We start from the raw sequence: 71,025 nt of genomic DNA, 5'->3' as shown, positions 1-71,025 counted from the left end.
CGAACTATCAAGAAGTCAGGCTTCTTGATTCAACTATCTTCCAAGAATAACAAGAAACTGAGACGGGACGAGGCCTGTCAGCGGAAGATGATGCATGGAGTGATCTCGACGTGGGGCAAGCTTTGACGACGGCGCATGATCTCCACTCTCTCGAAACCTAACTACTATCTAATCACTCTAAGACAAAATGAAGAAACATTCAACATTTCAATTTCAAAAATCCTACCTCACTTGGTTATGACATCCCCTTATATAGGGAGGATGAATGCCAAGTGGACTAGGGGAAGAAACCGTCGCAAGACGAGGTCCCCCCCTAAACAAAAGTACAACGGAAAATGCAAATAGACGGTCGAGGCCCAACAACAATGGCATGTCCGTTTGTTCATCAAAAGGAAAGAAATACACTAAAAACAATGATGTGGAAAACTTACTACGCCGAGTACTTGAATTTGGGGTCGCGAACATCGACTCGAGCTGCTCGGTGAGGCTGGATCCGTCCCATCCCGGTATCGGCGCATTGGTCCCCCATCACCCTCAATCGGGTGTTACATATGCAACGGGTGTGAGGTCTATCAGAGTGATGTCCAGAAGGTGGCGGGGTGTCCGTATCTGAGTCCTCAGATATGGAGGCATCATCATCCTCCTCGCCTGTGGAAACGAGTCCACTAGTGTCCCCACATGTGTCATCACTAGAGAGAGAGGCTTTGCGATCATTCAAGCATTCCTCCATATCAAGTGGCATACGGGATGGGTGGGGATCAGGCAGTGGGTCCAATGGGTGGGGGAGAGACAGAGTGGGTATGTTGGGGGGTGAGGGAGTGGACCAATTGGGGGTGAGTGGGAAGATGGGTGGGCGGATGAGTGGGGGTGAATGGGAAGATGGGTGGCAAGGATGGCGAGGGATGGGCTGGCTGGGAGGCGTAGGCTGACTAGGAGATGGACAAAGAGGGGTACGTGTGATGGAGGGCGTCAGGACTTGTCGGGGAGAAAGTGGAGGAATGGAGTGGCTAACAATAACAGGAGGTATGGTTAAGGGACGGGGGACGGTTGCTGAGTAGGGGGTGGTATGGAGGACTGGAAAGATATAGGCCGAGAGAGACTAGGGGAAGGGGAAGTTGGGGTTACATGTGGGGCACTAACACGACTCACACCTACCTCAGGGTGTCCATAAGTATCAGATCTATCCGCTACCTCTAAAAGAGCAAAGGTATTTGAGGTCAGTGTAGGGGACCAGACCTCTTTCCTTTTTTTCGATAAGTGGCTAGTAGATGGGGAATATTGGGCCCTTCTTCACCCACTCTACCGATGTAGGAGTAGGTCGAACTGAAATAGGTTTGGCCAGCAAGGGGCCCTGGGCTAGGGAGGGCGGCCCACTTGGTACGTCCTACGGTGAGGGGGTCGACCATGCAATAGGCAATGGTCTTTGGTTAGGACAGCGCCCTTGGGTAATGGCTTTTGCCTCTACTATATAATCATCGTAGGGCAATACGGGGAGGTAGTCCATCTGGGGGGCTAGAGTGGCCTATGTTACCTTTTTGGATCACATGTGAATGGTGTGTCCCAAAAGTGTGCACTGTGGGAGGTTCTCATACACTATGGTTTGATGAATCATCTCACCCCCGTTCCTAAAAAGAATCATGTGATGGATATGGGCTAATAGGTCTATCTCCACACAAACCCGCGCGTATTCCGGGTGATTGAATAAATGTATGTATTTATCAAGATGTATAAATATTCCAACAACACTGGCTAATGACTCCAAGGCAGTGGGTGTGAAGAGATGAGGTCAGTCTGGTCGGGGTCGATCGATTCAACTGATTCAAGGTCGCCCGATGTAACCGGGGCTTCCCGGCCTGTGTTAGCTGATTTGTTTGAACAAGTCAACCCAATCGTGGTCAGCCGGGTCGACTAGGTCAGACCCGATCGAGTTGTTCAGGTTGGCCAGATCAGCATGGTTTGAGTTAGCCGAGTCAACCAAGTGGACTCGGCCAAACTCAGCCAGGTCACCTTGGGCTGACTCGGTCGAGTCGACCGAGTAATCCCAATCTGGATTTAGAGGACCGAGTTGACTCAACCTCACTCTGTCGAGTCAGCTCGGCCTGCCTCGGCTAGATTGACCGGGTCGACCTGGCTAGAGTTGACCAGGTCAATCTGGCCTAACTCGGCCAGGTTGACCCGGTTAGACTCAGCCGAGTCGATCGGGTCGGCCCCAGCTAGGTCGATTGGGTCGAACCTGGCCGATTTGATCAGGTAGACTCGGCCAGCATCGGTCGGGTCGACATGATCGACCTAGGCTGAAGCATCCGAGTCGACTCGGCCAGGCTCGGCCGAGTCACGGGGTGCGGTTGGCTTTGTCGCTAACGCGCCCCCTTGACAACCATTCGTTTGGATGAGTTCCTTCGCATCTGATGGTGGATTAAAAGGCGAAAAGTCAAAAATAGCGACAGGGGGCTGGTAACTTGAACTCCCGACAACGCGTTGGGGCAAGGGTCCACGGGTCCATTATTCAGACTATCGTGATCGTGACACGTGGGCGTCATAACGGTCACGATGGGCCCGTTGATTGCTCCGCTCCCGACATCATTTAATGTTGTCAATGGCATAGAAGATGTGGGAGTATGGTTTTTATTTTTCTGTTTTTTTTTATTTTTCCGTTAAACGAGGGCCATTGGATTTGTCCAAGCTATCAGATTCGACGGCCTAGACAAATCCTGTGGTTGATGTGGTCGGGCGATGCTCGCCAGACGTGGGCACCACGTCAGACACGCATGGCACCGATCTGGCCACGTCTAGAACAATGCTTTGGTGGCCTTCTAATGTGTTTGACATGTTAGCCGACCAGCTGGGAGGTCGCTCAGCTTCTTCGGCCGCGGAATTTTCACAATAAGAATAATTTAAAACATAAAGATTTCTGAAATTTGAAAAGGAAACATCAAAACAATTAGTACTAGTAGACACACCTTGTCGAGACGAACAAATGAAGCCCCAATTTGGTATATTTTTTATCTCTAAATCGATAGATATCAAAGATTTAAAATTGAGATGATTTTGTAGTCGATTCCAATGGGTTAAGGCCGTCTGAATCCAATAATACAAAAATCAGCTTGACCCGATCTATGTAGCAAAAGTTATGGCAAAATCGCCAAATTTGGAGGAGAGAAAAGGTTTGAAAATTTTACCGTCGAGTTATCGCTAAGTTTTCTTTTCACTTTTAAGTGTTTGGTCTCACCCAAAGAGAGAAGAGGAAGGAGAGGGAAGGAAAAAGAAGGAAGACGGGAAGCAGGTCATCATCGCCGATAGCTCCGCCCGTCTGCCCTCCCACAGTTGTCGAACCATCGAGATCTTGCCAGTCTGGTGCCACTGTTCACCTTGTTGTGGCCGGCTAGAGAATGCAGCACTAGGCGTCGCTTCTAGTCGCATTTTGCTGTCATGGATCGCCGAGTAGAGTCTCCTCAATTATTCATATTCTAGCTGACACCCCTTTGATCACCGGACCAACCTCCTGGTCTCCATCGACGCTCCTTGTTAGTAGCCAAATCAAGCGCGGGATCCATGTGCCCTATCGCTGAACGTTGGTCTCGTTAGTTAAATGGTGAAACTGGTCGACAACCCATGTCAGCCATAAAATTGAGCACCGAAATCACGTGTGCAACCGCCGATCATTGTTCTCGATGGTCAAGCGGTGCAATTGATTATGCTGAGATGATCTAATGACTTGGCCACACGCCTTGAAGGTTGGGGTATGCGCGCGCGTTGTCCATCAACCTCACAGCTTGCCGACGTTGACTGCCAGCTTCGGATGCTAGGATGCTGTGCTCGCACCATCGTCCGACCAACTGACGCCTAGTAGTTCACTATATCATTTGCATGCACTTCATGTCATAGGCGTGTCTGTTGGAGACTGATGCCTGGTAGATGACTCAGCACGTGGACCGCACCTCCCCTCAAGTGGGCCCGCTAGTATCGCCACCAGGTACCGCACTGCGTGCTAAAACACCGCCGTGTCGTACATTGCCTCATGGGGGTGATGTGATAAGCTTAAAATTGGTATGTAAAATATGTCGCTATTTTTCGTTTTTAGACTTATGCAATAAAAAATATAGTAGCCCTTATTCACTAATAACTATGTATAGAGGAAGCAAGGGGTCAATAGGGAGGCACTCTTTAAGAATTTTCATACTAATTTAAATGAATTAATTCAAGAATGAATTAATTTTGCATTTAATGGGCCTTAATTGTGTTAAATTTTGTTTGTAATTAATCAAAATTAAGCAAAAGCTTAGTTTTGATCTTAACATTTTTGGCCAAGACACTCTAGAAAGGATAACTGTGATTCTTATATCAGATTAATTCGGATTACCAATATTCTAATCAAAATAATTTATAAAGATAATTTTTTATGTATTAAAATTGGGAATTATTAATCAAGAAAGGGATTTTTAAAATTGGACTTGAAGATGGATGATTTTTTGGATGAAATTATGTATTTAGAATTTTTTATATATTGAATTGAATTCTCAAGAAATCAATTTCTAAATATAGAGAGAGAAATTAGATGAATTAACCTAGAGAGAGAAAGTAGAAGAATTTGGGGGAAATTGAATTAAAGATGAAACTTGACCCTAATATAGAGATTTAAGATGCAAAATGGGATGAAAATTAATGTCGAACTAAGGATTAAGAGTCAGATCTTGCAGACAAATCAAATTGCAATGCTAATCACAATTCAAATAAACCTCAAGGGCATGTACATTTCGCCCATGCCTTGGCATTTTAGATTTGTTCAAGGAGTTCAAACAATGAAAAAGAAACTTACAACTTTGAAGAATGAATCAAGATCCGTCGACTTTAGAAATAGCACTTGTGTCCTTCCTGGCCAATTTCATGGGAGAGAGCTTCCAAAAGTGAATTTCCCCATCTTTGCGACCTCTATTTCAAGATCCAACAGATGCATCGTCGATGGTTAAAAGACAAACATGCCCTCAAAAATTGAGCGTGATCAGACGGCTAGATATCAAGATATCGCCATATTATTGGCGATTAATCCTGGCAGTTGGATATTTTATCTCTCCTCCACACAGTAATAAAATGGCATTCTCTGATTCATTGATGCCTTTTCTTCATTTTCTCCATCCTCGGATCATGCGCTGCCACGTTCTAATGCGCTTCCAGATGCCCCAATCATTGCGGAATAATGATACCTTTTTAGTAGATGAGAATGTGCCACGTCGCTGCCTCCTGTTCTCTTTTTAATAAAAAAAAAAATGGAGGTAAGCTTACCGATTTATCTAATGCACGCAGAGTTGATTGTCATGTGCAATCAATGCACACCGCTAATCGATTCCGCGTGTATTGATTGTGCAGAATATTCGTGTTTCATAAATGCACGCGGAGATCAATTCTCCACGTGCATTTATTGCACAAAAAAGCGAATAAAAAAAAGACAAAATGTACCATTTTCCTCGCCCCCCATACGTTGTTACTTTTGAAGCAATAATTTGCTCATTATGGCATCGCGTATTGCAATGCCATAATGAGCCAATAATGAGCTCGTTTAACGCATCTAATCATTCGCCCGAATTTCGGGATGATGAATGAGCGAATGATGTGGATGCCATGTGATATATATATATATAAATGATATATTTATGTATATATATAAATAATTTTTAAAATGCCAAATAAATAAAAATATATTCTGTAAATTCTAAAAATCATTTCTTGGCTAAATAATGGTCAGAAAATTATAAAAAAATATGGAAAAATTCCAGAAAAATTGGTAAAACTCTTACCAATCTCTAGCCAAGTATTTTGTGCCCTGAAAAAAATAAAAAAAATAAAAAGAAATTCTTCAATTCATTGATGTTAAATGTCATGTAAAAAAAATAAAAAAATTAAAAACAATCATAAAATCATAATACAAGTCATTTATGTCCATTCATGTATGATAACATGCAAATGTGTCTAATAAAACACACATATATAATGTAATATTCATTAATTTAATATTATAATTTTCAAGTTATCATGTTGTAATGCCCGCGCTGCCTGGTTGTGCCCTCTAGTGCGTTTTCGAGCTAACGACCCGACACATGTCGCACCGCGCCCGCATAGCTCGCCGCTTGCCATTCTCCTAAATTGTGCCCCACCGTTGTGCTGCTTCCTGCCACTTGCATTTGTCGCTTGACGCCGCCTGTGCCGACCAACTTTATTTAAGGTCATGCTTGCCAAGCTCGGCCGAATGCTTGAGTCATGTTGACACCACACGCATCTTGCTTCCTCACCCTCGCCCTCTCTGACGTAAACTCCAGCACCACGCCATCGCTGCCTGTCAAGGCACATGGGACCCCTCTCTGACACGCCTCCACCATGTCTGCTCATACATGCCCTTGCACCGACGAAGACAATGGTGATGAACGCCACCACCGACGATGTACGTTGTTCCCCTTGCTCGTCAGTTATATTACGTCTTTTAGTATATTTTCGGCTTCACTCCACTGCGCTAGGGTTAGTTTAGGTGAGAGTTCAATTATCAAAAACTACGAATTAAGTGATTTCCTAGGTACGGGTCGAGCCCGTCCGTTACGTGTGAGCGCCAACGGAGTTATTCCACTTGATGCCGTAGTCACCGTTGTCACTCCGATGAGGGTTAGAAGGTCACCATCATCGTCACCGGTCGCCCACCCAGAGCTCGAAGCTCGGCAAATCCTCAAGAGTCAGGGCCTGCACGTACATTCACCTAGGGTTCATCGCATCACGTAGTTTCATATCCTCAGGGATTCATCCGATATACGATGTCATTGGCGATCTCTGACATCATCTTGGTATCAGGGCATCGCCTCGATACCTGTCTGGACTATGTTACCGATGATGTCAGGCATCATCTTGGTATCAGAGCATCATCTCGATACCCGCACGGACAACGTCACCGATGACGTCCGGAGTCACACCCCCCGAAGAAGTTAGTTCTAATAGCATCCATTGTCTCATACATGTCAGCATAGTTGAATATTTCTCCAAATGACAACCAATTTACCACCTGAGATTTGACACATAAAGGGTCACAAGAAAAATTATCCACATCTTATCTGCATGAACATCATTTTAAATAGGTACTAACTGACAATTTACAGTTATATTGTGATCTTATCAAACTTTAATCATCATTTTGAATATCACCAGGCCATTAAAAATATCTCATTTGTAAAATAGTGAATATGAAATTTATAATAATATCTCCTATATCTATGCCATATTCATGGATATCCTCTCATGTGAATATTTTTAAAATAATGGGGAACCTAGAAATAGTTCAAATCTATATGAGCTCTTGTAGTCATAGCTGTAGAGAATCTCATTCAAAATGTGATTTTAATAAAATATCTAAAACTTTATACATATACTTCTAGATAAATTCTCATTATTAAATTCATCAGAAATTGAGGAAGCCATAAGTTATTTGATTGTTGAATAAAATATAAAACACTTTTATGCAATACAACAGTTTAATTCTAAAAATTACTTTCATTTCTTACGCATGCATGAATGTGATGGAAATGGGTAAACCTCCAAAATTAGTTTTGAATTTAACTATTCTGATTATTTTATGAAAATTCCTTTATACATTATAACGAGTAAAAAAATATGGAAATGTGTAAAACATGTTGTAAGAGAAACATGACTAGGGTAAAAATGAGTATTTTTCCTCTTGATACAAATTCAACTAAATTTAATTATGAGATGATCGGTTAATGAATCTTCTTTTGTTTCCAAAAAGTAATCATTAGCATATTATTTCATATTTTATTCATGTAAATGTACTTAAAGTTCAAAAATACTTAGATTTTTAGATCGTTTTGAACTGCATGGAGTATTAGATTTATTTTCAATTTCAATTCCAACCATTCGTAGAAAATATAAAACTAAGGCTAGAGAGGGATATGTATAGGGGTTCAATGATGTAATTGAATGAAATAGTTAGAAAGTTGACAATCATATGAAGACAGAATTGTGGGATTCGCAAACAAAGAATATGATGTTGTTCAGAAGAATCATAAAACATCCTGATTTTAATTGAAGAGAAAAAACAATAAGAACACATGACCAAATCACCTTGCACAAAGTTAGAGGCACAACCAACTCGTTTGTTGCTATATGTGAAATATTTTATGGATAATGTTCTTCAATACTTTTTTTGAGAAGGTTTACTTCTTTTATCCACTGCTCCATCACTTCTTCACTCTGCTCCTAAAGTCACGCCTTGAACAAGCAAGCTAAGCTGCAATAGATGCTCCTGGGGTAGTCTATACTTCAGAAGTGAAGAGTAAAAGATAAGAAGGTTTGGAACCCTTGATTAATGGATGAAGGGAAACAATCAGCATATCATTACCCACACCTTTTGTGAAAAAGCCACTGCTTGATTGAGTTCCTGAACTCCTTTTTCCTTTAAGTCAAACCTAGTCATTTTAAGTTCTGAAGAATGGACACAAGGCGAGAGATAGATAGAGATAGAGAGAGAGATCAAGAAAGCGAGAGATAGATAGAGATAGACAGACAGATAGATAGTTATATATATAGAGAGAGATGGTTTTAGAAAAGATAGTTGCATAGGCCCCTCAACCCTATTCCCATAGGATATTATCTAGTCAATGGCATTTTCATCAATCCCCCCATTGATTCATTCATACTCTACTTCCAAATAATCTCAGGCTTGCGACCCTCTAGATCAAAGCACACATCCAATTAATGGCAAGTAGGCCACATTACTTGCTGTCCCTTGCACTTGATTAAATTATATGCCATATGAATTAGTTAGTCCCCAACACATGCCCAATCGATAGGTTGAGATGGTGACACATTAGGTACCAAATTATACAGCCTCTCGGAAGGCAGAGGGGTCATGATAACCACACTTGGAACTTGTCTATTAATACTTACCATATCTATAATCTCTTGTCCATATGATACTGCTCAGCTGAAAGGGAATAAAAACATGATGCGGATCAAATTCAGGCCAGTTCGTCTATCAGCTGCCTCGACTAGATGATCATATAAAATGACTTTGATCAGCATCAGTTCCTTAAATATTTTAAAGTTATAGAGTTCCTAAAATATAAAATTTTATATTACAAAGTAGTATAGTTCCTTAAATTATATCTTCAATGCGTTACTCAAAAGTCCTATTTACGACAATATTCACCCATGATATCTCAGATGAGAGTTGGGCCGATAGTGGTCCGGTCCGGTCCGGTCCGGTTCAAGTTCCGGCCCACAAAGTCATTCCCCCCTTAAAAGCGAGCGAGAGCCAGCGTTGTATTTCCTCTCAACGCGGGTTACGGAAGAAGCCGCCGCCGCCATCCTCTCTTCTGCGGTGTTCTTTGCAGCGTCGACCCGCCGCAGCGCAAAAACGAAGGTTTCTCGGGGGGACAAGGAAGAAGAGGTTCGCCTGTTCTGTAGCTCGTCGGACTGATCCATGGCCAAAGGAGACGATGCCGTCGCACGCAAGAAGAATCGGGCGTCGAGGAAGAAGGGCCGGGCTATGAAAACCAAGGAATCCGTCTCCGCTCGTGTTGCCGCTATCATCGCCTCCAAACGCCGCCGAAAGTCCGGAAAGCGTCGCGTCTCCGAGGTAAACGATCGAGAAGCCCGTCTTTATCTGCACTCGTTCTTGATGTCTTCTTCTGCTATCAAGTTTCTGACTTTAACCCTGTTCGCTGATCCCATTGAGCAATGCAGGGGATGTGCTTCACCCTTCCGACTCCGGAGAATCCTTTCAATGACCGTAATGATCCCGTGGCCAAGAAGGAGAAGTTACTTCATGGAGATCTCTCGCGTAAGAAGAAAGATACGGTTGCCCCCTCCTCTTCCTTGCCAAGATTGGGCAATGAGACTACAAAGTCTTCGTCGGAACCCGATTGTTTGGGGAAAGCTAAGCCTGGTGCTAATGCTGATTTGGGTGAGCGCGTCTCAAAATATCTCATTCTCTGTCTCAAGGCGATTCAGGAAGCAACTTCCCTGTATTCTGAGATGGATGAGGCCGATGACAGAAACCAATCGCAGTTCTTAGCTTGCAAATGGGGAATAGATTTTTGGAGTAGTCTTTTTTCTGGGTTTGACGTTGCGGATTCCTCCGGAGACTGCGCTAGCAGGGAGCAGACTGCTTGGTTGGTGTCTGTCGCATCTGATATAATTTCTAGAAGGGAAAATGAAGGTCTTGTAGTTCCTACTCCCTTCCTAGTTTTCCTTGTCCCATCTCAAGACAGGGCTGCTGAGGTAAAACGTTATTCCTGGCACGTTGTATTTTCACCTGTATTGTACTGCTTTTGATTATAATTTCTCTTTTGTTGATGCATAATTCTTTCTTGGCGTGTCCTTCAGGCCCGATTGCTCTGCAAACCTCTAAAGGCCCTCGGAATTCATACTGTGAGTTTGCATCCAGGGGCATCGCTGGATCATCAGGTTCGAGGGTGAGTACTACCTTCCAAATTACTCAAACTTTATCCTCTCCCGTATTTTCTTCAATTTTGTGTTTCCAATTCTTCAAAAAAAAGATAATCTTTACCGTCCCAAGTTATCTAAAGTGTATGATTGCGGCATTAATATGCCAATACTGTCGTATCAATGTGTGGTCACTTACAGTCTTTTATTTTGCAGTTTGAAGAGTTGTGAACCAGAATTCATTATTTCTACTCCCGAGCGTCTACGTACACTCGTTTCTATGGGTGCTGTCGACATTTCTGCCGTTTCTCTATTGGTACATCTTTCTTTATCATGGAAACTGTGTTATTGCTCAACTTTGAAAGTTTAAATTACTCCGACCATGTGATGCATAATTCTTGGTAATAAGAGTGTAATTACTATCACCCAGGTTGTTGATGGATTGGGGACCTTAGTGGCCTCTGGATGTGTGGAAGACATAAAATCTATCAAGAAGCAGCTTTCAGACAATCATCGGACAGTGGTTTTTGGAGTAAAACAAGGCGGGAGGGGTTCATCAGACGCTTTAATGACCAATTTGGTAAGAGAGCCTGTGCGAAGGCTGCCTCTCCTCTCAGTCGACCTCTAAAAGAAAATAGTGCGTTTCCTTCTGGCCGCTGTTTTTCTCACCTTCTTTACATTGGCTATTAGCCGCAATTTTCTGATTCATTTATCTCATAGAATGAATGAGTCTTTTTTCATTGTATATCGATTACAACCGAGGCCCAAATAATGGAACCATCCTAGCCTTTTCAAGTCCACTATTTCGATCATATGTTCCTAATTTTAATATAATCTCTTAGTACATCTGGAATGTTTCGATCACAATGGCTTACTGATCTTCAACGATTTGTTGGTTAACCTCCATCTTCTTTGCAGCTTAGGGTGGTTAACTTATCACCGGTTTTTATAGGTGTACGATGCATTTTGGTTGAATAAATATGGACTAATGTATACCATGGAGTGAATATGGACTATGGTGTACTTTGGTTGAATTGGTGTGCCTTTTATAATTTGGGCCCATCGGATTGTGCACCAAAAATGGGCTGGCCTAGTATTATTGGCCCCATCCCAGAAAGCTGCAAATACATGATTGTTTGCACAAGAGCAAACTTAAATAAGGGGTTCTTCAGACCCCAATTTGAGGGCCCGGTCCGTTAGACTCCGCTTGAGTCATCTGATGAATTGAGAAACATTACCTTTGGGGACGTTGGCCTGCCCGAGTTTCTAAACTTCACGGTCTCCATGGAAGAACAAGTAGTACTAATCACGGTCTCCATGGAAGAACAAGTAGTTCTATACCCTCAGACGAAGAACAAGTAGTACTAAAGAAGAAATGGGAGACAAGATCTCGAGCACTAATCAATATATTATGAACATATGTTATACAATAATACTTTAATTCCCACATAATAAAAATAAAGTTGGATGAATTGTTTTGGCAATAATTATCTTTTTAACCACGAGGATACAACATGATGTATAAAATAGCGAATGGGGCAAGTATCCCTGGGGGATATCCTTTTTCATTTATGTTGAATAGTAATAGTATCCATTTATTTATTTTCTATTAATATCATCCCTTATGCAAGCAAAAGTATTGTCGTTAACTTACTACAGTTTTCACATATAAAACACATGCCATGTAAATTATCTTTCGCGTATGATCCTCATAATGCTAAGGTCTTACCACTACCTATTGCATCCTTGTCATTCTATTTCCGAAATCCTGTGAACAGATTTATCATTGCTCAGAGTATAAGAGAAAAGGATAAACTTTCTAAGTACTATGGCAAAAGTTTAAATATTGCGCATAGGGCAACCAGGTGACCCTAGTGGATATTGGGCTTCAACTTTTCTTCCGACTCAAACTCTGCAAAATAGAGATAATGTGGGTTGGAAATCTTCTTACATGTGTCAAAAAAGAGGAACAAGGGAGATCACAGAAGCCTCTAGAATGATCACTGAAACAGTTAAAAACAATAAAGCTATGGCGCATTGTGTTTCATGTGATTCATACCAGTGATATGTGAAGAATAAGGCTATTAATGGCTTTTAGGGCTATAAACGGAAGGATATACAATAAAATGAAATGTGTCCAGAACTATTCCTGCTCCAAGGAAGAATTATAAGGGGTTTGAATCCTGATATTAAATGTTGATTCTTTTAGGGAATGCTTAGAGCCCTCTGTTTTCCTCTTCTGCTGCCAATTTTTAGTGATAATAATGATGTATCTAAATAAAGATTCCTTTATTTCATGCTCATATTACCATACTAGTCATATCTTATGAACTGTTCATGATTATTTTTAATATACCTTTATATTGTTCAAAAGTAAAATTGCAGTGCACTCATGTAATTATGAGGACCCAAAATTAAATCCTGATAAACCAAAGCAATCTTAAAATTTCCTCAAAATTAAAATGTTGTTCAGTTAACCGTGATTGACAATCCAAAGATGATTCTCACAGCAGAAATTAAAATATAATCATAACAGACATTTGAAACATAAAAATAAAAAGTTTAAGATCAAATCACCTTTGAGAAATTTTGAATATGAAATCATGGAATTTCTTGATCCATTTTATCAGATTTCTGGATTCTTGTAGCCAAATGGTCCTCGGTATGTCAAATATTCTCATCTTCTTCTACATAGGAGTTATAAATTACCCCAGAAGGATCTCCTTGTCTTTAAGGTTATGTTGAGAAGGTAGGGTTTCCAATATGAGATGGGTGAAGAAGAATGGGCACTAAAGGAAGTCTCGTATAGGTGATTTTTCTAGGGCCTTCCTACCATACAAAATTAAAACCATTTAAGTGTACCTTCATGTTGGAAATATATGTGGCTTACAAACCAATTATACACTTTGTGTCTCATTTAAGATTCATAGATGCAATATGTTTAGTATAATGCACGTGTGATGCTTATAAATGAAGTCCATGAATGCATGTAAAACTTAAGTTAATTAAGAATATATCAGAATATGGTGATCACATGCCTTTAAAAAATGTATTATAATGAAAATGAACATGAACATATCTGTTCAAGATAACACAATATGTTTGCACTCATATGATGAGTATGAATGGTCCCATAGCCACTAGTGCGGAGACACTAATGACAAGTAGTGGGTGGTCTGTGGGAAATATTTCATTGAATTGATATCTAAGAATTTATAAATTAGATTATATTTTGATAGATATAAATGTGGCCTCCAAGTCAATCACACATTCCACATCTCATCCAATATTTACCGATATAATATACTGTTATAGTGCATGAATACATCCTATGACCAAGTGAATTTTAAAGATATCAGAAAATAGAGATATCAGTAGTCTTTACACATATCTTCTAATCTTCATACTCAGAGGATATTCAGGAAGTACATCCAAATATCATGATAAAAACACTATCTAGAACTACTCATACGATGAGTATGGCTGATTCCAGGGTCATTAGTGTGGTGACATTAAGGACTGCTAGTGGATGATATTTAGGAGAAATAATTAACTAAATTGATTAATATGAAATCAAAATAAATATTAATTAAATTGATTCATCTCACAATTGTGTAAGTGCTCCTAAAACTTGAGACACCAAGACATCTTGTTAATGGACAATTGTACTTTTTCTATGACCTCTGAGCTCCAAATATGGAATTCTAAATCATCTTAGCTCTGATGTAGGACAAAGTTACAAAGGTGATTGAGTGGTTAAGACAGTATAGTCAACCCTTAGTATATGAGGAAACAACTAAAGAAAGACAATGCAATGAAGTCATTTGCTACACTAGTGGAATATCGTAGTAGTTCTCTAAAGAATTCCTAAACACATGACTGATTTGGGTTGGGTAGTTCACCATACTCAAAATGTTCTACTAGTATCAAGAAAGATAGGTATTATACATACATACCAAGCAAAGATGGTAAGCTTCCATAAGTGAGTTATCATGCCCCTTTGTATTTTCTGGAGCATGACATGTTGATTGACACCCCATACACCATGAACCAATATATTATGCTAACTAGCATAAAAATATTAATATAGTTAATTAAAAAGTTTGTCTAATTAAAATTAATTTTAAATTAGTGTCATTAATTTGGATAATAGATGGCCTAGAGGGTGGATAGAGCAAGAGAGAGATAGAGAGAAAGGAGAGGGAAAAGAGAGGGAAAAGAGAGATAGAGAGTAGGGGAGAGAGAGAAAAGAGACCAACCTTGACATTAAGGTATATGATGGGGAAGCTGTTGGGTTCTACAAGCCTTGATATGGATGAAAAAATCAAAATGATTTGCAACAGAAGACTTAAAATGAATCATAATGACATCGATAAAACATTGCAACAAAATACCCATGCATAGATCACATGCGTGATTTCTTGGATCCTTGAGTGAGGCGTGTCAAGATGCTCATGTGTGTAGCCTCTAGACATATCTACACGATCTTTGGCATGTTGAATCTCCTCCTTCACAATGACAATCCACGTTCAACCTTCATCACCGTCATTACGCCATCCCAATTGCATCAAGAGTGGAGAGGAGCCATGGGGAGAAGGGAGAAGAAGGGGAAGACTCATGAAAAATTCTGGCATTGGTAAACTTCGTTCAGGGCCTTCCCCTATTTATACCAAGTGAGTATCTTTCATAAAACCCTCAAAACTTAATAATATCCTTCGACGTCCAAAAACCATTTGCGTGACCATTTAGGCCCATGTATCAGTCTAGTTAATGACTCATGTGGCCCAATAACCTTTATTGGCCTCAAATTAACTAACTATATCATCCCATAGATTAATTAATGTCAGATCGATTTAACCCAATCGATAGGTTGACTTTCCAACACATGGGGTGCTAGGCTTCACCTCGTGCTCTAGAAGATATAAAGGAGTGTGTATCGCCTCACTTATGGAACCTTTTTATCATCATTTGTTGAATATATATATTCTCTCATCCACTTGACGCGCCTAGGATGACTTAGGGTATGGTCAATTGTCAAAACCTAGTTGGTCATCCAAGTAAGTACTAATGCGTTCTGAAATTATCAGAGAAATCTTCTCCAATATTTCCTTGCCTTGGCAAGGACTTCATCGCATTGCTTTCCTTGAGGTGTCACCTCTTATACCAAGTGAGACGATCTCATTGTGACCACTCAATCATCTTCGTAAACTTCTTGATGCACCTGCACTAAGACCGTTTAGAATCCCGTGATTAGGGACACGTAGGTCATAGTCAAAACACAACTATCCGTCCGCAAGACATCTTTGGTGTCTCAGGTCTAAGAACCACTTACACAATGAAGATGTGAATCAACTTGGTTGGCAGTTCCATTCAATGATCAATTAAGTGAACTCTTTCTACTAAAGAACACCCACTATCTATCCTTATTGTCTCCACACTAATGGCTATGGGAACGACCATACTCATCATATGAGTGAGGCTAGATAGTGTTATTCAATCCGCAGACTTCGATGTCCTTCTCCTGTAGTCAAATAGTAATATTTAGAACACATGCTTAAAGACTAGTGATCGTTGTATTGCGATCTCATCATAATTCACTAAGTCCGTTCATGTATTCATGGAATTCATTATAAGCATCATGCATGTACTGTAATGAATATGTTCTATCAATGAAAATGAAATGAGATATGGAATGTATGATTAGCTTGCCAGCCATATATATTTCCATCAACATCTGCATATAATGTTTTTCACATTGACACATGGGTTTGTCGATTGAATAACTTGTAGCATCCTTTTGGAATAAGCGTGCGCGTGCTCGCACGCTTGTACATGAGGGGCTCCTCGACCCGATTCTCAGGTCTCGGCACAGCCCTAACATTCATTTTTGTTTAGAAAAACAGCGTCTAAAACTGGAATTTTAGACTTTGATGATACAAACTACATTTCGGGGCGAAAACGCGGGTTTTAGGCAGGGTTTCGCAATTGCGCGTGACGCGCGTGCGCGCGAATAAATGCATTGCCTCCCTCATAGGGCCGAAGCCGCTGTTGTTAGGAGCCGGTGTTGCTAAGGGGCCCCAACAGAGCTCGTTCTTGAAAACCCTCACTTTGTTGTTTGTTCTCGCTCGAAGTATCTGCTCGCAACCACATTCGAACGAATAGTCACGTCGGGCACACCAGACCAAGTAAAAAAGCAACCAAAACCCAAGCCGGCACTCGTATCCATTTCGCCTATCCTTTGCGTCTGTCTTCCCGATTTTAAGAAATCGCAATTACCGCTTTAGCTGCAAGAATTTAAAACTCCAAAGGTGCCAAAGAAAACTACCCGAACCTGTTTTCTGAAACCGTAACTCCGGGTGCCCTCGGCACGGAGGCCTCGAGGATCGCTCCGCTCTGTAGTGTTGGACAATTTAGGCAGTTCGGGAGTTTTTCAGGACTGCTTTTTCTCTGGGGCCTTGGGCGGGCGGTCGGAACTGCAAACTCCCGACTCTCGAAAACTACAAAACTCTTGCACTCCAGAACTGGTTGGACAGCCTTCCCCTCTTGCTTGAAGAGCTGCTGCTTATCCGGACCTGGTTTCTGGGCCTAGTCGAAACGGGAAATTCCAAACCCCTAGAGCTTCTGAACTCCAGATATCCGGGATTTTCTCTTACCGGAAACTCGAGGTGCCCTCAGCCATTCGGCCTCGAGAACCGCTTTGCTGCTTGCTGTCGAGCTAGCTGCCTGCTTCCGTCAACTAGCGATCGTAGTGACTTTGATAACAGCTTCGTTCGCTGACCTCGAGAACTCCTGATTCCCAGGGATTTTAAACCGAAAGCGTGGGTGCCCTCGGCCAGCCATATATATTTCCATCAACATCTGCATATAATGTTTTTCACATTGACATATGGGTTTGTCGATTGAATAACTTGTAGCATCCTTTTGTTGCTGCAGTCGTTATCAGAAATGGTTGCACAAATTTGGAATAGGGAAGTAATGTGAAAACAGAAAAGGAGATTAAGGTTTAAATGTAGTCATACCCACTAGGTGAGCTCAAACTTTTCAAGCATCATTGAAATGATGTTGACCATGCCCTCCCAAATGTAAACTGCATTGAGCTAACACATGGTCAAGCACTTGTTCTATGAGATCCAGTCCTTGTCCTCCTAGTGGACAATGATGCCCAACATGTCACCGATGCTCTCAACTTTCGTTGCATCCACATTTTGGGAAATGCCATGCATGCCTCTTAATTCCTCAGTTACAATCTTCTTATTCTTCACAAACAATTTCTTGTTGCCTATTATACGACCTTAGACACCATAAGTTGCATTTTGGTCTATGCATATTTGTCACTCGGTCAAATCCCAAGCTAGGAACAATGCTTGAATCCACCGCATGCCAGCCTTAGTGATTGGAGCAAGAACACTGAGCAACCTTACTTCGTTGCAACGGAAGTCTTTGCAATAGCCTAAGAATGCTCACAAGGGGTTAGGAGAGAAGGTGGGGATGCAGCCCCGTACAGGAATAAGGTCATTGCATTAACTATCAGAAGGGATTACATCGTAGTCGTAGGGATTACATGGGGAAAGACCATGGAAGATACCAAAGTAATCAGACGAGGCACGACACACCCGAGCAGTGTCGCCCTCGCACCTTGAGGCCCATAGCCACACACCCGCGGCTACTGGCACCGCCACTACACACGTGCCCCTAGGCCAGGAGCCATGAGCCTGTGGGCATTGGCATTCGGCACACTTGCCCGTCCAAGCCCAGCCTTGGCGTCCGCGTGCCAAGCACCCATGTTGACACCATCGCGCATGGTCTGCTTAGGCGCCGCCATGCTCGACGTCCCAAGCTGGGTGCATTGCGCCCAACACTACCTGTTGGAGCGCCACACGCCCCACAAACAGTCTGGCTCCTACGCGCACACCGCCTGCGCCTCCACTGCGTAGCTTGCGCGTCCCGCACATGCGCATGGAGCTTGGCACCTGCGCGCCCAACACGCAGGGCCCTCCTTTGATCCGACGCGATTGAGCACTAACGACCATGCACACCATAAGGGCGTTGGCTTTAAAAAATCAGGGTCAGGCATCACCATCCGCAGTGCATGTTCGTAGTGTTCATACTTAAAAACTTAACCTCCAATCATGAGTCCAGTACACATACATGTCCCCATAGTAAGTACGTATGCCTCTATACAAGAATGTCGCATACTTTGGGGCCTTACAATATTACTTAGACCACTGTATGAAGTTCTCATTTTTGGCTACTCCACATGGAATGTCAATCATGATATTCAATCATGCCCGCTACCCCTTCCACTTCTCCAGCTGGATGCCACTATTTAAAGGGCTTTGTGAAAAAAATTGATGGGATCAACGTCAAAAAAGGGTTTATGAAATTTTTATTATGCCTTTGAAAATTATTCATGCTTCTCTGTTTATCACATCCCAGCCTGATTGTCTCTTTGGGTTTATGAAAGACCTTATGTACCCTTTAACTCTTTCAAAAAATTCCCTAACTTGACCTTGTTGACACTTTTGCCCTTAGTAAGAGAACCCCCCATTGTCAGGTCCCCTCAATCAATCTCAACCAGATAACCTCCATAATCTCTTGGGTTTGATGTCACCTACATACCCTTTCATTTTGCATTAGGATTCTCAAATAAGTCACTACATGGTGACTAGGCAGCCAACCGGTGAGGGTTTCAGGGAGGGAAGCTAAACAGGACTTCATGAAAAGTATAAACATTCAAGTTTATTTTATACATAATAAGATATAAAACAAGTATAATTTGATTTATAAAATGAGGATATCTGAATTAGAAGGCTAGTGTCAAGAACTTCATCGATAACACACATATTTAGCAGGTTAATATGACAATGTTTGCAAAAGTATTTGGATTGAATTGATTTCATATGATTGTTATCAAGACTAAAATCATTAAAAAAAGTATATTTTTTTGAAATTTATGACTATAGTAATTTTAAAGATTTTTCTAACCTCATATACTGAAAGAAAATAATATTTTGTGTCAGAATATATTCCTCCTGAAAATTTGACTTTAATTTATTAAAGATATTATTTTTCTAAGTCAAAAAATATATCTTATTTAATTCTCTGGATCGTATATGATTTTATGATTAATTAACATATTTAGGTTTAATATACTCGCTTGACTATGCTTCACCATTCAATTCCTTGTATGGGGACCAACCATTGTCGTTCACAATGATTAATGCAGTTTATAATTACAAATGGGCTATTATGACATCACAAAAACGTGATGACATAATGGCTAACCATTACTTACAAATTATTCTTTTTTTGTACAAAGGTGATGCGGCTGAATGAAAAAAAGGGAGAGGGAGGTCTAAATTTCGATAAATTTTGTTACATGAACCGAGAAAAAATAGTTTATTAATTTATTTTATTTTGGAAAGTCAAAAATTACAGCAGTAGGCATGTTGCACATGTGAGACACTGTGATTGGACAAAAAAAAATGAAGGCTTATGTGGTGAGTGAAAACAAGTTGCCATGTGGTGCATAATCGTTAGGAATGATTTCTCCTTTTTTCTTAAATTTCACAGGTGCAGCTGGTGGTATGGGATTGGACGGCTAGAATGTCATGTGACATGATGCAAAAAAATGTGTTGGCACATCCCACACTTAATAGATGTTTAAATGTACTTCTTTTTTGTCTTTTTGCATGCATGGATACACACATCCTATGAGCTGATGAGCAAGGAGAAAAAAGGAAAAGCTGGGTCAGTCATTGGAAGAATTTTGTAAATTCCAAGGAAGAAAACCTCGACATAATGTGATGGCAGTGGTGGGGGTGAGGCGATAGAAAAAATTAGAGTAAATCAATGGCCAGGAATCATCCAAGTTTAGGCTTGAAATCTGCCAATCCAGAAGGCTGATCGAGATGAAATATTCACGACAAGTTTTTCTTTCTCCCCTTTATCCATCCACATGACTGGATATATGAGACGGGCCCCTATCTCTGTAAAGAAATCTTTGAGATTGCTTCCACCTTTGAGAGGCTGATTTAAAGAGAGGGAGGGTTTGAAGATCCCTCAAGCGTTACTTGGAGCCCGAGTGCTTAAAAAATATAAATAGACAAGAGGAGAGGCTTTTCTACATCAAAAGGATGTCAAGATCCTGGTGGAGCGTAAAGCCCTATGTTAAGTACCCTTGGCTTATATTGATTTATATCCAATACATCTATAAGGTTAGATCAACATATTTTCTTCTTTTCATTTTACCATCAGCACTATGTCTCAATCCATCACATCTCATCTTATAATCGTTATTTAATCAAAAACACTAGTTCACCTATTTCACCAGGTTCATCCCTTATTCATCTTCTACATACATCATCACTCTTCCTCCATCTCATCCATCTTACTCTTCCATTCTCTTTCACTAGATTCACATCTAACTATGTGTTACTCTTATTATTATTCATCTTATCCTTATTAAAAAATATTAACACCATCAGACCTCATAGCTTTCATCACATCAATATCTTGTATTTTAAAAGTATTTGTTCTCATCCCTGATTTCTATTGCCTGTGGAGATGACCTATACTCATCAATTCCTAGATAAATTTACTTGAGTGAGTATCGAGTTTTCATAAATTTATTGATTTAAATCAAAAACATCGACAACACGATTAAAGCTTAATTTGTGAGTTTATTAAACCACAACAGCTCTGATTTTGGGACATTAATAAGTATCATCCAAACAGATTAGCCATTACAGGATAACTGAAACACATCTACAAATTCAAAAGCATGGAACATACTTGGTAGTATTATTCAATACCATAATGACCAACACCCACAACTAGGTAGCATTAGCCAAGGATAGCCTTCATAGTGTTGTGTGCGGTTGCATAGTTATTGGCTAGTGCAATGTGATTTTAAAACTACATTTCATGCAACATACAGAGCATCCATTATGACCATTGTGTAGGCCTTTGTGCAATGTGGTTGTGCAGGCATGTGTAATATTTTTAAAGAGTAAAAACAGTTGCCGTCTGTCCACCATTCCTCTCCATTTTCTTGTTTCTCTCTCTCATCTCTCTTTCAATTCCCTCACTCTATGTCCGTCTTCCTTGCTCTCTTTCTTGTTTTTCATCTCTCTATCTTTCTATTTTGTTTTCACCTCTGTCAACCATTTCTCATCTCTCTCTCCCTCGTTGTTAAACTCTATCTTATCTTTCTCTAACATTTCTCATCTCTCTCTATCTCCTTGTTACCCCTCTCTTTCTCTCTTTGCTCATCTCTCTCTATCTCCTTGTTACCCCTCTATTTCTCTCTTTGCTCATCTCTCTCTATCTCCTTGTTACCCCTCTATTTCTCTCTTTGCTCATCTCTCTCTATCTCCTTGTTACCCCTCTATTTCTCTCTTTGCTCATCTCTCTCTATCTCCTTGTTACCCCTCTCTTTATCTATTTGTTCATCTCTCTCTATCTCCTTGTTACCCCTCTCTTTCTCTCTTTGCTCATCTCTCTCTATCTCCTTGTTACCCCTCTCTTTCTCTCTTTGCTCATCTCTCTCTATCTCCTTGTTACCCCTCTCTTTCTCTATTTGCTCATCTCTCTCTATCTCTTGTTATCTCTCTCTTTCTCTCTTTGCTATTCTCTCTGTTGTTTCTATATCTTCCCATCTTTTTCCCTCTCTTTCTTTTGTTTCACATCTCCCTCTTATATATCTTTCTCTGTCATTTCCTCTCTATTTCTCTCTATTTGGCCTCTTGATTATCATCTCTTTCTCTCTTTCTCTCTCTCTTCTCTTGAGTCTTCTGAGAGTTTATAATAATGGTATCCATAACATTTATAAAGATTCTCTTTGTGCATTTTTGTGTGTTTTGCGGTGTAGATTCTGGCTCCAGAATGGCACTACACACCGTGTAGGGGGTCTAGTTTGGTCATAAACTTGTGAAGCATGTGACCATGCTCCACAATCTGAAGCCACACCTCAGGAGGAGACGACTCGAGTTATTGTTGGGTTCTATAGGCCTCAACATGGATGAAGAAATCAAAATGATACTGATGTAACACGACGGCCGTAATAGACACTTCATGTTACGTCAAGTAAATAAGCACTAAATGCAAGCTTAATAACGATGATTAATGCAAATGAATTGTGAAAATAATAACAAGAAATATGTCGATCATCGAATGACACAAGACACAACTCAATTGGGCGACAAGTGACGGGTGTGACACGATCAAGCTCCCAATGACCCGCGTAATTGGCTCAAAGAGTCGATGTGGTGGGGACGACCTTCATCCACTGAGGTTCGCACCGTCAACCTGAACGAGCTGATCCGATACCGCCAAAGGGATTTTCTAACACAAATAAGGTGGCTAATCCTAAATTCACATTTAAATTCACTCGAAGGCGATGAGCAATCTAGAGATCGGAACTGAAACAGATAAAACAACACTGTAGATGAAAAGGGAAGATGAGACATGTGGGCTCGATTTGAATATCGAACGTGTTGGTACCGTCGATGAAGATCAGGAGGGGCAGATGAAGGGCCACCCACGAGATGATCAAAGTCGAGGAGGGCAGCAAGCACTGGGATGAGGCGCAGTACATATGCCAAGGACGCAGTCGGGATGAAACTGGGAACGTTCGGACTGCGACGTAAAGACGTGCATAATAGTGCAGGAGAGATCTTCCGCATTGTTGAGAGGGAGAGAGAACAGTTGGATCGTTGCCTCTTGAAGTGAACAAATGATTGGTTGACACAGCCACAACGGAGGATGCACCGATCCCCTATGGTCGAAGCGATTGTGAAATTGATATGGAGAAATCCACGGTCTGCTTTTGTGCCATAGAAGATCATGGGGAGACCACGGAGTTCTCCGTAGCAGGTCAGATCAACAACCAGAAGGGACACCAGAAGGTCGCAAGAGTTGACCATTGAGGAAGATTGGACTCGTATAGAGGGGATCACACCGCATTATCCATGGATGGAGTTGTCTGCAGGCAATCGTTGACTGTAGACAATAATCCCCGATGAAGTCACCAGCCAGTCAGAGGAACAACGGCGAATCAGGACAAGAGTTGCTTGATCGGTCAATCACCCCTCGACAGGGTTTAGCAAGCAGACCGATTCACATATTGCACGGTTTGGGGAGAGTAACCTCGTGGATGACTCGGCTTCTTGATCCACGTGATCAGATTCACTTGGGCAGAAATGCAGAAAACATCAATCGAACGATGGCCTGCGTGGCGATGATATGGGCGAGTATGAAATCCAGATGATTATTTTCAGTAGCAACACCCAGAAAATGATCACGACAGTCGACTTTCTTCAGAAGTTTTTTTCTTCTTCTTCTCTCTTGAACGCTTTCTCTCTTCTTCTTCAGCAATAACAGTGGCGGAGAGGGACTCTTCTTCTTCTATGGTATCTTCTTCTTCTTCAGAGGGCAAACATGATGAAAAAAAAACAAATAACTGCCAATTGGGAATCACATCGGGAATTCTTCAACACAATGACTTGGCCTCCACATCCACTCCTCCCTCTTCTTTATAGAGGGGAGGTGATAGTTATGGAAGCCTAGTTGGGCCCCCTTTTAACGGGAAGGCCTATTGGGATTTCCCCCTTAAAAGGGATCTTTAGGGGGAGAAGAAGCCCAACATTGATTTCCTCCCCCTAAAGATAACAATTAACATAATTAAAATAAAAACACGTACAAGGGGAGGCCGATACTCACGCGGGAGGGGCCTCCCGATAATCCAAAGATGATGAAAGGAAGAAAGAACAAAAAAGATACACGACACGAAGCGATATGACTATGTCGCTTCTCAAACTTGGTAGTGGAACTGTAAATTCTTTACGTCGGCTTGGGCTTCACGACATGGCTGGCGACGGATCGGGGCATGATCGAATGGATGGTCCTCCATCAGATACGCAGCGTAAGACTTTAGCAAAATCGAATGACATCATAAAAAATGTTGAATCGAAGAACCTGTGCATGGATATCATCCATGATTTCTTGGATCCTAGAGCGAGATGAATAGGGCTGCTCAAGTGTGCAGCGTCTAGACATATCCACGTGGTCCTCGGCACATCGGATCTCCTCCTCCTCTTTGACTGGTCCCGTTCAACCTCTGTCGCCATCGTTACACCGTCCCAATTGCTTCGAGAGTGGAGAGAAGTCATGGGGAGAGGGGAGAAGAAGGGGAAGGCCACTAAACAATTCTGGTCTGGGTGAATTTTGTTCAAGGCCTTCGTCTAATTATACTAAGTGGACATTTTTCATAAAAATCCCCAAAACCTAAGTATATCTTCCGATATCCAAAAGACCATTTGTGTGTGACCCTCTAATACCTTGTATCAGTATCGTTACCAACTCTAGTGGCCCAATAACCTTTATTAGCCTTCCAAATTAATTAACTATATCATCATATAGATTAATTAACGTTGGATTGATGTAACCCAATCGATAGGTTGGATCTCCAACACACGGGGTGTCAAGCTACACCTCCTGCTATAAAATATACAAAAGAGTGTGTATCAACTCACTCATGGAACCTGTTCGTCATCATTTTTTGGGTATGCATATTCTCTCATCCACTTGATGCTCCTTGGATGACTTAGGGTATGGTCAACTGTCAAACCCTAATTGGTCATCCAAGTTTGTACTGATGCATTCCGAAATCATCAAAGAACTCTTCTCCGATATTTCACTACCTTGGCCAAGGACTTCATTGCATTGTCTTCCTTAAGCTATCACCTCCTATACCGAGGGTGGATGATCCCATCTTGACCAATCAATTGTCTTCGTGAACTTCTTGATGCACCCCAACTAAGACTATTTAGAATCTCATGATTGAGGACACGTAGGTCATAGTCAAAGAAACCATGTCGTCCACAAGATGTCCTTGGTGTCTCAAGTCTAAGGACCACTTACACAAGGATGAGCTGAATCAACTTGATTGGAAAATCAATATAATACCATTCAGGGATTCATATGGATCAATTCAGTGAACTCTTTCCACTAAAGAGCACCCACTATCTATCCTTATTGTCTCCACACTAATGGCTACGGGACTGACCATACTCATCATATAAGTGAGGGTAGATAGTGTTATTCGGTCCATATACTTCGATGTCCTTCTTACGTATCCTTTGAATAAGAATGTTTAGAGCACATGTTTAAAAACTAATGATCTCCATATTTTGATTTTATCATAATTCACTAAGTCCGATCATGTATTCATGGACTTCATTATAAGCATCAAATGTGCACTATAATGAATATGTTCTATTAATGAACATGGAACGAGATGTGGAATGTGTGATTGTCTTACTGGCAACATATATTTCGATCAGTTATGACACACCGTCATCGTCAACCCCTGGTCAAGGATCCTTACTTTATTTATTATTGAACTTCAAATTTTCCAAAATTTGGTTTATTTTCTCTCTCATTGAAGGCCAATAAATAGGCCATATTTGATCAAACAAAGGGGTTGTTTTTTGAAATAAAAATTTATTCTCATGAACTGCCCTATCCCTCTCAGCCTTTGCTGCCAATGCTTACCGCCGCAACGGAGAGGGTGTCTTACCGTATCTGCTACCATCGTCTCATGCTGCCATTGCCCTACGCCACCTTCATCCCACATAGTCACCACACCGAGCCACTATTGACTCATACCATCGTTACATGAAGCCATTTTTTCATCAAGGCACCATTGTCATGTGCCTTTGTTGTCTCGCACCGCCATTGCCCTGCTGCCTTTGTCTTGCACTGCCGTTGCCCCGCGCTGCAGCGGAGCAAAGCTGTTGTTGCCTAGTGCTGTTATAGTCCCATGTTTTTGTCACACCACACCGCCGACCTCATGCTTTGCCATTGCCCTACACTACAACCTTCGCGTCACAACTTTGCACAGCTCTATTGTACACTGCATTAACTGTCTAGGTTTCCGGTCACCTGCCCTGCACCCTGCAAGGGGGCGGCCTTCCCCTTGACCCTCGACCAACTTACCACACAGTTGGGTCTGCATCCATCCCAATTGAAATGCCACTCATTTTCCCCACCTATCAACAATCAAGGCTCTACATTGCACTGGTGCGCTATGTTAGCACCCACATGTCCAGTTTTCCCTCTATTGGTGAATTACAGTACTCCTTTTAGTGTTCTCTTGTGTGTTTACCCACCGCCATAATATGTTAGTAGAATAGGTTCTGTTTTCTCGTAGAAGATTGTTGGGATTTTTGGATTTGGAGCATTATTTTGCTGTGGTGTTTGTAAGACAACATTCCTGGCCTCGTATGAGGAAAGGGACTGCACCATCATCATTGTCTCAGAATTTCAAGATTCAGAGCGACATATTGATTTGTGGTTTATTTTATCCAACCCTAGGTAGCCTTTAGTCACCCACTCTAGGTCTGTCCTAGTCATCCTTCATCAGTTTGCAGTCTTCATTTGAATATGCACATCATGTTGGGTGACAATCATTGGCATCTGTATCTTGTTATAGTATTGAAGACATATCCAGTTTAAGTATAGATGCGGTACATTAAAATCATAGAACCAAAGCAATGCCTCAATTTATCATGACATACGGTTATGAACATTCACATTCATTGAAATGGAATGACATTCAACTCACTGATAAAGGACCCATAAAGTTCAAAAGTACGTAATTTTTTAAGAAAAAGCATTTCATAAACATCAAACAGGATAGTGAAATGGCTGAAAAATTAGGAAAATCTTCCACAAAATGAGAGCAGCTGTCAACTAGAAGAGCTCATAGATTTAGTTGAGTCTTCTTTTGATAGACAGCTCCCTCCTGTCTCTCTATAGTTCACAGATGCAGACAGGATGGTTATTTCATCCATGGACAAAAAAATTGTCCTATCCGGGAGATTAGACGAATGTGGGACATAGAATCGTCCGTCCGTCTGCGAACAAGACGATTTTTTCGTACGTGGATGAAAAAGCTGTGCCGGAAGGGTTTCTTTGTAGGGGGAAGCAACAAGCAGGATCCAAGAGGGAAAGCTGAGCGGGAGCTGGGAGCCCGAAAGGGAAAGTTGCAGGCAACCCTAGAGAGCAAGAGGGAGAGTTGAGCGCGAGCTGAACGCAAGCTGAGAGCCCAAACACAAGCTGGACACGAGCCGAGAGGGAAGGCCGAGTGAGGGCCAAGCATTTATAAGGGTGACATTATTTTCGTTCCGGATGTCAGAAGGGATGAGTATGACTCTGAGAGACAGTTTTCAGATGGACATGACGTGGATGAAAATATTTGGGATGAGACGAAGCGTAGATTGGGACATGGGTCAGGATGATCTTCGTACCCTCCCGTCCTTCGTCCCCGTCCTGGACGATCGTCTTTCACTGTATCTCTCTGTATAAAGATTAAGGCCGTGTGACATGAACAGTGACGTAAAACCTTTTTAGTTGAATTTTGACATGAACAGTGACGTAAAGAGTCTCTCTTTCTCTCTCTCTCTCTCTCTCTCTCTCTCTCTCTCTCTCGATCTCGATCGATCGATCGATCGATGTAGCAGAGGCAGGTCAAGATAGATCTAGCAGCGTAGCCGAATTGCCCAAATCCACTGCAAATTCTCTGACGCGCCGATCGGCAAAGCTTGTAGAACGCGGGCGAAGGCAAGTTTTGCTCGGGATGGAGGGTTGGGATCCCACCACGAAGTCGGCCTTGACGCAGATTCCGCTGCTGTCGACGCGGGCGGGGCCGCGGGAGGGGGCGGCCTGGACGCAACGGCTGAAAGAGGAATACCGGGCGCTGATCGCCTACACCGGCATGAACAAGGCCAACGACAATGACTGGTTCCGTATCTCCGCCGCTAACCCGGAGGGCACGCGCTGGACGGGGCGTTGCTGGTACGTTCACAACCTCCGTCGCTACGAGTTCGACGTCCAATTTGACATTCCCGTCACCTATCCCGCCACTGCTCCTGAAATCGAGCTGCCTCAGCTTGATGGCAAGACCCACAAGGTAAGAATGAACGTTTGAAACCCTAGTTTTCCTTTCCCCCTTTTTATTTTAGTCTCTTTCTCGAGATCTGACGCCCGGGCTCTTTAACCTCTCCCAGATGTATCGCGGAGGGAAAATCTGTCTGACAGTGCATTTCAAACCTCTCTGGGCTAAGAACTGGTAAAAACAATCTACTACAGCAACTTCATTCTTTAGATTCTGGCGCATTTTTAAAAAACAGTAAAAGGTGCAATTTTTTTGTGGGCTTCCGATCTATCGGCATAGATTTTGACATTTTTTCTTATCGCAGCCCAAGATTTGGCATTGCCCATGCACTTTGCTTGGGCCTGGCGCCGTGGCTTGCAGCGGAAATACCAGTTCTTGTGGATTCGGGGGTAGTTAAGCACAAAGATGACGAGGGCCCATCTGCTGAATCCTAATAAACCCTGTCGTGTTCTTGCATGATATACACATGCTCATCATACTTTTATTTATCACAACTTACTGCCATGGCAGAGTTATCCATCGCATGGACACCGACTGAAAAGTAATAAGATATCCAGTGCAATATTCTCAGGGTTTAATGAGTTCAGCATCACAAATGGCAGTCTGCTTTCTAATTATTTTCATCACTTAAATTGCGTCAAGCAGATAACAAAGCAGGAGGTTAGGTAACATAACAAACGGAGAGGAAGGCTCTGCAGTTTTACACAAAGTGTGACAAGGGAATGAAGAACCCTCCCTGTTCCTGTTCCTCTTCAGTTTGGATGCCATTTTTCTTCGTCGTTCACTTCTTGGAAGTTCTAAAACCTCCGAAGCCCATCAAGGCAGACATCTCGGCGTCAGCATCCTCCTCCACGGTATCTTCGACCACCTTCTCTCTCTGTGGAAAACCCATTTCTTAATTTTGAGACTTCACTTAAACTATTTGTTTAACTCCTCTGAGAAAAAAGAAAAGCCAATTTGTTCAACACCCGCTGCTGACCTTTTTCTCCTTCTTTCTTTCTCGACGCTGTCTCTTCCGTTCTTCCTCCTCCTTTTGCTGCTTTAATATCCTTTCATCCAAATCTATGTCCAAAGAAAACAACGATTAAAGTCTATTTTTATCAAAGCCCATGAAAGAGAGTGCGTTTGCCATTGGTTAGACTTACCTTGCTCGGAGAAACTGGTACCAGTTTTCCTTTTCTTAAGGACTTCAAATCTGTCTTGGACCTTTAAGCAGCAAACAAATTAGGCGAAGAAGAGGACCAAATTAAGCGCAGATTTAAATCTAAAAATGACTCAAAAGAGATGACAACCCATAAAGAACAGACTCTTCAGTTGAGTTTTAAGCAACCTACTTATGCTTTGAAGATCCAACGTTCAATCTTTAAGGTGAAAATTGCTTCCCAGAACACAGCAGGGGAACCAAGAAGGCTTATCACTTTTCAATAAAAAAAACAATTCTTTTTCACTTGAGTAAAAACAGTTCTTTTAAAAAAAGTCAATGATTTCAATACCTTGGAATGACAGTTCGAGTGCCTCTATAACAAAGAGCGTTACACGTACAGCGAAATCTCTAACCGACAATAAAACCATAAACAACATACGTTTTCTTCAGAGTAATTCAGACAGTAGTCCGGTAAAAGCATAAGCAGAAAGATTCACCTGCTGAAGAGACGCCCGTTCCACTCGCATTGACATGCCCAATGCCCTTTGATCTGAGTTCAAAAAATGCTATTTTAACTCTGACGCAGGAATCAGGTAAGATATGTACCAATTGTATACAATACGGGAAATCTATACGTTTTTTTCCATTGATGTGATCTAAGTAATTGGCCGAATCCTTAACCACGCATTCGCAAACTGAACAAAAGTAGCCAGCCTGCAGAATCACATCCATAATCATGAAATGCAAGAAAAAATGGAAAAACCGACATATACTGATATTCTCGTATTAGATACCTCAAAAGTTTCTAGTATTGGAATTTTAGCTTTTGAAACTATAACATTGCTATGTATATCCACAAAGGACCAAAGAACAAAAACATTTCATGACTTAAATGATTCCTCTTACGTCCCGAGAGAGCGATAACCAAAGGCAGCGATAACCAAATTTATCGTATTGAAGTTCTCGAACTTCAATACGATAAATTTTGAATCCACATACCCGATCACAGTAAGTTATCCAATATACACAAAAAAAAATGAAGACGTACCTGCTGATTCAACGGAGCAATGGGGGTCACAACCTGCAGAAAAGAGCACAGGCATGAGTAATTAGGGAGTCAATAACAAGTCGAATTGGAAAGGATTTGTCAAGGAGAAAAGCTGAAAAATATAATGGGGAGATTACAAGCATCAGAGAAAACTCGAAACCTAGGGATGTTTATACAGAAAAATTGAGCAACGCCAAAGATGTTAATGAATCTCATTTTCTCCGGCAATTTTTATCACGAACGATTACTTGCCTTTTCGTTTGTTACCGTTTATCAAGGCCTCCAGATAAACCTTCTTAGACACTTTTGAAAGCCGCATTCAAGGAGGAACCCAGAATAAAATACGAAAGACACTTGCACAGTACACGACCAAGGGAACTCATTTAAATTTTTTTGCATGAGATACAACAGAAGAACAACGAAAAAGGATGAAATAAAAAGATAAAAAATTCAAAGGAGTAGCATTTAACATCAAAACAGCAATACATTCCGGAGACTGGTATTGCGAAAATGAGGCACTGCAGCTAACCTGGGTCTTGCCCAATCGAGAAGATAAGTCAACTTCATAATCTCGATGCTTCAAGGGCTTTCGCTGGATTGGGGGTTCCTTGGCTGATCCAACAATGTAAATTATACTCATTTTAAAGGGAAATCAATACTTCAATTATAGAAAAAATTATACATCATGGAAGCTAATATAAACAAAAATAGACATCGAATGATGTTCTAAGGAGAATATATATGCTGTACCTTTGTTTGATAAACAAAAATAGACACCAAATGATGTTCTAAAGAGAATATATATGCTGTACCTTTGTTTGATGATCTCGATTCTTCTTCCTATTCCATCGCAAGAACAAAAATAAGGTAGGACAAGGAAAATCACGACATCCATTAGTTATTGAGAGGTATTGTCACTGTAGAGAAATAATGACTCAACTGATCGCCTTGAAATTACCTGCTTCTCTCTTTCACGCGCTCTCTCTAGGTACTCCTCCCGATTGAATTTTTTCCTGAATGTATTGTCGACACCAGCACCCTAAAATACGTCGGATATGAACTTAATAGTGACATAGACAAATCATCGCGTATAAAATAATAGAACTAGAGGAGAAAAACTAAAAACAGAATGGGAAAATTTACTCACGCTATTTCCTGGCTGAGCCATCCAAATGATACAAAATTGAATCCGGAGAAGCACGACACCTGGAGCCAAGAGTCTAACATAAGAACTAGCAAAGATGTGGTGTTCCGCAGTGTAAGAAATTATCCTAACACACAAAGAGAATAACAAGCTAGGGTTATGAAGAAACAACCCGACCGCCAGAATGGAATATTAAATAGTGCTTCATATTACTAAATACAGGATCTCTCATATTGCTTCTATTGGCAAGCCGAGATGGATGTGATGATGGTGGTTCTTTAAGCGTGAAAAGGGTTATTTTCCTCATGTAGGAAAGGCTGATGGGTATCAAATTTTGTACTAGCCAAGAACCATATTTTATGAAACGCAACCTTTAATTAGATTGAATTCTGGATACACTTGAAAATACCTGAAACATCCATCCGTAATATATTAATCATTTTCCTTGGGAACTTACCAGTAGAAAAAAATGACAAGAGAAAAAAAAAACTTTCCTGAAGTTACAGCTCATTAGATGATGTGAGAATCCTCTTCTCATGCTTCCTTTCCAAACATTATCTCGCAACATAATTAGATTATCTCTAAACGAACCTATTTCCACGAATCTCAGGTGAATGTTGATCACTTGCTCCACAACTTATGTCCAGTAACTCTATCCATTTAGCGAGAGTCAAATATTTGAAGACCTCTATTCCGTGTCTACTTGTAAATCTTGGTTCTTTCACGTTCGCAGGTAGCCTGATAAGGAGAGGTAGGAATTGAATTTCTACAGATTTCGGCCTGTTCCCTCAAGGATAAAGCTGGCCAGTTCCCACTCGAAAAATACTGACAATTTAAATTGGCAGCAGCATGCGAAAAAATAGTAGAGGGACTTCGGAGCGAAATTAACCCGCGCGATCTTTGTTCCAGAGCAATGCGAATCAATTGTAAGAAAATGCATTCGATGATGTCAAAATTCAACCAGGACTCCGAGCAACAGCAAATAAGAATGAGAAGGGACAGATACCCTCAAGATGGAATGATGAGCGGATGTAGTCTAATGTCCGGGCGCCGCTGAGGAAGCAAGATTTTGGAAGAGCGGTCGTCAAAGGGAGAAGCTGCGCTGGTCTGCTTGCCCTTCTTATACTGTCCGGCCCAGGTCACGGACAGGGCTTTAGAGGGATGCCCCGATGCACTTGAAGAGGGCGAATGCTGCGGTAGTGATACCTCTCCCTGCCACGGTTGGGGAGAAGAGCTTTTGACTTCACCACAAGCCCAGAAGAACTTCGAAGGAATTTCCTTCAAGAACTTCACCACATACCCGGAGGGGGGAAGAATTCGAAACGAAAATTGGGAGACTCTCCAAATAGCTGGTGATTGGCGTTCTGGGGAGGGTTTCCCATCTCTTGATTGTTCACTGCTTTTATATTTTTCAACCCTTTCGAGTGCTTACCATTGAGTTATTTCTTGTGAGATATTCGTATGATAAAGACATTATACTTGGTTTTATTTTCTCTCCTCTCGTGGTCTTGATTTATTAAAACTAGATGATTAATCATGAAGCAGTGGGCGGGAGGTTGATTCTTATATCGATAAGAACAAAAAAAGATCGATTTATTGATCGATTGGCTCTTGGACAGGTGCTAAATCTCAAGTCACAAATATTAGTAAGAAACATGCACACGTTTGGATTTCAACATTTTTAAATGTATGTTAATTCTATTAATGTTGCTTAGAATTGAGAGTTATAACTAAAAGTGATATAATATAATATTATTTAAATTGCTGTAAAATGATTATTTGAAAATTATAATACAGAATTATGAATCATTTTATTGAATTAAAACAAACCGCTACTAACTCAGTAATTATATTTATGGTTTTATTGGCTAAATGAATACATTTGCTCTAAACTTGCAAAGCAAAATCTTTAAAAGAAACATTTCGAGCTTCAGAAATGTAGAGACTTAGAGAGAATAGAAATTTGATTAAATGAGAACAGAACAATACATAAAATAAAATGCATTATACTTTTGAGTCTCTCTTGCTCTCCATTCTATTCTTGTTAATGAACTCACAAAGGATAAAAACCTGTCGCCAAAATTATCACAAGGTCCACACAGCGCAACATGATGCCTAAAAGAAAAATAATTTTCACTTGCGTCTAATCAACCACAGTGACACCAAGTTAACAATACCTAACTGTCCATCTCATTTAAATATAATTGATGTCATCTCTTACTTTCTTCGAATCGGTGATGTTTACGATTTCCAAATAGCTATACCATCGTATTTTTACCCAACACTTCTTATTCAATGATGCACAAGTCATGTCACTAAGGTATAGGAACCAAAATTTTCTTCCTTTTCCATTCATGTTTGACAATTGAGTAATACTATTTTCTTGATGATGAACTATCCGAAAAATTCCGCTACTATTTAATTATTGCCCATGTTTTATAATTCATTGAGAATTTGATCCCTCGCTATTGCATATATCCCTCAAAAGGTTGGTGTTTATTTATTTCTGATGACGACAACTGGGATAATGGATTTGATCCTAAATCATGCCTGAAGTGTTCAAGAGTTGTTGACTTTTTATTTTGCAATGTATGTGGATAATAACATGCATTCATAATATGCATTTACATGTGTCGATCATTAGGTTTAGCGTATAATGCATGGAATCACTTATTTTTATACATAAGTACATTATTGATACCAAAACATATTTTTCTTGGTTTCTATTGCTTTTAGATAATCAAACAGAAACATTGTACATGAAAGTTATGCCCAAAAGTATTATGAAATACTCCCGAGATATTATGGCTTATGTACATTTTAGAGTTTTCCGACATTATGTGGCGACATTAACCATGTCTCAATCCACGACTTACACATATCTGGACATATATCTTGATGACATGTATGTGCAGGAACCGAAATATTCTCGAGGAATAATTGAACCATAAGCACTAGATGAAAACATTTATCCAATAGCAACCGTAAATAAGAATAACAGACTCTGTTGTAGCCGCTCGTAATCAATCGATGTACAACACGGATAGAGTAATACATGAAAACAAGATTTTCTTGCGAGTGTTGGCTTGAGAGTATCCCAAAATGGTTATATAAGGTCGTTATGTTCATTGTTTAGCATGTTGAATAAATGAAGTAGAGTTAATGCACTTTTTTTTTTTGTGACGATGTTCCACTGTTTTTCGGAGGAAAACTTGCGGCAGAAAGTGAGGATACATTCTGGGAATTCGAGACAAATTTCTCAGGAATCGATCTGGTTCTACCTTTTAATCATTCTGTTTGAAAAGAGGATGGATCTCCAAGGATCGATCCTTCTTTTAGTCGCTGAATTTCAGTTTTAGCAGATCAATTGGCGATATTTTTCTGGACCCTCATCTCTGATAAATCAGAAGGATCTCTGGAATGATCCATTAACGAGAAGATCACTTCAATAATCAACTAAAGAAAAATAGTACGAGCAAAGAAAAATTGCCCATGAGTGCGTCATATTGCCCAACTGAGAAAAGATATGCCCAAAAGTTAATATATTCATCCATGGTGTTAAGGACTGGAGTCCAACCTCGAACAACGAACAGTTTGTAGTTCATTGACTGAGGTTGGTCAGACGGATAGACACGTCAACGAACAATCTGCCTATTCGTTGACGCTACAAAAACATCATTTTTCCGATGAATTGGCTCTACAAGTAGAACATGATTTTTTCCCTTTGTGTTGCTGGTAGTTATCATGATCAACTACTTGATCCCTCTCCATGCTCAAACTAACATAGATAATAGCCACGGAAACTGCTCGCGCGTCAAAGAAGGGGATAGACATATATCTTATCCAAAGAGCCCCCATTACAACCAGATTCCAGAAATCTCATCCATATCTGATTACATGTAATCACATCTCACCCTCATGGATCAAGGACTGGACGTATACACACTTCACATCCACCCAAGCTTGGTTAATGGTTATTCATGCAAGAGTCCGTGCGAGATGCGCGTCTCCAAGGACATGACATGACATGACATTGGGGTTATGCATGATACTAGGGTCAAGACTTGCAGAGTGGCGGCCTGAAATAGCAAGCTGAACTGAACATCGACACCGGAAGACCAAGTTTATGGTCAATGTTCCGGAGCCGGCGGTTCATGTTCGACGGCAATGGGTTCGGCCATGGCGGGGTGGCGCTCGAATCGGAGACGGGCTGCGGCCTCCTACGAGGGTCCGCCGTTGGTCTCCCTCGCGGAGCGCCAGACGTAGTTGAGCCCGACGAGAAGCTCCACGACGGCCGCCTCCGTCTTGGCGCGGTCCGCGAATTGAAGCGTCTGCAGGAGGAGAAGGCTCGGCCTGGCGGGCCACTGCTGCTGCTCAAAGCGCCGCTCCGACTGCCACCGCACCGTGTTATGGGCGAGCGGCGAGAGCCAGTCGAGGATCCTAGCAATGGCCCCCCGCCACTCCGCCGCCAGCGCGGGGTCGTGCCCGCGCCGAGCCAGGGCCCTGGCGCAGGGCTTCAGCTTCGCCCGCAGGGCCGCCCGGACGCTCGCCGGCAGCATCCCGTAGAGCTCGTCCCTGTCGCGCCGGTCGATCAGGCGCGGGCACTCCGCCAGCCTCTCGATGACGACGATGATGTTCGCGAACCGCAGCGCCAAGGCGCACGCGCCGAGCGTGTTCGAGACGGAGTTTCCTCCCATGGACGCGACGAGGCTCGCCGCAGTGCCGCCGCCGAGAATGTCGCCTCCGCCGAGCAGCGCTCGCGCGGCGGCGACCGCGGCTTCCTCCCACGCCGGGCCGACCGTGGAACCGGCCGACCGCTCGTTCCATCTTCCCTGGGCCTCTTCGGCGCGCGTGCCTCCCCAGAACGGACCGCGGGAGACGGCCCACGTCGCCCAATTCGTCATCGGCTTGGCCGGAAACCTTCTCTCCCCGACGGCGGCGGGACCCGGTTTCCGCCAGAAGGCTCCGAGCGGGCCCGAGTGGTGGTGCCGCTGCTCCGCGGCGGCTCTCCGACAATCGCGCTGGAGAGGAGAGGAAAAGGCCCGCCTTGCCGTCTCTGAATAGCTCCTGTGGAGGCCGTCGGGTTGCGACTCCTCCGCCTTGGCCTTGAGCTCGGACGCCGCCACCGTCTCGAATCCCCCGAACACGGCGTGGACGCGAAGGGCCACGGTGAAGAGAGACCGCGCGAGCAGGCGGACGATGTCGTCGTAGCTCTTGTCCCACAGGGACTGCTCGCGAAGCGCGCTCACTCGCTGCCGCTGCCAGTCGACCCTCTGCGATAGGCTTCCGTCGGACGCGCTCGAGCTCTCCTTGGCCTGCTCCCGCCGCAGGCTCTCCTCCATCTCCAAGAGGATCTCCATCTCCTGGAAGAGCTGCAGAGTGGCCTCCGCCTGCAGCTCCATCTTCCTCGCCTCCTTCTCCATCTTCTTCCCCGCCAGGGCCCAGCCTCTCAGACCCTCCGCGTCGCACTCCGACAGCAGGGCGGTTCCCCCCCCCACGGCCACGGCGGCCGCCACGGCGTCGGGAAGCGCCTGCTCGAGCTTGCGGAGGGCGGCGTCGGAGCAGCGCCGGCTGAGCAAGGCGGCGGCGCGAGAGCCGGCGCCGAGGGAGTCGAGAGTCTCGGCGAGGGCCAGCGCGGAGAGAAATCCCTCGTCTCCGCCGACGAGCTTCCGCACGCCGGCGAGGCGAAACACGTCGTTTTGGAGACGGGCGATTTGGGCATCAGTGAGGGCGTTCCAGAGATGGGCGACTCGGAAGTAGACCCTCGACACCTCCAAGGACAACACGCCCGCCTCCGCCGACGAAGAAGATGAGGCTGTCACCCTCTCCGGCGCGGCGTGCCGCCGGAGGACGCGCCGGAGACCGGCGCGGCCGATCCACGCGTCCAGGGCCATCCGACCCATGAGCGGCCGGCGAAGGGGCAGGGGCGGGTCTCGGCCAGGGCTCGGGCTCGGTCGGTCCTCCTTCTCCGTCCGGCCTTTATCGATGGGGCGGGTCCGTCAGTGGAGAGGCGACGCGACGGAGATGAAATGGGTAAGCGCAGACCGCGTAGACCGAGCCCCGACTCGGGGACTCGAGGACCAACTCTTCTTCGTTGTCGGGGTCGTTGCCATCGGTTTCGGCCCCGCGCGACCGTTGTTTGGAGCTCTGTTGCGCTCGTCATGGTCGTCCGAAAGCCTTATCCGGCTGCATCGCTGAATTTCCTGGGCGCTTCTCGGCAAGAACGCCGAACCCGGCACGCCACCGTCCGTCGATTTCCCGTTGGACGGCCGGATCAAGCTCAATCTAATCCACTACTATTTGCAGAGAAGAATTTAAATTGGGCTTCCTGTTTCGGGCAGACAAGGGGAGGCATTAAAAGCCCCCTCGCCGCCCTCACCGGGAGGGCCACAAATACAATAACGAAAAATGCATGGCCGCATCGTCCGGTCCGGTTTCTCCTCGGGTATGGTTACAAGTAAAGAATAATTAAAGGGATTTTGCCGAAATCAGGTCGGGAGTAGGAGGGAGGTGGGCCCGCTGCCCCGAGAGAGTGGGCGCCATTACTTTATTAGTTTATTCAATAAAGGGTGCGTTACGGACACGCTTTAAAGTTCAAACCACCAAACAAAAAAAAAAGTCTTCCTCGCCTACTCATAAATCGCATAAAATATTATCCAAGCGGCCGCCCTCGTATTTAGTTACTTACTTTCTTCCTTTGGGGCATTTCCTTTCAGTAAAAAGAAGAGTTGCCGCTCCGCTCCGCCCCCCCGTTCCGCTCCCTCGCGCATGCGGGCGGCATGGAGGACGCGCAAGTCCTCGCCTCGCGCGCCCCGCAAGCCGTCTGGAAGGGCGACGGCGTCTGCGCCGGCGACGGCGAGATCGCCGCCGCGGCGGCGGCGGCGGCGGCGGTGTCGGAGCACGAAGAGCTCGCCGGGAAGAAGAGGGGCGCTCAGGTGGCAGACGGCGGCGTTTCGCCGTCCTCCGCCGGGGATCTGTCCACGGGGGACAAGCGCCGCCGCGGAAGGCCGCCGGGCTCGGGCCGGCGCCAGCTCCTCGCCGTCCTCGGTGAGTGACCTGACGTTTTTCTCTCAGTCAACAGCCCGGTCCAACCCTCTTCCTCTTTTTCCCCTTCCTTGTACATTTCATTTCATCTCTTGGCGGGATTTATTTCCCGTGACAACGACAAAAAATACGACTGCGGCAGAAGAATTTCTGGCATTTGTCATCTTGATCGCCGGCTAATCGTGGTTTTGGTAGGGGATTGGTTCGCGCAGTCGGCGGGAGGGAACTTCACGCCGCACGTCGTCACCGTGCCCACCGGAGAGGTGAACCAACCAACGAACGAACCCATTTTCCGTCCGATCAGTGTTTCCGTCTCCCTCGCGTGAACGCCGGGGTGTTGTGGCGCCTCTCTTTACAGGACGTCGCGGCCAAGATTCTGTCCTTCGCCCAGAAAGGCCCTCGCGCCATTTGCATTCTCTCCGCCAACGGGTCCATCTCTAACGTCACGCTTCGCCAGCCGGGGTCCTCCGGCGGCACACTCACGTACGAGGTTTGGCCTTCTCTTCTTTTCCATCTCCATCTCCATCATCATCATCATCATCATCATCACGTGTGGATTCTGCATCTGTCTCCATCTGTTTATCTATCCTTCTATCTCTGCTCCTGCCGATCAGGGTCGATTTGAGATAATCTCCCTCACCGGGTGCTTCACGACCATAGCCAATGGGGGGATTCGCAGCAGGACCGGCGGGATGAGCGTCTCCCTGGCGGGCCCCGACGGTCGCATGGTCGGCGGCGGGGTCGCCGGCGCGCTGCTGGCCGCCAGCCCGATCCAAGTAAAGACGACCCTCTTCCCCTTCCCCTTCCCCTTTCTCAGACTGATGATATCTACGAACAGGTTGTGGTGGGGAGCTTCCTGCCGAACATCATGAAGCAGCAGGCGGAGAAGCCGAAGCCCCTCTCCGCGAGGATCTCGCCGAGCCCGGCGGCGAATCCCGAGCTCACCGGCTCGGCAAGCGGCGCGGACGGCGGCAGCCCCAGCCCGTCCTTCTCCTCCCCCGTGGTCGTCAGCTGGCACGCCCTGCAGCCGTCGGCGGAGCCCAGGGCCTCCCCGGACATGAACCTCCGCCCCTCCGCCGCTTGATCTCTGCCCGCTCTGTTGTTGTAACCAGGACAGCTAATAGTTGGTAGACTAGCTAGCCATCTAGCCCTGTTGTACTTTCCTCCTTTTTCCTCCAATTACTTTCGGAAAACGAAAAACCACGGCAGAATTCCCAATCTCTGCATGCCCGCCGGGTGGCCCTCCACGCGGCGGTCCGCGGCTAAACTGTCGCGATACGATAAATGTCTTTGAGATGATGTTAATTGTCAAGAGGGAGATGCAGGAAGAAGGGGGTAAGAGGGGAACGGTGAAGCGGGTGGTGTACGGGGACGAGGAGGGGAGGCACCGCGTGGAGAAGGTGGCGGTGCCGGAGACGCGGCGGCCGGACACCCTCCGTTACGTGGAGCGGAAGATGTGCGAAAAGGGGATAAACCGGATGGAGCGGCGGCCCGTCGACGGGCAGACTCTCAAGTGCGGGCCGCACAAGTCTGGGCACGGCGGCAGATTCACCTGGGAGGGCCCCGACGACGTCGCCCACTCCCAGCTCGACCCCGCCCCCGCCGCCGTCGACGCCGGCGACCCCAACTTCGACGCGCCGGCCGAAGAGGAGGGGAAGGCGCGAGCCGGGCCAGCGGAGGATAGCCTGGACTGAGCCCAGCCTTCCCAGCCTAATCATATCTTAGTGTACGCAGCATCTACTGAACTCCAGACGGAAAGTTGTCTCCGTGTGAAGCCTTAGCTTGTACTAAACTCACAGTCTAATACTCATCTATTTCTACTTCTTGCGTAACGAAAAAAAACTCAGCAAGGCTAACTTGTGTTCAACTTGCAAACGATAACTAGATTTTACACTTGATCATCAATCAAGTTGGACTCAAATCATAATTAAGACATCTTGGACGATTGTGATATGAGATTATAAATGGTATTTACTCAGGATTTCATTATGTCTACTAAGATGAGACTATATGCCCCGAGTAAATGAGGTGGCCAAGTGTGATGATACTTCCTTTGATGCATACAGGCATACAAGCCAATTGCACCTTCCACATCTCGTTTAGTCTTCATGCTTTTAATTGAAATCCATGAATACATATAATGGCTAAGTTAATTATGAATCCTGCATCATATTATACCTAATTGAAATCCATGAATACATACAATGGCTAAGTTAATTATGAATCCTGAATCATATTATACCTATTGTTGATCAAGTTGATCCATGAATACATACAACTATGTAGATGGATGGTTGTACTTTGACTATGACTTAAGGGTATTCTAAATTGTCCTAGTTCGGACTTAGCAACAAATCCAAAAAGGTGATTGTGCATATTCTTAGATGATTTCATCAACACATCAATACCAACTAGAATGATTTATTAAGCTTTGATGATTAACGAAAAAAGTTCCATGAGAGAGTTGACATAATCCTTTGTATCTCAGGGCTCAATGTGCAGCTTAGGCATTTAGAGGCCAGCCACTTAAACTAATCTAGTGGATTAAATTGACAAGTGATTAATAAATCTATATTTGATACAGTTAAGTAATAAATTTGACTCAGTAAAAGTTACTGAGCGATTGAAGTAATTAACTTGATTGATACATGGGCTCAGAGGGTCACACACAAGGTATCCGGATGTTGGTGGATATACATTAAGTTTAGTGCATTTTATTATTTAGTCCCAAGGATTGAGACTTTTTTGAACTTTTCTTTATAAAATTTAAATAGAGGGAGACACCCTCATTTGATACCCATACGAGTAAGTTTGAGGGACCCTTTTTCTTCTCTTCTCCTTCCTTGAGTAGTGCTCCCAATGGAGATTGGATGGAGATAAAACTGGATTTTCATCAGCAGTTTGTGGAAGTAAGATGAAATCCATCACTCTAAAGATTGTGTTAATACATGTAGATATAAGACACCTGAACTACTTAAAGATGCTCACTCGAGGAACCAAAAAATCATGGATTCAATCTGTGTAAAGGTGATGTTTTGATTTTTTTGGTTTTGATTTTCAGATCTGTCTTTGATTTGATATATTCTGCGATATAATCAAATTCATATCGTGTTGACTGAAGCCCCTAAATTCCTAGCATATAAGGGGAGGCACAATGAAATGTATTGTGAGGCATTCAAGCAAGGGCAAAAACTTGAGGAGATGTTGGAAAAGGGTAAGCCTTTTGTGTATTTTGATAAATATTTTTGTGTAGTTTGATAATCTCAGTTCCTTGGTCTTGATCTGGATGACAAAGTGGATTCATACTGAAGAAGACTGATAACCGAATTGAAATGATATCTACAAAACTTGGGCTGTCACTAGACGTAGATGTATTGAAGTCATCAAACACGTTGAGTTGTTCTCTGTCATCAACCCCATGCACATTGTCATCATCGATCATGAGTGGCTCTGATGGTGCCTTTGTCAGACATAGGGAGCTTAGCCCAGATTGGACTTCAAGTTTGATGACATGTGCGACACATCACGTGTCTTCTTGCATTAAATTGAGGGTTCACTAACTTCCCTTCTACTTCTAGAATACTCCCAATTTTGTTGTTATTTGATGCATTGTCTTTGGTTATCGCACACACCTGCTTAAACGTATGTCATGATAATAAGAAGGAACTGAGGAAAAAACATATCATTCATTATGAAGTCACACATACCTTTGATTTTGACTCGAACTCCTCCAAAATCTGAAGGATGCAAACGCTCATGATTTCGCCAATGTTGGGGGCTTTTCAAGTGGCGTATGACCAATACATGCTCACATGATATCCGCTCTATGTCTACCCAATCCCCAGTCACCCCTAAGAATGCAATGTTATTCTTTGGATGCTCTTCTTCATATCAGTATAGAATGAATGTGTTTTTGCCTTGATAGCCCTCAATGATGGGACATATATGTCTTCTTGTGTAATATAACTAAGAGATCTTTTGAAGTACTTTTTCCTAACAATAGCCCTCAACGAATTTTAGAGACATATGAAACACACAAATTCTTCTTTGGTCTTCATTATTATACAACCAATATAAATTTGCTTCGTACTATCTGATGTATCAAACAAGTCTGCTATTCATTGCTCCGGTGGAACTAAACTCCCCTTCCCCTTTAAGGTAACATACACTTTATGATGGAACCTTTGGAGATGTTTCCACAGTGGAGTGCTACTCTTTTATTTGCTACAGTATACACTGACATCACAAAAGTTGCATTTGAATGTTTTTCCCCAAAGCTGTACAGTGCCTTAACTCATTACAAGCGTTAAGGCAATTTTTTTTTCTGTTTGGCGTTTGTGCTATTGTCATGTGATTCTTTTGTAGACATTTCTATTAAATTTGGCCCCTGTGAAGGTGTACCATATTCCATCCTATAAGTTTATAGTTTGACAAAATGAATAGAAAGGCAAGATAAGTGATAACATATAAGAACAAAAAAAATAGAAAAGGCAACTTAAGATATTATGATTTCTTTATTGAAATAACAAAGTGTACTGTTATAGCGCAAGACAAAGGGATAATAACAAATACTAAGATTGGGAGTACCTAATAGATAAAATAAGACAATGCAGATTAAAAAAAATGATTTTTTTTGCAATTACAGCACCAAAAAATAAAGTGAAGATAGAAAGTTGATTGTTAAACAATTTGTCATTTCACTACCCTCAGTTAGGAACTGCATTGAAATTTAATATCCAATTAAAATGGGAATCAGATAAAATTATTATTAACTTGCAGTGTTCCGGAGTACAATATTTCAGTTTTGGACCTGTAATTGCAATCGAAGTGCTTACAATGCCTTGATATGAAAACATAAATAACTCTAGGAAATAAATCATCGTGTAAAAATTAGATAAAAATGAAATAAAAGGAACTTGTATCAATCACATCACCAGAAAAGACAAATGGAGCTAGAAAGTCAAATGTTATAGCATCACAATTGAACTTAATCAAACACTCGTCAAATTCATTACCCTCGATTAGGAATCATGTTGAAATAGTGTTCGCGCATCCCGTACCGAGAATAGGATGCCGATATCAGCATGCGTGCCGAATCGAATATCGAAAACACTATTTTTATATCCATTTTTACCGATATCTGAATTTCAGATGACGATATCGGATATCGGTTGCTACAGTAACGGTATCCGATATCATTATCCGATTCGATGTCGTCATTTGCCTCCGTCTCTCGAAATGGATGACGATATCGGATCTCAGAGTTAGATATCTGATTTCGATATTCAATAAATTAATCCTTGTAAAAATAGGTTTATTCGGTTTAAAATTGAAAGTTAGGATGGGTTGGAGAGGAAATCCTTCGGCCAGCAAGTAATAAGAGTATTTTTTAAATATATTATTACCTCATAAAATATATACCCTTTAAAATTTCTGTTTTCTTCCATATGGGATAATAGGATTCAGACTTTAAATCCACATTTACATATCTGAATCCTATTATCCCTTATGGAAGAAAACAAAACTTTTGAAGCGTATATATAATATGAAGTATTTTGTATTTAAAAAACTTATGCGCTGTTAATGTTTAACATCTAAATTCATGTACACTGTTGGCTTTTTCTCTTGTATCCGAATCCTATTATCCCATATGGAGGAAAACCAAACTTTTGAAGCGTATATATAATATGAATAATTGTTATATTCAAAAAATTTGGGCGCTGTTTACTTTATGCATAGCATCAAAAAAATGGGTTTTTTCTCTTGATACCGGATATCGATATCCAGATATTGGATTCTGGAATCTGGTATCTGAGCTCCGCCTTGTCCCTAGGCTAATCAATATCCGTCCGGATATCCGTTATAGATAGGAATGTCGATATCTGTTTGATATCCGGTATCAGAAACGGCCTTGTCATTTACTGGATATCGGATATCGGTTATCTGCTATCGGATTTTGGACGGAGATTGGATGGACATCGGACGGATATCAGACGGCTGATCACTATGTTGAAATTTAATTATAAACTAAAATCCTTTGCAGAAAAAAATAAACATAAAAGTACATTGCTCACAGTTGTCTAGGAACTGAACTGGAAGTGGAAGCACTTATGATGCCTTGAAATGACAACAAAAAGAAGTCTAGGACGCAAACAACCATATAAAAATAAAATGAAAATAAAACAGGACCAACCACTTATACTTATAAGGTATGAGACACCAAAGTCATTTAAATGACCATGATCCCATGTCCCTAATTGTGAGAGTATAAATGGTATTTGCTCTGATCTAGAAATGTCTACTAAATTGATTATTTAGTCAAGATGATTCTATATTCCATGAGTGTATGAGGAGACTGAACCAAGGAAGATGATGCAAAATAATCATTTGTCGTTTCACTATTAGAGAAAGAATATCAAATGATTTCCATATGCATCAGTTCTGATAAGGTTGAGTATCGATGAATGATTATATGCACATGATAATTAATGTTCATTAAAGATTTAATAAACTCACTTTGTAACTTCTAGAGTATTCGTTGTAGACCGATAACTCACGTGTTTTGTCACTCAGTCTACAAGTTCTGTTCAATATGCATTTCTCAACATTCAAAGAATTTCCCATATCTCTTCAGCTTTTACCATGTTCCTTGGTAATGCTTAGCTTTTCAGGCCAAGCATATGATAAAATAATGGTTTAATTGTCCTTTTTTAGAGTTTCAGGTATTAGGAAAAATAAGAGAATTAGAGAATAACAAAATAAAAGTAAACATTGGGACTTTTCAAGTGTAGTGCTTGACGCAGCCACTACTAGCAACCATAGAGTTAAAGAAGCTATGACCAACAACCGTAGTGCCATAACAGCTACAACCAGAAACCATAGAGCTAAAGAAGTATGACCAGCAGCTACAGCCCTAAAGAAGCCACAACCCTAAAGCAGCCTCAACTAGAAGCTGGATTGTGAAAACAACCATAAACAACAGACACAAAAATAAAGAAGCCAGGGCCATCATCTAGAGTGCTAAATCATTCCAACCAGTAGGAGCAATGCAAACATGAAGGTATTATGGAACATGGCTAATGATTGCTAAGGGGCTTCACAACTATCAGCCACTAAGTCAGAATCTCCCCTTTGCATGCTGAAAATAAGTGTTACAGTATTGTCAAGGCTTTCTGATTTTTGGATATCTTAATATGGGATTAACATTTTTGTACTGCAGTTGACATCCTGCTAAGCCAGAAAACATAAAGAAGATTGCTTCCCTAGGGGTGGCAACTAAAAGGTAACAAAGCGGAAATCGGCACCAGGCTTCTAGCCTATCCGACTCAAAGGCTACATCGAAATGTACTTATTTTAGATGCTACATGTTACTTTCATCTATCCAATCTAATCAAAGAAGATTGGAGGGTAGATAATTGACTATTTGACCTAACTAATATTCTTCTCTCTCAAGCCGGTGACTATTAAGGAAGACGGTGATGATGAACATTTTGAAGGTGACACATGGCTATGGCGAGTATTGACAAGGGGGAGGAGTCCCCAAAAGGGACATGGTCTAAGGTTTCATAAAAATCACAACCATTAAACCTATTGGAGGAAGATCTAATAGATAGATGAAACATTGTCAACCTCCTCTAGATCGTTGTTTCATCATCTTTTCTCTTGTCCTAGGTGATGTTGTGAAAACAATTAAATGACTAGAATCCATCAACTTATTGAGTTCTTCTCAACTCCTCGTTCTCCATGTATTCTTTGGTGTTAAAAATGAAAAATCTGAAGCATGATGGGATTCAAGATGAGGAAGACCTATTGGTTTATGAGGACATGCTTATCATGGAAATATTGTTGAGTTCTGGTGCCTTGATTGAAAGATTAAAAAATTAATTTTCTATGCAATAGAAGTATTGATCAATTACAAATCAATCTCTAAAACATAGTACATCACTTGTACATTTTGGGGAACTTGTTCCAACCTTGACTTTCTCCCATGGAGGTTGTTTTGAAGTCATTCCTGATAACCTAAGTTTTATTATAATTTAACCAGAATAATTAATATCACTGTTTGTAATGAACTTATACAATAATATTCTAAATAAACCCTCTATCCTAAAATGTACATGATGAGTAGAGGAGTCATCCACAGGGAAACAGAGTTCAATGATTTAATTCAATGTATTTAGAATGGATTTTAAATAGATTTTATCTTGATTAGATATGGTATTCAGGGAAGATCAGATCTCCAACATTAAATAAGGATGATCTCTAATTGATTTCCTTTCTAAATAAAAAGGTAGATCCTTAGAGATCATAAGGGAAAATATTTGAGAAGAGGGAGGTAGGAGAGATAAGAGAATATGAAGAGAATATAGTTCCTCAATTCATACATCCTGATCCTCAAAATAAGATCCAGAATCAAAAGTGTCATGTGATAAGGAGAATACTTAATATAGGGTTTTTAAACAGTAATGTTGGTGAAGAATGTAAAGATTCAGAGGAAGTTAAGGAATAGATAATCCATCTAATTTTTAGGATATTTTCATGTCTGATATTAGACTTTGATCATTTGATAACTTCCTTCTTGAATCATGACCGGGGCTATCACATTTAGCCCTATCCATGGTAATTTAGGAGACCACAAATAAAGATCAGTGAAGAATTAAACTAAAAATCAAATAAAATATCAAGATAAAATTTGATCTGATGCCAGCTCCCCTCTGAGTGCACATTGTGGTCGAGAATCCAAGAATGAAAAGAGAGGGAAAACTATGCGTTTATACGTATGATAGAGGGGTGAGACAATTCCATTTTTGCCCCTAGGTTTTCCTTGATTTTATTTATCTTTAGGACTCTACTGATAAATTATCCATGAGAATGGATAGGGGATACAAACAAGATCTAGCCCTCAAAATTTGAGCTCAATCCAACGTTGGATCTTCTGATATCAAGGTTTGAATCTAGAGTAATCTAAGGCGTTTTATTTTGGCCTTCTCTCTCGCCACAACATTTTTAGAAAAACCCCTCTGTTTTTGTGTAATTTTATTTTGAGTCTTAGAAATTTTTGGATATATGCCCCTCTATTTCTCAATCACCTTCATTATCTCTCCTATTTTTCCTGAAAATTACAAAAAAGCCCTATATTCTTCCAAAACAAGTTAAACTACCAAAAACGTTAATGATTTTGGAGATTTACACATGCAAAAACTACCGAGAGCAGTCTTAGAGCCTTTTTTTTCATGTTCTCCACTCAATAATTTCAAGGAAAATCCATAAAAATCATTAACAAACAGGAAATTTCAGGAGAATATACTAATGCCAAATTTATTTCATTTTTACTATTATAACATGCAATTATACTCATTTTAGTGAAAATAAAAATGCAATATGTATGAAAGTTATATTATAAATTACATGTTATCATATACCCCCACACTTAGGTCATTGCTAGTCACTAGCAATAGTATTCTTGTATTTTTTGACATGCCAAATCATGTGGTATTCTTCTATCCCTTAAATTTCCCTTACAGATGGGTTGTGCAATTAAATGCCATGGATACTGTTGGAAGCTAAGAGGGGGGGTGAATTAGCTTATCTTCTTTTTGTTTACCTAGTTAGCTTTTAAGATTCCTTGATTTGACACTCACCTTCTTTCTCTCGAACACTTAGATTTACTTGGTTCCTCGATCCGCTTAGTGATCGAGTCAATCCAAGGCCCCCCTTCGAGTCCAAATTAGGACTCAGGATAATCTTACTAAGGATCCTCCCTTGTAAGGTACCCTAACCCAACTTACAGAGTTGCTTCTGCAGAGGAGTCTTCCGATGGCACGTCACGTTCTTTGGTGCACGAGCTTCAACCCCGAACCGCCGGGTGGGCCGTCACGAACTCTTCCTCGTACGTCCACTTCCCTCGTCACCGTCACGTCCTTGGTGCCACCAACGTCACCTCCCTGCCTTCTTGATCTTCGTCACCTGTTCAGATTAGTGGAAGAAACGATATACCGCTCCCCGTGATTGATCAAAGGTCCATCACCGCTCTCAATGATGTATGAATGATCAAACAAACTAAGATTCAAATGTAATATCAAGATAAATTCTGAAAACCTGTTTCATAAGTACTTTCAAGATCAACAAATCAATTCCTCTTAATCACTTTCAAAAATAATATCAATCCCTTCACTATCCTTCACAAAATCTCATAAAAATCATCACTAACTCAATGATTGTGGAGGAAACTATCACCCTATTCAGTAAATAAATGAATGATGAAAATTAAAAACTTCCCTTATCAATGGAGAAGCACAGCCACACTGATTGCAGGGGAGAAACTTCACAAGAAGCAGCACTTTCTTCTTCAAGAGTAGCACAAGAGAGATGTTTTTCAAAAGGGATACCTCAACCCTTGCTCTGAAGGGGTATAAATCGAATTTCCTAATTCGATTTTTCGGGTCCAAAGTACATTATATATAAATAATTTATTTCTACACTAAGAGATGACTTCTGGTGCAGTGGTATATCGCTTCATTACTGAGGCGGAGGTCTTGGGTTCAAATCTTATTCTCCCCATATATATATATATATATTTTTTACTTCAATCTTTAGTAGCGGACCCGACCTCGGATTTAACTGGTTAAATCCGCCCGTCGGGTTCGCCAGTAAGGCTAATGGGCTCCGCCCATTTAGGCCTTATTGGGCCCTTCTTAAATGAACTAAAATGCCATAAATTTATTTAGAAGTCAATTTTGCACTATTTAAAATACTTTTAATTGTTTAAAAAATTCAGAAACATATTTATAAATTTTTTAAAGTATTTAAAAATATTTCTAAGGCTTCTGAAAATAATTTCAACATACGTTAAATATGAAATGACTTTTTAAAATATTTTAAAGTATTAAAATAACATTTTAATACTTTAAAACTATTTTCAGAAAATTTAAAAAACATTTTTCATTCTCCCAAGTACTTTATGATTATTCTAGTTTATTTTATAGTTTTAACACATTTAAAAAACATAATCTTAAAATATTTTAAGCTCTAATTATAAATTAGTTTCTTAATTATAAATTCATGATATTAATGTAATTTAGTGTACATTAAAACACAAAAACCTCAACAATCTCCCCCTTTTTGATGTACTACAAAATTACTAATATCATGAATTTTAAAAATAATTTTCTTAAATCAGAAACTCTCCCCCTAAATAAGAGTACTTATGTCTCCCCCTATCATGATAATTTTCTCCCCCTTTTTGTAATCATCAAACATGGGTAATCATCAAACATCGGAAATGTGTGCTACCCATGCACTAATAAGCAAAGACATGTATGAATGAGACCTCACATGGTAGATGCATTTAGATAACAATCAAATGCATCACCTAAACATCTAGGAAGTGCATATAAGGAGGATCTTACATGCCTTCATAAATCCTAAAATTAAAATCATACCTTATAAGGGAACCACTCCAAGCAACTTGCCTTTTCTCCTAAGATTGCGGACTTCCTGAAATCTTTCGGAATACAACAAGTTCTTGCAAAAAATAGGTTAGGCTTAAACTTAAGAATGTCTAGGTAGAACAATTTTACTCCCCCTGACTCTATGAGCTGGTGACACCGTTTGTTGGAGACAACCACACGTGGAACCTGTACGGTGTGGGATAAAAACCGGCGGAAAAAAAACATATCGGGACAGTTTTATGCGTCATGATAGTGTCAGAAACACAAAAAAACCGAGAAGATAATTTGGAGAGACTGAATAAAAATTTTAAATTAAAATAGATGAAGAAATGAAAAAAAAAACCAAGGGTGTTTAACATAAAATTTATCAAAGTGAAAGAAAGAACATGAGTAAATCGATCCGTCACACTAATCATGACCTGTCCCTTTTGAGTGCATATCTTAGCAGTATAATGGACACCATTGGATGCCAAATGGTTGCTTAGATATTTTCGGACAAAAAAAAAACCGAAAGAAATCCTGAAAAACAAAACAAAACCAAACGATATCAACAAAAATCATATGGTCTTCATGATAACTGACTTCCTTTCATCATCCCTAGTTCTCTTACTAGTGTACTAAATCTTTCCCCTACCAAAGGTTTAGTAAAAATGTCTGCGATCTGATTTGATGTTTCTATGAACTTCAATTCAACATCATTTTTACTAATATGGTCTCTAATAAAATGATGCCACACCTCTATGTGCTTCGTGCGTGAGTGCACGATAGGGTTTTTCGCCAAATTTATGGCGCTAGTATTATCACACAGAATCGGAATCTTCTCAAGAAAGATTCCATAATCCTCAAGTTGGTGTTTCATCCACAAAACTTGAGCCACACATGCACCCCCTGCAATGTATTCGGCCTCTGCCGTCGAGAGAGCGATCGAGTTTTGTTTCTTGGAATTCCAAGAAATCAAACACCCGCCAAAGAACAAGCATGATCCGCTTGTGCTTTTTCTCTCAACTTTGCATCCTGCAAAGTCAGCATCACAATATCCAATCAAAGTCATATCCTGATTTTTGGGAAACCACAGACCCATGTCAGTGGTTCCGACCAAATATCGGAAGATATGCTTCACAGATTTCAAATGAGACTCCTTTGGAGCACTTTGAAATCTGGCACAAAGACAAACACTAAATAAAATATCTGGTCTACTAGCCGTCAAATATAATAAAGATCCAATTAACCCCCTATACTTCTTTTGATCAACACTAACGCCTTTCTCATCGGCGTCTAACTTAACTCCATTTCCCATTGGAGTTGACTTTGATTTCAAATCTTGAAACCCAAATTTCTTAATTAGTTCTTTAGTGTACTTTTCCTGTGATACAAACAGACCATCCATAGTCTGTTTAATCTGCAATCCTAGAAAATAAGTAAGTTCACCCATCATACTCATCTCAAATTCTTTTTGCATCAATGATGCAAACTCCTCACATAATGATTCATTATTAGATCCAAAAATGATGTCATCTACATATATTTGTACAACTATCATATCATTGTTCATTTTCCGAATGAACAATGTGGTATCGGCTCTTCCTCTTATGTATCCATGATCTGTGACGAAGGTACTCAACTTCTCATACCAAGCCCTTGGAGCTTGTTTGAGCCCGTACAATGACTTGTGTAACCTATAAACCCAATCAGGATGTTCTCTATTCTCAAATCCTGGAGGTTGCTCTACATACACCTCCTCTTTAATTATTCCATTTAAGAATGCACTTTTTACATCCATTTGGAATAATTTAAAGTCATTTGCCGATGCAAATGACAGGAGCAATCTAATGGCATCTAATCGTGCCACAGGTGCATATGACTCCTCATAGTCAATGCCCTCCTCCTGCATGTATACCTGAGCCACTAGTCGATCCTTATTCCTAATGACTTGATTTTGTTCATTACTCTTATTTTTAAATACCCACTTGGTACCTATCAGATTTTGATTACTAGGTCTAGGAACTAAACTCCAAACTTTGTTCCTTTCAAATTGATCTAATTCCTCATGCATGGCATTTATCCAATCGACATCCATTAATGCCTCATCGACTCTCTTTGGCTCAAATTGGGAGGTAAAGGCAATGTTCGTATCTTCTCGTCTAGAAGAACGAGTCCTTACTCGATCTTCTAAGTCCCCAATCACATTCTCAATAGGGTTGTGCCTTCATATGAGGTTTGTAGATAATCCTAAAGGTTGCTTGATTGAAAAAGTCAGCTCTTTTTGCAGTTCACATGGACTTACATTATATACCTAAAGATTATTTGGGAAGGAGATTGGATGGATATAACTAGAAGTGAAAATTTGAAAAGGAAGTACCCAACTCCCAGCTAACATGAAGAAATGTATGAAGTTAGGGTTTTAAGAGGACTTTGGAATTTTTCTTGCCAAGATCAGTTGTGGGTTGTTTGCTGAGCCATAACCCTAAAACACATAGATCCCCACGAGACCAAGGATAAAAAAGTGATAGGGAACACAATTATGCTTAGGTATGTCAAGGAAAAGTGTGAAGATTTAGATGAAAATAAGTAAAATGATGTGAATTTGTTATTTAAAGTGCATGTGCCCTAAGTTTGCATTACCCATAATCCAAAAGAAAACTTTCAAACTGTGGATGATGGCGGATGTGAAACATGGCTTCTTAATACATAGTAAGCTTGATGATCCTCATAATTAAACTTGGATTAAAGCCCTTAGCATGTTTTTAGATGCTCTCATATTCTTGAATTTTATTCTACAACCCACAAAAAACAAAGGAAAGCAACCAAAAGAAAGGAAGCCAATTCATATATATATGTGTGTGTGTGTGTGTGTGCATATATATATATATGTGTGCATATATATATACACACATATATATACAATTCATATATATATATATATATGTGTGTGTGTGTGTGTGTGGGTCAGGTTCCGTCCAACTCATGTTGTTGCAGGACCCTTTCTTTTGATTCTTCTTTGAGAGAGATTAAGCCTTCTAATACCCCATAGGACTACATGTTCAAGTTCTAGGGACAGGTGACATGCTTTACCATAGAACAACCTATAAAGTCACATCCCTAAAGCGGTTTTATAAGGTAACATCCCCAAAGGGGCAGGTGACATGTTTTACCATAGACCAACCTATTAAAGTGACATTCCCAAAGGGGTTTATAAGTAAATCTATATGTCCAAAGGAAACCCAAAAGCTCGGTGGCCCAATCCTTCCGGCCAGGCTTTACAATATTCATCAAAATTTTCTTAGTCTCTCTATTGGATACTCCAACCTGCCCATTGGCTTGGGGATGGTAGGGTGTAGTGAGCCTATGATGGGCATCATATTTTTTTAACAATCTTTTGAAGTGTTGATTGTTAAAGTGGGTTCCGCCATCACTTATGATGGCTCGTGGACACCCAAACCTCGAGAAGATTTTCTCTTGGACAAATTTTAGGATAATTTGTGTTCATTGTTCTTGGTGGGAAGGACCTATATCCACTTGGAAATATATTCCACCCACCTAGAATATACTCATAGCCATATGTAGGGGGAAAGGGTCACATGAAGTCAATGCCCCATATATCAAATATCTCTATTTCTATAATGGGCTGCAATGGGCATATGGTCTTTTTCTTAAGATTCACTGCATTCTGACATTTTAAACATCTTATACAATATTGATAAGCATCTCTATGCAGATGTGGCCAGTAAAACCCACATTGTAGTACCCTAAATGCAGTTATTTTAAAATAATAATGTCCTCCACAAAGTGATTAATGACATGCTTAGCATACTTCATTGTTCTTCCTCTAGTATGCACCTTCTATAAATTTGGTCAATGCCTAAACTAAAAAATTCAGGCTCACTCCAATAATAATTGAATGTCTTTGTAATTTTTTTTTCTATCCTTTTAAGTCCAATCATCAGGGAATTGAGCAGTCACAAAGTAGTTTACTATGATTGCATACCAAGGTAGTTTCTGTGCTTCCATTGCTAGATTGTGCTCATCCAAAAATTCATCTTTAAGTAAGATAGGTGATCAGATGCTCCTTTATCTACACCTCACCTATCCTTTATTTCTACACATGCAAGATCCACCTCATTAATCTAGGTTTCATCTCTTTTTTACCTAAATAAGAATTTTAGTGCAGCATACCAAGGTGATTTTAGCTCAACATGATCTATAACTAAACTTCTAGGCAAATAACTTCTAACTTTATTTAAAGAAAATATAATAGCAAGCAGTTCCTTCTTAGCAGTGGAGTAGTTTACCTGAGCGTCATCTAAGGTCTTGCTTGCATAATAGAGTGCCACCGACTTCTTATCCAAGCGCCCGAAGATTTCTCTAATTACGTAATTTGAGGTGTCAAAAAAATTCAAAAGGCAAGATCCAATCAGAAGCCTGTAAAATAGTTGCCTTAATTATGGCCTTTTTTATTATAAAAAATAAGTTCTAGCGGATTCATCCAAAATAAAATCTACCTCTTTAGATAAGAGGGATGTGAGTTCTTTTGCAATCCTCGCAAAGTCTTGAATGACCCGTCTAAAAAGTCATCATGCCCGATGAAGGCTCTAAGTTGCTTTAGTGTGCTGGGAAGTGGGAGCCCCTTAATTACTTCTATCTTTGCTTAGTCTACTCCCAGCCCATCCTTGCTGATCTTGTACCCCCAACAAGATCCACTCCTACACAATAAAGTGGCTTTTCTACTAGCTATAAACTAACTTGTTTTCTTCACACCCAACATCTGTCCTTAGTTTCTCTACAATAATGGCCACATGATCAGCCATGATTATTGTACAAGTAGGATCAGATAGTGGTATTCTATCAGGATAATTCAATGTCCATCTCGATTGTCCATTGAATATGAATAGAATGCATGTTTAAAGACTAGTGATTATTGTGTTATGATCTCATCATAATTCACAAGGCCATTTCACATATTCATGGACTTCATTATAAACACCACGCATTAATAATAACGAAGAAATATTTCATTTAATGAACTTGAATAAAACATGGTGGTGTGATTGAATTGGCAACCCCATAATATCCACTAAATATGACAATTCTCACATGAAAATATAAATAATAAAATCATAACAAACCTTTAAAATCTGATATTCAAATCATGCTAGCCTGTTGGGTTCTAAGGCCTCGATCTAGATGAAAAACTCGCAACATTTCACAACTGAAGACTTAAAACAAATGCATAATGACATCAAAAAAATATGAAACAAATCACCTCGGCACAGATCACATTTGTGATGCCTTTGATCCTCGAGTAGGTCGTGTAATGCTGCTCATGTGTGCAACCTCTAGAGGTATCCACATGATTCTCGGCATGTCAATTCTCCCTTTTCGCCTTGATGGGCTCCGTTCATGCTCCATCAACGTTATTACACCATCCCAATCACATCGAGAATGAAGTGGAGCTGTGTGGAGAAAGGAGAAGGGGAAGGCCCTTCAACAATTCTCGCTTGGGTAAATCTCATTCATGGCATTCCCCTATTTATACTAAGTCAATACTTTTCATAAAAACCCCTTAACTTTAAGTATATCTTCTAACGTCCAAAAGATCATTTTTGTGTGACCCTCTAGGTCCATGTATCAATCTAGAGGGTCACACTCACTCATGGAATATGTCTGTTATTGGTTATCGTGTACATATAGTCCACCAGCCACTTGATGCTTTTAGGATGACTTAGGGTATGCTCAACTTTCAAATCCTACTCACTCATCCAAGTTAATATTGATGTCTTCAGAAATCATTGGAGAACTCTTCTATGATATTTCAGTACCGTGGTGAAGGACTTCATCGCGTCATCTTCCTTGAGCTCTCTCCTCTTATACCAAGAGTAAACAATCCCATCATGACGACTCAATTATCTTCATGAACTTAATGATGCACCCGAATTAAGGTTGCATATAATTCCATAATTGGGATCTCGGTGGTCATTGTCAACGTACAACCATATGTCCACAATACATATTTTGTATCTCAGGTCTGAGGATCACTGTCACGCGGTCTAATTGGGAGCTAAGAATGATGCTCAAATTGAACAAGTGCTGGCCTCAACGCTTGGGGAGGAAAATTGAGTAGCCTTCACTTGTACAACAAAAGTCTCTTTGGACAGCTCAGATTGCTTGGGGGTTAAGGAGGAAGGGTAGGACAAGGATCTTAGCATTAAATTAGGATAATGTATTATAAAGAGCCAAATTCCATGAGTGTCATAGCCTTTACAAAGGGGGAAGATGGGCCGAAGTAACAAGACAAGGCGCAACATGCAGCGTTGGGTAGTGGCGCTCTTGTGCCTTGGTCCATGTAGCCTAGGGCACATATCAATGGACACCGTCGCTATAAGCATGCCCGGGCAGGGCAGCACACACCTATGGGCATTGTCTCTTGGTGCATTTGCCGGTCTGATATGCCACATGCCCCGACGTCCATCCATAGGCCCCCTGTGCTCGGTGCCCAGGCTTGGCGCTCCACGTGACACCAACACCTGCACTGAAACCTCTACCACTTTGGTCCACCATGCAGCCACCGTGCTTGGCACACCAAGCCTTGGTGCCTTCACCCCTCGACTCTACCCACAGGGATGGCTCATGCCCCACACCCTACAACCATCCTAGTGCAACCTTCACCAGGCGGCCTGCGTGCGCAGCCCGCGCACGCACAACATGCTACCATGATTTAGTCTCCTAACAAAATACTTCCTGCCCTATGCCCTGCATGCAGCTCTCACATCCTACATGCACAATGCCCGTGGTCTACGCGTGCGGCCTGCCCTAATCCTTTGCGCTTGCACGACGATGAGCACGAGCACCATGTGGGCCTTGGCTTCAGAGATCAAGGTTCGGCATCACGACCCATGATACGTGTGGTGTACATGCAACAAAGTCAGTCTCCAATCCTGAGTCAAAATATGGGGGCATATCCTCCACAGTTAGCACATAGGCCTCAACGCAAGAATTCCACCTACGTTGGGGCATTACAACCACTTACACAATTATGACACAAATCAAACTAATATATTGTTTGATACAACACCATTCAAGGATTAGTACAGATCAATTCAGCAAAATCTTTTCGCTAAAAAGTACCCACTATCTATCATTAGTGTTCCCACAAGAAAAGGATGAGAAAATGAAGAACACTTGAAAATAATCACTTCAACCAGGATTGTGGAGAGCCTTGTCCTACTAGCTAGCCACTTCTAGAGCATGTGCAGAATGAGGTATATGGAGAGAGGTAGAGAATATGTATACATTGGACATGAAGAAAATGCCATTCTATTTTTGTCAAATCTTATCTCCTTTCCATTCCTTTTCCTTTCCCCATTGGTTAAATTTGAATTTGAGGAAAATCTTCATTTCAATCCCAAAACTGAACTAGTTCTAGTTTGGCCCAATAACCCAAATAAATAGCTCTAAAAGTCACATGGGATGCTCTAGCCCATCAATCCACATCCAGTTTAGTTTGTATAAATTTCTGCACACATATAACTTGAAAATATTCATTAGTAATAAAAATAGGCTTGACACAAAATCCAATTAAGGTAAGGTAAGGTCCGAAATGTGCTTAAAGGGGTAGTTAAAGTGAATTTTAGAAATATTCAGATAATATATTCAATACCATGATTAATTCAATATTTAAATGATTACATTCATATACAGTGTATGTAATTATAGACATATTTATTTTGTTATCATTGGGTATGTGACAATGAGGTCAGCATAATCTTCATCTTTTTTTACTCATGTCCTTATCATTTTGCCAAGTTTATCATCATCGATAGCCTACGTTTTCATCATAAGGCCAACTACCTTTAACTCTGCCGCTCCTTGATGCATATCACCACCTCTATCTCTCACCCCCACTCTGCTGCTCGTTGTAACTGTCACCATCTCTGTCATACTCATTGGTGATATTTCTTTCATATGCTCCACTCCATTCATCGACTGTGCTATCAACCTTCATATGGAGTTGCCGAAGAACCAGTAAGGGTATTTATTTATAATTAATTATTATTTTTTAAATATATTTTTTGTTAAATTATTAAAATTATTTATAAATTATGAATAAATTATGTTATTTAGGAAGATTATTTCTCTAACCATTTTATCTCTAATAAATTTTTACTAATATGATTCTTTTTAAGATTAGATTTAATTTTTTAAATAAATATAAAAAATATATAAATATAAATCAAAGATAAATCAAATTATTCAATACTCTGTCCTTGTGGATTTGAACCTTGCTTGCCTTGTGCTCCTAACAAAATCCATTAATATTTTTGCATAAACCAAAAGCCTCAAACGATACATTAAACCATAATTAGTGATTCTTAAAAGAGTTGGAGGAGAGGGAGAGGAAATCCAACAGTTCTCTGATTTCATGGATACTTCTAGAGGTTTGGGATGTAAACGACTTCAAGGCACTCTCCCAGGAAGCAATTCAAGGGTGGAAAAAATTCCCCACAAGATATACTAAGTTTATTTTGTTTTCAAAATCAGTTGACAATTGATTTCAGCTTCCAATGCATGGAAAAGTGTTTTTCAAGCTTCTCTTCATGTTCTAGAACCCAATACCATTATCCTAAAAAGCATCTGATACATTTTCAAGTGTCTCCATACAAATGTTCATAAGATTAACCATACTCAACATATAAGCATGATTAGATAGTTGTGCTATGTTAGTACATGTTGATGTCCTTCTCGAATATCCTATGGAAAAGAAATTTGAATACATTTGTTTAAAGATACTAATCAATGTTGTATGATCTCCACATAGTTCACTTATTGTTGCACCTAACCTTGGACTTCATTATAAGCATCAAATGTGCGTAATGATGACTATGATATATCCTAATGAATATTGAATGAGATAAGGAATATGTGTGTCTTTTGGGCTATATATAATTCAATGGTAATAGGACCAATGCAGTCGTAATTACCTTTTAACTAAGGCTCTTTCACTTAATACATTTGTTGACATAGCTATAATATGTGATTAAACAGTTTTTTTTTATTGTATTGAGTTTTACTAGACATAAATGCATTTTTTTATATTTCATCCAGTTTGATCTTGGTTTACTAGGTCATCATGAATTATCTTTGTCACATGATAAAATAAAGTAAAAGAAATACAACTTAGTTCCAACAATTCCATGACATTGGTATTTTATACCACAATGAAATTTTTATAATTAAATCATTAATTTCATAGTAACTAGAAGGAAAGTTTTTATTTGATTCATTATCATCATAACTATATTTAGCAGAAATATATCAGTATCAAATAAATTTTCTCACTCATAAGCATGTAAGTAGAAATACTTAAGTATCATTGGTTTTGCAAATGACAATATCATAAAAAGTTAGTTTAATAAGGTGAGAGATTTCTGGAGTCGAGTGCCATACACTGACATCATATGTGTGGCATCAACTAGCTAATTGGATACAGATAAATGTAAAGAACAATTAAATGTGGTATACCCATAGTGCACAGAAAGGGGCATATAAATCGTCATGTTTGGTTGATTGGATGTTAGATGAGACATAGAATTGTTTTCCAGCGTATAGATGGAATGATTTTATTACTATGGAACAAAAAAAACCATCTCATCATGAGTGTTGGACGACAAACAATTAGAATAGGACAGAAATTCCACTTCTTTTATATTTTTTTATTAATTTACATTTTTTATTAAATGTATTAATTTTGAGTGATAATTTTTTTTCCTTTTATTCAGTTGAGTTCTTCTAAAGAAAGATAACTTTTGGGAAATCGAGAGTAGAGGCCAAGCAGAAGCGAAGTGAAAGCCAAAAATGAAAGGCGAGCAAGAGCTGAACGTTTGGGTTCTAGAGGCCTTAATCTGGATGAGCATAAGGATTCCATGCATCAGAAGACTTATAACATTATCATAATCGCATCATCAAAACATGAAACAATTCACTTGTGCACGGATCACATCTGTGATTTCTTGGATCATCGAGTGAGACGTAATGAGTTGCTCATGTGCGGAACCTCTAGACACATCCATGCGGTCCATATCATGTCGGATCTCCTCATACACCTTGATGAGCTTTATTCAACCTCCATCGCCGTCGTTATGTAGTCCCGATCACATAGGGAGTGGAGTTAAGGTGTGGGGAGAAGGTAGAAGAAGGGGAAGGCCCTCTGAAAAATTCTGGCGTGGTAAATTTCGTTCAAGGCCTTCCCCTATTTATACCAAGCGAGTATTGTTTCATAAAACCCTCCAAACTTAAGTATATCTTCTAATGTCCAAAAGACCATTTGTGATTAACCCTCTAGGCCCATGTATCGGCTTAGTAATAACTCCACCGGCCTAATAACCATTATTTGCGTTATGATTTGATTAACTATATCATCATAGAGATGAATTAATGTCAGATTGATTTAACCCAATCGATAAACAGATCGAGTCTCCAATGCGTGGGGTGCCAAGCTACACATCATGCTCTAGAAGCTACGAAGGATGTGTATTGGCTCACTCATGGATCCTGTTAGTCATCAGTTTTTGTATATGTATAGTCCCTCATCCTATTGACATTCCTAAGATGACTTGGGGTAAGGTCAACCTTCAAACCCTAATAGGTCATCCTAGTTAGACAATCCCATTTTAACCAATCAATCATCTTCACGAACTCCTTGATGTGCTCGAACTAAGACTGTTTAGAATCTCATGAGTAGAGACTCGTAAGTCATAGTCAAAGTACAAAAGCCCATCCACAAAACATCTCTGGTGTCTAAGGTCTAAGGACTACTTACACAACCATAATGAATATGCTCTATTAATGAACATGGAACGATATATGGAATATGCAATTGGATTGTCGGCCACATATATTTTCGTCATAAATGAGAGCCGCAAGAGGAAGTTGAATAGAAGCTGAGTGATAGTTGAGAGCGGAAGTTGAGGAGGAGCTGAACAAAAGCTGATGGAGTCTGAGGGGGAGCCAACCGACAGCTGAGAGCAGAATGTAAGTGGGAGCTTAACGAGGGCCAATAGCAGATGCAAAGTGGGAGCCAAGCGAGAGCTGATAATAGGTTCCAAGAGAAAGTCAAGAACCAGAGAGGGGAGTCATGTTTGTTCCGAGATCCTGAGAAGGAACACCTAGTGAGAGACAAGAGGGGAGTTCAAAGTAAGAGCCAAACAAGAGACATGAGCGGAGGCCAAACATGAGCAGAGTGAGAGCCAAGAGCGGAGGCCGAGCAGAGCTAAGTGAGAGTTGAGAGCAGAGGCTAAACGGGAGCTGCGAGTGAAGGTTGAGTAGAAGCTGAGAGCTGGAGAGGGAGCTGCGCAAGATCTGAGAGCTTGAGAAGAATCTCAAAGTGGGAGCAATTCTTAAGTAGTGTGACATATTTTTTTCTTCCCGGACGTTGGACAGGATGAGAACGTCTGGGTCGAGAAAGACTGCAGACAGTACGGTTTAAAGGAAGTTTTGAAAATTAGGACGTGGGAGGGAACAATCTTAATCCTGCTGGTCCTTCATCCCCACCCATCCTGGATGATCGTGCACGATAAGTACCATAATAAGTAACACAGTCCTGTGGGGTTTGAACACCGTAGACATGAATCATCAGGTCCCCATCCACAGGAGAGAGAGAGAGAGAGAGAGAGAGAGAGAGAGAGAGAGAGAGAGTTCATTATTGTATCTTCATGGCGCTATGCCACAAAGATTCAATGATAACTACAGAAGCAAAATTAAACAAGAAGGTTCATTATTTGCTTCTCTTCCCATTTCATTACGTGAGGCCGCAGGAGATTCTCCTTCTACGCCTCACCTTCAATCATCAGATTCATTAAACTCTTTCGAAGACATCATTTACAGGTAAGAAGAAAAGACTTGTCACCCTCTCCCCACCATTTTCATGAGCTGACACTTTCAACTACTCTCTAATCAAAACTCTCTTCTTGTGCAGAAGACGGAGGACCCTGAACCACTTCGCAGGGATTCAGCAGCGTCTTCACTCCGTCGAGAATGTAAGGCTCAGTCACATCCCAGAACCGAGCCGCGTCGGCCCCCCGAAGACCAACCCAGAAGCTCCTCCCTCTCTTCTTCACCCCGCAACCCATCGACATCCCCTGCAAAACTCTAACAATTCTCAACGCGTCCTCCTCGTCCACCACTCCCTTCAACCTGAGCAGAACGTCGCCGGCAGAGGACCTGAGCCCGCTGTACATGTACCAGTAAGCCAACGCCCGCGGCGAGGCCCATCTTGCAATGAGCACCGGCACCACCGCGCGCCCGTTCGGCCGAAACTTGTCGGCGAAGAAGTTGAAGACCCAGTGCGGAACCGTCGAGAACTCTTCAAAAAGATCGTCTTCTTCCCGCTGTTCGACCCAGTCCAGAAACTGCCGATGAACTTCCCCCCGGAGAAGAGAGTGAACCGGGCTCTCGCGGCTGAACTCGAAGTGCACCGAATGGGTTCTGCCCGATTCATCTCCCTTCAAGTGCAGCCCGCCGAGCAGCATCCCGATCAGTATCTCCCTCTGCTCTACGTCCAGCTTCAGTCGGACCGCCGGCTGTCTAACAATCTTCTTCTTCTTCGACCCGAGAATCCGATCGAGCAGAGGATCGACCTCGTATCTCTTCTGCTTCATCAGCCTGTGGATATCCTCTGCCATGGCTTCGTCGTTGGAAGCGAGAGCCGCCCGCAGAAGCGCGTTGCAGGAACAACTGTTGATTCCGATCTCTGCGTTGCTCTGCATGCACTCGAAGATCTCTTCTGCTCGCGAGAGAGCGCCGGGCTTTGCCGCGAGGGAAGAGAGGTAGGCGTTGTAGACTCCTCGGCTGGGCTGGATCTTCGCTCGGCATTGCTCGAACCAGCGCTCGACGTCGTCGTGCATGGCGAGACCTGCGTACATGTGCATGGCGTTAGCGAAGGACGACGGCGACGGCTTCACCCCGCCGGCCACGAGCTCCGCCAAGAGTTGTTCCACCGCCGCCGTCTCCCGAGCGCCGGCCAGCAGTTGGATGATCTTGTCGTAAGCGGAAGAGGTGGCGGCGACGCCGAGCTCCGCCATGCTTCTGAAAACCTCCAGAGAAAGAAGAGGCTCTCTGGACTTGGCGTGGAGCTCCATTCGGAGCTCGAAGGCGGCGACAGGAGGAGAACCCAGCTGCAGAAGCTTCTTCCAAGCTACGTCTGCCTGGTCGGCCGCGCCGAGGCTGCAGCAGGCCCGCAAGACGGAGACGACGACGTCCTTGTCCTCCGCCATGCCCAGCCTCTGCATGTCCTCTCTCAGAGCCTCGATCCTGGCCATGTCTACGGGGTTCTGGTGACTGTGGAGCCGTATCAGCCCCGCGTAAACCTCCTTCTGGATATCCTGCTTGAGCTCGTGGAGGTTGGAGAAGATGAACTCGGCCTGCTCGAGCCGGCGCTTGGCGGCGAACCCGGGCTGGTCGAGCAGGGCGCGGAAGAGCGCGGCGTGGAGGCTCGGCCGCGGGGAGAAGCCGCCCAGTTTGATCATCTTGTTGTAGATGTCGCAGGCGTCGTCGAGGCAGCCCTGGACGGAGGCGGCGGCGCCGAGGTACGCGGCGGCGAGGTTGTGGAAGGTCGACTCGCTCGGCACGCGGCCCTGCTTGATTATCTCGTCGAAGACGTCGCGGCATTTCAGGAACTTGCGGTCCTTGCCCAGGCAGTCCGCCAGCTTGCTCGCCAGCGCGAAGTCGAACTGGAACCGAGGCTGGGACAGCATCCACCGATACACCTGAAGAAGAACGAGAATGTTGCTGTCCAGCTCGGATCAAATCCAATGGAAGGATTGAATTGAGAATCTTTCTGGGGCAATAGATCGAGCACCTTGTGGGCGGCGTCGTTGTCACGGATTCGAAGGCAGTGGACGACGACGTAGGTGACGTCCTGCTGGGAAATCCACTTGCGCTGGGCGTTGAGAAGGCGGGTCACGTTGCCGGGCTTCTGCCCGGGCAATTGCTTGCAGAGCCAGGCCACCTTGGAGCGCCGCCACTGCTCGGGAAGCTCTTCCAGCTCCTGGACCAGCAACGTATCCTCTTCGTCGCCGCCGCGTAGCTCCTGCGATGGAGAAGGAGTTTCCCGTTCCAGGGGCGCTTGGGCATGGCCGGCGGCAAAGGCGGAAAGCCCGGACGAGCGGGCGTTGCCGGAGAGATGTTGGAGAGAAGAAGTTGGGCCTTTGGAGTGAGGAAAGAGGTAGGGAGCAGGGCAAATGGACAAGGGTGAGACGACGCGTAGGGCCATATCCCCGCCGCCGCGCGAGCCTTGGAGGAGTGGCTTCGCCTATAGCAGCAAGACGACTTTCTCTAAGAGGTGGAGGGCCGTGGAGCTCGCTATTTGATGAAGACGATGAACCGATATCGGATTAAAATATCGTTGGTACAATACCGATATCCGATACCCTTATCGGTACTGTAGTAATCGGAAACATACAGAACGAGGAATTTTAATCCTCAAAATAAGGAGGAAACTGCTAGAAATCAATTAAAAAAACAGCAAAACGAGGAAACGGCAAAACGAGGCAACGTCAATATTCAAAATATGGAAACTGTACGGTTCCTCCCTCTCATTCTCCTCTATAAATATCTTCTTTGTAATTGTTTTAGTGGGGACTCAGAATTACAATTCAGTCTTCTTCTTCTTCTTCTTCCTCCTCCTCCTTCCTCCTCTTTTCTCTTCCCTGTCTAGAGTGCTTTAGTTCTTTTCAGTATGTGTATTCAAGCTCAAGGTATTATATATATATATATATATATATATATATATATATATATATATATATATATATATATATATATATAATATGTCCTTGTTTAAGCAATGATGGCATTTCAAAATGGATTTCATCAATATTCAATTAATCTACACAGGTTGTTTATGTTGGCTTCTAATGGCCAAGATATGGATGAAGATAAGGATTCCTTGCAGTGGATGACTTAAACAGAATCATTGAAACGAAGAACCTGTGCACCGATCGCACCCGTGATTCCTTGGATCCCTGAGCTAGACTAGTTAAGCTGCTCAAGTGTGCAACCTCTAGACATATCAACACGGTCCTCGGCATGTTGGATCTCCTCCTCGTTGACGAACATCCATTCAACCTCTGTCGTCATCGTTACGGCGTTATGATCGCATCGGGAGTGGAGAGGAGTCGTGGGGAGAAGGGAGAAGAAGGGTAAGGCCCTTGAACAATTATGACCTAGGTGAATTTTTTCAGGGCGTCCCCTATTTATACTACGTGTGTATTTTTCATAAAACCCCAAGACTTAAGTATATTTTTCGACGTCCAAAAGGCCACTTGTATGTGACCCTCGAGGCCCATGTATCAGTCTATATAATGAATTGAGTGGCATAATAAACTTCATTGGCCTTCCTAATCAATTAACTATATCAACATAAAGATTAATTAATGTCGGATAAATTTAATCCAATTGATAGGTTGAGACTCCAACACGTGGGGTGCCAAGCTACACCTAGTGCTCTAGAAGATACAAAGGAGTGTGTATCGACTCACTCATGGAACATGTTCATCATCAATTATCGTGTACATATAGTCCCTCATCCACTTGACGCCCCTAGGATGACTTAGGTATGGTCAACTATCAAACCCTAATCGGGCATCCAAGTTAGTAATAGTGCGTTGAGAAATCATTGGAGAACTCTTCTCCAATATTTCACTACCTTAGCCAAGGACTTCATCGCATTGTCTTCCTTAAACTGTCACCTCTTATCCTGAGGGTGGACGATCCCATCTTGACCACTCAATCATCTTCATGAACTTCTTGATGTGCTCGATCTAAGACTATTTAGGATCCCATGATTAGGGACACGTACGTCATAGTCAAAGTACAATTGTCCATCCACAAGACGTCTATGGTGTCTCAAATCTAAGGACCACTTACTCAATCGTTTTGTGAATCAATCTGATTGATAGTTTGGTATAATACAATTCAAGGATTTGTACGGATCAATTCAGTGAACTCTTTCCACTAAAGAGCACCCACTATCTATCCTTAGTGTCTCCACACTAATGGCTACGGCTACGAGACTGGCCATACTCATCATATGATTAATGTTATATAGTGCTATTCTATCTGGATACTTTGATGTCCTTCTTGTGTATCCTTCGAAAAGGAATATTTAGAACACATGCTTAAAGACTAATGATTCTCCGCATTATGATGTCATCATATTTCACTAAGTCTGATCATGTATTCATGGACTTCATTATAAGCATCACATGTGCACTATAATGAATATGTTCTTTGAATGAGTATGGAACTAGATATGGAATGTGTGATTGGCTTGTCGACCACATATCTTTCCATCAGTTTCTGTAATAGTTCATAACTAGCCCACCCTAGCCCAAAATGAGCCCAGTATCACAGATAATCTGGTCCATATCTACGAACGGGAGGATAGTGCTCAACGTGTTTTTCAATTTCTATTTATGATATTTTTACTTTTCTTTTTTCCCCATATGAAACAACGGGTGCTCATTTCTAAATCGATTTTTGGGCACCAATTTTTGCTACAGATTTTGAAACCTGATATCCAATTTCAATATCGCATATTTGATATGGTATTCTATACTGGCATTTGTTACGTCTAGAATCCTATGATATCCGATTTGATATTTGGTACTACATGGATATTCGATAGCCATCTGGCATCCGACATCCAGTATTTGTAACCAACCTGATTTCATCCAGATATCAGATATGGGTTGTACAATGTCAGATATTGGATGAGTATTGGATGGTTGAACACTAGACCAACCTTGCACAGAAAATGATAAATTATCACAAAATAATAATAGACAAACTATGGGCTCAACTTAGAGAACAAGAAGGATGTGAATGCATGAAAAATATTTATCACATGTGATCATAAATCTCCGTCTCAACTTTTCATGCTTAGAAAAACATTGTTTAAAAATCAACTTCTCTCATTTTCATGCTTAGAAAAACATTGTTTCCAAATAAGAGATGGATGATGCGGCCTCGACTAAGTGGTCAGGATTCAATGGAAAAATAGTGTCCAACCCCTGTTGTTATGGAAAAGAACAACACTAGATGCCCAAGGCTAGGCGGCCTTGAGGAAGGTTTAGGCTGTTACATTCATTGAATTACATATTCAAGAGAATATCAGAAAATTTGTCATTTATTGTTATTGTACAAATAACAAAAAATGACTGAATGTGATGCTTTTTTTCATACATTTGAATATGTATTTATCATTTCCATTTTTCTATTGAATTTTTATGATTAATATAATGCTAAAGTTATAATCCAATTAAATAATGTTGGAATATATATCTCTCTCTCACGTTCTTTTGTGGGTCCCCTCTGGGCCCACATTCTCTTTCTTCCCTCATATCCTATATAAATGTATGGGAACATCTTGTCAAGCATGTTTTAAAACCCTATTTTCTATTCGCCGCTCTCTCGCTCTATCGCCCTATCTCTCTCCGATCGCTACATGTTATCAGAGTGTCGAGAGAGGTTATCAGCGGCATCTTCCGTGCAGCGATTTCCTTGAAGGCGATGTCCTCCTTGCGGCTGCGTCCTCTTTCACGGTCGGTGTCTTCCTTGCGGCGGCACCGATCATCATCAGGCGGTGCCTCCATTCTTCCAGGCAGTGTCTCCATTCTTCCAGGCAGAGTCATCTTTGACGGCGACCTCTCCCTTGCAAAGAACAAGGCGGCGCAGATCTTCTTTGCCACACTGATCTTTCTTTGCGGCGGCGTCGATCTTTCTAGTGGCGTTGATTTTCCTATTGCCTTGCAAACAATAAGGCGGAGCCGATCTTCCTTGCGGCGTCGATCTTCCAGACGGCACCGATCTCTCTTCCAGGCGTCTCTATTCTTCCAGCCAAACTTCCTTGCTGTGATGTCTCCATTCTTCCATTATCTCTCCGACGGCATTAGGCGGCATCTCTCTCATGGCGGACGAAGCAGAATCTTCCGTCCAAATGGCTCTCCTCTGCCCAACCCTCGTGAGGCACTCGATCATGACGGCTCTCACGCGTTCGGCATATATGTTTGACGGGAAAAATTGTATTTCATGGTCAACTGCATTTCTGGAATTCTTGAATGCTCATCGACTTCAACATCACCTGACGTATCCGCTGCCAACCGAGTCAGATCTGACTTATATTGATGGAGTTACCTTGAATCGACTATGTGTACGTGGCTATGTCAGAGCGTCAACAGCAAGATCATGCAACCTATCAGTCGGACTCGTCCAGCTCGTGCTCTATGGTAGCGACTAGCGACGATGTACACCAACATGAGTAATGCCAGTAAGACTGTTCGTCTATATGAGGATCTATTTGCTTGCAAGCAAGGTTCTTGCTCACTCCAGGACTATTATGGCGTGATGGAGTCCATCATTATCGATATAGCAGTGTATCAACCTCCTACTGATTCCGATATATTGGCTCGATACCGAGACGAGCTTCAGGCTGGCGCATTTCCGGAGTGGGCTGAAGGCCGAGCTCGCCTATGATACACGAACAAGTTCTTGCTGGTTCTCGGGTGATGCCTATCGAGGAGATTTTTTCTGCAGCACTCCGGGTTCATGACAGTGTGCCTACCTTGTCGCCTACACCTTCGGCCGACATCTCTGCCCTAGCTGCATCTAGTGGATTTGGAGGTCCCCTGAAGCCCTTGTGCAAGGGGCCTACCTCCAGAAAACCACGGAATGCTTTCCCTCCATGTAAGTATTGTGGGAAGCTGATGCATCTCTCTGAGAAGTGCTGGAAGGAATTTGGGAAACCTGCATGGGTACTCGCCACCTGTGCGGGCAAATCCACACCGGCCGCATCGAGCAACTCATCTCCTTCTATGATGTCCACTATGGCCTCTATTGCCTCATCTGCTGTAGGCTACCAGATCTCGGTCTCACCTGTAGAGCTTGCATATCTCCAGGCTTCTCGCACATCCGCTATGCACACTCTACCTGGTGCATCAACTAGTATAGCCTCTCTCGCCGCTAGTCCAGCTTCCTATGCCGGAGGAAGCTCCTCCACTTCAGGTACGCCCGCCCTCTCAGCTTCTAATATGATTTCGATAATTGACTTAGGAGCTTCGGCTCATATGACGGGTACCTCCTCCATCTTAAAACCATATTCCCTTGACACCTCACACCCTGATATCTACATCGTTGATGGTCATTCATGTCCTGTAAAGGGGTCAGGAACCACTCAGGCTACATCTTCTTTGGCTCTCCACATTCCTCTTGCGACGTCCACTCTGGCGTTCCTCCACCCGCACTCGTCCTCTTGGCAACATCCACTCCATTAGGGTCAACCCCTTCATAAATCGATCCAGGCTGGGATCTTATCAAACTGAAAACTAGAGAAGAAAATTTGCCCTTGGAGAAAATAAGTTCATGTTCCCCATGTACTCCAATTTCCAATGATATAGTTGAATTATACTGATCCTACTGTTGTTAAAACATTTTCATGGATTCTTCAATCACATATAAATTCAATATCATTAATTTGAACTCATTCAAGATACTAGATCACACATTTCTTCAATAAATTTAAATTTCAATCACATTAATACTCCAACAAATTTAAGATATATTAATATAAATATAATATGCATATATATATATATATATATATATCAAGTTTTATAGCTCAAACTCAAATTTCTCAATTTGGAAACATTGCAATTTAATACAGGAATGATCTTGAATCAAGTCCATGCTTTGAATTTAAAATTCAATATAAATATATAAAAAAACTTGACGAGGGAAATTTAGGTGTTTATTTAAATGCAAGAATATATCATACATGTATGGTTAATGGTGAGTAATGTTTGTCTCAACAAGGACTGGCTACTTGAAAATATATCTAACTCTTGAGTTAGAATTAGGGAGAATAGGATTATAGTGAGAGGAATTGGTTAAAAGAATAAATGAAAAAAGAGAGGATAGGTAGAAAGTAGAAATGGATAATTAGAAATAGATATAAATTAAGATGATATATTAATGATTAGTAATATGTATAATACAGAAAGAAACATAGAAAAGTAGAAATAATATTTATATTATTTATTTGATTATTACTTTACAGAGGCCACATGTACTGTATACATGAGATGATGAAATATATTTATGGTATTATAATGAAGGAATATTTTAAGATAGGTAGTGTAAAAGCTATTTTTAGATATTAATTCAAATAAATTAATAAGCTAGAGATAGAAAGTGAGAAAGATTAATATAGAATATATATTATTTATTTGATAAGTAGGTTATATGTATGATATGAAATCTAGATATATTAATTAAAGGCTGATATAGATTTAAGGAGACAATGAATAGGTGCATTTTATATTTAAAATATAAGCAGAAGAATAGAGATGAATAGATGGATTAGAGGATATTAATTATATATTCATTATCAGAGGTAACATACATTATATATAATTGATAGTAGTTTAAGAACTGCATAGATAAGGAGAGAATTTTAATTTTTTTAAGAATATGAGAATTTTGGTAGAGATAAAATCATGGAAGATAATAGCAAGTGATAATGGTGAATTAAGAGATAATTGTTGGATTTATATCCTACGAATGGTCTAAGAGGGGGGGTGAATTAGACCAATCCCTCTTTCCTAATTTACTTATTGTACTATTATTTTTTTAATATCTAATTATCTAGAGGGAAGAGGTGGACACCCAGAATTTTTATACAGGTTAGGGCTAATCCCTTACTCCTGTCCCGGGGTATCCAACCGGAGTTATAATATGTCCCTAACCAAGTTA

The 71,025-nt window shown here is 41.6% G+C and overlaps 7 protein-coding genes across 9 annotated transcripts; 4 read left to right on the top strand and 3 right to left on the bottom strand.

The window, feature by feature from the left end:
- Positions 1–9,311: 9,311 nt before the first annotated feature.
- LOC144705857 (P-loop containing nucleoside triphosphate hydrolases superfamily protein) lies at positions 9,312–11,237 on the top strand. The gene is made up of 5 exons (XM_078578696.1): positions 9,312–9,628; positions 9,736–10,272; positions 10,378–10,466; positions 10,654–10,753; positions 10,868–11,237. The coding sequence occupies exons 1-5, from the start codon at positions 9,473–9,475 to the stop codon at positions 11,063–11,065; spliced, it is 1,080 nt and encodes a 359-aa protein (XP_078434822.1). The 5' UTR covers positions 9,312–9,472; the 3' UTR covers positions 11,066–11,237.
- A 16,660-nt stretch (positions 11,238–27,897) lies between these two features.
- Positions 27,898–28,974, top strand: LOC144705341 (ubiquitin-fold modifier-conjugating enzyme). The gene is made up of 3 exons (XM_078577956.1): positions 27,898–28,411; positions 28,509–28,570; positions 28,701–28,974. The coding sequence occupies exons 1-3, from the start codon at positions 28,079–28,081 to the stop codon at positions 28,828–28,830; spliced, it is 525 nt and encodes a 174-aa protein (XP_078434082.1). The 5' UTR covers positions 27,898–28,078; the 3' UTR covers positions 28,831–28,974.
- An 11-nt stretch (positions 28,975–28,985) lies between these two features.
- Positions 28,986–33,123, bottom strand: LOC144705340 (C2H2 and C2HC zinc fingers superfamily protein). 3 transcript variants are annotated; one of them, XR_013582029.1, is made up of 12 exons: positions 32,739–33,122; positions 31,736–31,794; positions 31,547–31,627; positions 31,401–31,428; positions 31,118–31,200; positions 30,589–30,621; positions 30,176–30,254; positions 30,038–30,090; positions 29,890–29,948; positions 29,542–29,602; positions 29,376–29,458; positions 28,986–29,273 (listed from the first exon to the last, which is right to left on the bottom strand). XR_013582029.1 is itself a non-coding variant. In XM_078577954.1 (11 exons), exons 2-11 carry the CDS (start codon positions 31,754–31,756, stop codon positions 29,178–29,180), a joined length of 618 nt encoding a protein of 205 aa, XP_078434080.1. In that variant the 5' UTR covers positions 31,757–31,794; positions 32,739–33,118; the 3' UTR covers positions 28,986–29,177. The 3 variants fall into 3 exon arrangements, 1 of the variants encoding a protein (XP_078434080.1); XR_013582030.1 differs by lacking the exon at positions 28,986–29,273 and adding an exon at positions 29,731–29,813 and having other exon boundaries at positions 29,386–29,458; positions 32,739–33,123; XM_078577954.1 differs by lacking the exon at positions 29,890–29,948 and having other exon boundaries at positions 32,739–33,118.
- Positions 33,124–35,546: 2,423 nt separating this feature from the next.
- On the bottom strand, positions 35,547–37,919 carry LOC144705336 (uncharacterized). Its single transcript, XM_078577952.1, has one exon. The coding sequence runs from the start codon at positions 37,633–37,635 to the stop codon at positions 35,953–35,955; it is 1,683 nt and encodes a 560-aa protein (XP_078434078.1). The 5' UTR covers positions 37,636–37,919; the 3' UTR covers positions 35,547–35,952.
- Positions 37,920–38,376: 457 nt separating this feature from the next.
- On the top strand, positions 38,377–39,976 carry LOC144705339 (AT-hook motif nuclear-localized protein 1-like). The gene is made up of 5 exons (XM_078577953.1): positions 38,377–38,779; positions 38,972–39,039; positions 39,135–39,266; positions 39,391–39,552; positions 39,615–39,976. The coding sequence occupies exons 1-5, from the start codon at positions 38,512–38,514 to the stop codon at positions 39,858–39,860; spliced, it is 876 nt and encodes a 291-aa protein (XP_078434079.1). The 5' UTR covers positions 38,377–38,511; the 3' UTR covers positions 39,861–39,976.
- A 98-nt stretch (positions 39,977–40,074) lies between these two features.
- Positions 40,075–40,598, top strand: LOC144706044 (plant/protein). The gene has a single exon (XM_078578915.1). It carries the CDS (start codon positions 40,075–40,077, stop codon positions 40,468–40,470), a length of 396 nt encoding a protein of 131 aa, XP_078435041.1. The 3' UTR covers positions 40,471–40,598.
- A 21,378-nt stretch (positions 40,599–61,976) lies between these two features.
- On the bottom strand, positions 61,977–64,584 carry OTP51 (endonuclease). Its single transcript, XM_078578702.1, has 2 exons — positions 64,076–64,584; positions 61,977–63,983 (listed from the first exon to the last, which is right to left on the bottom strand). Exons 1-2 carry the CDS (start codon positions 64,487–64,489, stop codon positions 62,169–62,171), a joined length of 2,229 nt encoding a protein of 742 aa, XP_078434828.1. The 5' UTR covers positions 64,490–64,584; the 3' UTR covers positions 61,977–62,168.
- Positions 64,585–71,025: the final 6,441 nt, after the last annotated feature.

Source organism: Wolffia australiana, chromosome 7 (assembly GCF_029677425.1).
Source record: "Wolffia australiana isolate 7733 chromosome 7, ASM2967742v1".
NCBI classification, from domain to species: domain Eukaryota; kingdom Viridiplantae; phylum Streptophyta; class Magnoliopsida; order Alismatales; family Araceae; genus Wolffia; species Wolffia australiana.
The sequence above is the reverse complement of the archived record's forward strand: the minus strand, read 5'-3'. Positions and strand labels throughout refer to the sequence as shown.

Bases quoted from the DNA above. Each gene is read 5' to 3' on its own strand.
- LOC144705857 (XM_078578696.1), top strand. From the start codon at position 9,473: ATGGCCAAAGGAGACGATGCCGTCGCACGCAAGAAGAATCGGGCGTCG. The intron at 9,629-9,735 runs GTAAACGATCGA...TGAGCAATGCAG, and splicing joins GAAAGCGTCGCGTCTCCGAG to GGGATGTGCTTCACCCTTCC. The intron at 10,467-10,653 runs GTGAGTACTACC...TTTATTTTGCAG, and splicing joins CTGGATCATCAGGTTCGAGG to TTTGAAGAGTTGTGAACCAG.
- LOC144705341 (XM_078577956.1), top strand. From the start codon at position 28,079: ATGGAGGGTTGGGATCCCACCACGAAGTCGGCCTTGACGCAGATTCCG. The intron at 28,412-28,508 runs GTAAGAATGAAC...AACCTCTCCCAG, and splicing joins TTGATGGCAAGACCCACAAG to ATGTATCGCGGAGGGAAAAT. The intron at 28,571-28,700 runs GTAAAAACAATC...TTCTTATCGCAG, and splicing joins CCTCTCTGGGCTAAGAACTG to CCCAAGATTTGGCATTGCCC.
- LOC144705340 (XM_078577954.1), bottom strand. From the start codon at position 31,756: ATGGCTCAGCCAGGAAATAGC. The intron at 31,201-31,400 runs GTACAGCATATA...TTGTTGGATCAG, and splicing joins ATCGAGATCATCAAACAAAG to CCAAGGAACCCCCAATCCAG. The intron at 30,622-31,117 runs GTTAGCTGCAGT...TCTTTTCTGCAG, and splicing joins CTCGATTGGGCAAGACCCAG to GTTGTGACCCCCATTGCTCC.
- LOC144705336 (XM_078577952.1), bottom strand. From the start codon at position 37,635: ATGGGTCGGATGGCCCTGGACGCGTGGATCGGCCGCGCCGGTCTCCGG.
- LOC144705339 (XM_078577953.1), top strand. From the start codon at position 38,512: ATGGAGGACGCGCAAGTCCTCGCCTCGCGCGCCCCGCAAGCCGTCTGG. The intron at 39,267-39,390 runs GTTTGGCCTTCT...CCTGCCGATCAG, and splicing joins GCGGCACACTCACGTACGAG to GGTCGATTTGAGATAATCTC. The intron at 39,553-39,614 runs GTAAAGACGACC...ATCTACGAACAG, and splicing joins TGGCCGCCAGCCCGATCCAA to GTTGTGGTGGGGAGCTTCCT.
- LOC144706044 (XM_078578915.1), top strand. From the start codon at position 40,075: ATGTTAATTGTCAAGAGGGAGATGCAGGAAGAAGGGGGTAAGAGGGGA.
- OTP51 (XM_078578702.1), bottom strand. From the start codon at position 64,489: ATGGCCCTACGCGTCGTCTCACCCTTGTCCATTTGCCCTGCTCCCTAC. The intron at 63,984-64,075 runs GTGCTCGATCTA...GTTCTTCTTCAG, and splicing joins ACAACGACGCCGCCCACAAG to GTGTATCGGTGGATGCTGTC.